At 46.4% G+C, this 67,291-nt stretch overlaps 9 protein-coding genes across 18 annotated transcripts; 5 read left to right on the top strand and 4 right to left on the bottom strand.

Moving 5' to 3' along the window:
- Window positions 1–9,319: 9,319 nt before the first annotated feature.
- Window positions 9,320–9,830, bottom strand: LOC120680669 (cytochrome c-like). The gene has a single exon (XM_039962179.1). The coding sequence runs from the start codon at window positions 9,799–9,801 to the stop codon at window positions 9,460–9,462; it is 342 nt and encodes a 113-aa protein (XP_039818113.1). The 5' UTR covers window positions 9,802–9,830; the 3' UTR covers window positions 9,320–9,459.
- Window positions 9,831–13,444: 3,614 nt separating this feature from the next.
- On the top strand, window positions 13,445–17,168 carry LOC120683690 (NAC transcription factor 32-like). Of its 5 annotated transcripts, none has more exons than XM_039965779.1 (7): window positions 13,445–13,657; window positions 14,104–14,540; window positions 14,745–15,022; window positions 15,781–16,170; window positions 16,267–16,550; window positions 16,631–16,665; window positions 16,775–17,168. In XM_039965779.1, exons 2-6 carry the CDS (start codon window positions 14,384–14,386, stop codon window positions 16,641–16,643), a joined length of 1,122 nt encoding a protein of 373 aa, XP_039821713.1. In that variant the 5' UTR covers window positions 13,445–13,657; window positions 14,104–14,383; the 3' UTR covers window positions 16,644–16,665; window positions 16,775–17,168. The 5 variants fall into 5 exon arrangements, with proteins under 5 accessions (XP_039821713.1, XP_039821712.1, XP_039821711.1 ...); XM_039965778.1 differs by having other exon boundaries at window positions 13,446–13,657; window positions 16,631–16,692; XM_039965777.1 differs by having other exon boundaries at window positions 13,447–13,657; window positions 16,267–16,665.
- A 137-nt stretch (window positions 17,169–17,305) lies between these two features.
- On the top strand, window positions 17,306–20,629 carry LOC120683694 (ras-related protein RABC1-like). Of its 2 annotated transcripts, XM_039965787.1 has the most exons (6): window positions 17,306–17,595; window positions 17,690–17,758; window positions 18,436–18,501; window positions 18,907–19,028; window positions 19,692–19,820; window positions 20,230–20,629. In XM_039965787.1, the coding sequence occupies exons 1-6, from the start codon at window positions 17,445–17,447 to the stop codon at window positions 20,335–20,337; spliced, it is 645 nt and encodes a 214-aa protein (XP_039821721.1). In that variant the 5' UTR covers window positions 17,306–17,444; the 3' UTR covers window positions 20,338–20,629. The 2 variants fall into 2 exon arrangements, with proteins under 2 accessions (XP_039821721.1, XP_039821722.1); XM_039965788.1 differs by lacking the exons at window positions 19,692–19,820; window positions 20,230–20,629 and adding an exon at window positions 19,102–19,640 and having other exon boundaries at window positions 17,316–17,595.
- Window positions 20,630–21,582: 953 nt separating this feature from the next.
- LOC120683688 (ABC transporter G family member 5-like) lies at window positions 21,583–24,073 on the top strand. Its single transcript, XM_039965773.1, has one exon. The coding sequence runs from the start codon at window positions 21,928–21,930 to the stop codon at window positions 23,752–23,754; it is 1,827 nt and encodes a 608-aa protein (XP_039821707.1). The 5' UTR covers window positions 21,583–21,927; the 3' UTR covers window positions 23,755–24,073.
- Window positions 23,849–26,030, bottom strand: LOC120683693. 3 transcript variants are annotated; one of them, XM_039965786.1, is made up of 7 exons: window positions 25,748–26,012; window positions 25,449–25,551; window positions 25,181–25,342; window positions 25,035–25,081; window positions 24,367–24,526; window positions 24,217–24,280; window positions 23,849–24,135 (listed from the first exon to the last, which is right to left on the bottom strand). In XM_039965786.1, the coding sequence occupies exons 1-7, from the start codon at window positions 25,952–25,954 to the stop codon at window positions 24,075–24,077; spliced, it is 804 nt and encodes a 267-aa protein (XP_039821720.1). In that variant the 5' UTR covers window positions 25,955–26,012; the 3' UTR covers window positions 23,849–24,074. The 3 variants fall into 3 exon arrangements, with proteins under 3 accessions (XP_039821720.1, XP_039821717.1, XP_039821719.1); XM_039965785.1 differs by having other exon boundaries at window positions 23,887–24,135; window positions 25,181–25,369; window positions 25,748–25,988; XM_039965783.1 differs by having other exon boundaries at window positions 25,035–25,342; window positions 25,748–26,030.
- Window positions 25,753–27,440, top strand: LOC120683696 (acyl-coenzyme A thioesterase 13-like). The gene is made up of 3 exons (XM_039965791.1): window positions 25,753–26,312; window positions 26,398–26,541; window positions 27,054–27,440. The coding sequence occupies exons 1-3, from the start codon at window positions 26,115–26,117 to the stop codon at window positions 27,195–27,197; spliced, it is 486 nt and encodes a 161-aa protein (XP_039821725.1). The 5' UTR covers window positions 25,753–26,114; the 3' UTR covers window positions 27,198–27,440.
- Window positions 27,441–30,655: 3,215 nt separating this feature from the next.
- Window positions 30,656–33,806, top strand: LOC120683692 (probable magnesium transporter NIPA4). 3 transcript variants are annotated; one of them, XM_039965782.1, is made up of 9 exons: window positions 30,657–31,194; window positions 31,722–31,778; window positions 31,866–31,956; window positions 32,047–32,207; window positions 32,309–32,436; window positions 32,514–32,651; window positions 33,014–33,106; window positions 33,212–33,317; window positions 33,409–33,806. In XM_039965782.1, the coding sequence occupies exons 1-9, from the start codon at window positions 31,020–31,022 to the stop codon at window positions 33,531–33,533; spliced, it is 1,074 nt and encodes a 357-aa protein (XP_039821716.1). In that variant the 5' UTR covers window positions 30,657–31,019; the 3' UTR covers window positions 33,534–33,806. The 3 variants fall into 3 exon arrangements, with proteins under 3 accessions (XP_039821714.1, XP_039821716.1, XP_039821715.1); XM_039965781.1 differs by having other exon boundaries at window positions 30,659–31,194; window positions 33,212–33,320; XM_039965780.1 differs by having other exon boundaries at window positions 30,656–31,194; window positions 33,212–33,806.
- Window positions 33,807–34,624: 818 nt separating this feature from the next.
- Window positions 34,625–37,068, bottom strand: LOC120683695 (thylakoidal processing peptidase 1, chloroplastic-like). Its single transcript, XM_039965790.1, has 6 exons — window positions 36,721–37,068; window positions 36,221–36,289; window positions 36,074–36,142; window positions 35,888–35,974; window positions 35,522–35,589; window positions 34,625–35,130 (listed from the first exon to the last, which is right to left on the bottom strand). Exons 1-6 carry the CDS (start codon window positions 36,976–36,978, stop codon window positions 35,061–35,063), a joined length of 621 nt encoding a protein of 206 aa, XP_039821724.1. The 5' UTR covers window positions 36,979–37,068; the 3' UTR covers window positions 34,625–35,060.
- A 295-nt stretch (window positions 37,069–37,363) lies between these two features.
- On the bottom strand, window positions 37,364–39,696 carry LOC120683689 (farnesylcysteine lyase-like). Its single transcript, XM_039965774.1, has 5 exons — window positions 39,132–39,696; window positions 38,847–39,020; window positions 38,260–38,619; window positions 37,886–38,061; window positions 37,364–37,793 (listed from the first exon to the last, which is right to left on the bottom strand). Exons 1-5 carry the CDS (start codon window positions 39,627–39,629, stop codon window positions 37,508–37,510), a joined length of 1,494 nt encoding a protein of 497 aa, XP_039821708.1. The 5' UTR covers window positions 39,630–39,696; the 3' UTR covers window positions 37,364–37,507.
- Window positions 39,697–67,291: the final 27,595 nt, after the last annotated feature.

Below are 67,291 nucleotides of genomic sequence, written 5' to 3'. Positions count from 1 at the left end.
ACTCTAGAAGATTCCAGGAGACTTGGGGGGAAAGTTGAGCGCCAGCCGGCGAAGGAAAGACCCAGGCCGGCCGACCTAGGCTCATTGGGCCAGCCGGCCCAGCCCGTTTTTAGGTCGGTTCGACCTCCCCTTTGACCGAGGGTTCTCTGAGGCTATTTAAAGACCCCTCCCCAAGGTTCACGTGGAGATCAATTCGGAAGACGACGCCAAGTAGCAGAGAAGACGGAGGGACACCTTTCGGAGAGCCGAGGGTCGTGCTAGTTGTCTAGGGTTTGCCCTAGCCGACGTGGGAACCTTGCAAGGAAGACCACGTCGGAGTTCTGGAGCTAGGATCATCAAGATCAAGGTAGGGCCCCGGTTGTGATCTTGTGATGTACAATCATTCATGGTGAAGTTATTTGTGTTTCCGAATGTTTAGCGACCATGTTCTCCTCTTTCGATTTCGTTCTTTTCTTTGGGTTCGCTTCATCCTAGATCTATTATCGAGATAGATCACTTAGCATGATCTTGTAGTCATGGTGGCTAGAGGTTCATGGCGGAACTACCAAAGGGGGTTCGACTTGCTTCAGGGTATTTCGTTCAAAGGGGGGCGTCGTGACAGGCCGTCTCCACAGAGTAGGCGGAGTATCGAGGGATCGGATTGGAGATTTTGGGTTTAAAGAGGCTTTTCATTGAGATTCACATCTATCTTACTTCACTTTATCTAGCTGGAACTACAACATATGCATGATCTAGGTGATCTAGATTGGTTATCTCTAACTTTCTCTTGCTACCTTTGGTGTTTGTCGTGTTTTTAGTAGATTAGATTCGTTTTCACCATCTCACACAAAGGAATCTCTATGCTAGTAGATTGTTTCTTGTCTCTTTGGTTCCGTGGATTGATAAACCTTGGGGGAATACTCTGAGGGAAAAGCTACACGAAACCGTGCGCTTGCGGTATATAAATTGGCGGCGCTAAGGAGCGTCAACACTGGTTCACTGCTCTGTGGGTCCTAATGTCAGGTGGTCGGTGCCGGGGCTTGGTTGGTCGGTTTGGTGTCAATGAAAAGATTCTGGCCAGGGAAGTGCCGTTGGAAAAGACTCATATCATAATGGAAAGGAGTCACTGAAAATCACTATCAAAGCTTCAAGATCTGGGGGGCCAAGAAAGTTCCTCCCAAGACACGAGTCAGCTTGCAACTCAGGCACGACCAGTCAGATCGGTCGCTTCAATCGGTCGGACCGGTCAGGCAAAAAAGCCAACCCAGAACATTCAAGCCTAAGCGCCCGGGAGGATGTACTTGGAAGATTAATGAGTCAAAGGTGCAAGGTAGTTTTAAAAAGCAGAATCTCACCTTTGATCAGCTACTAAATAAGTACACAAAGGTTGTTCCAAAAGATCGACCACTAAAAAAGAGTCCAAGATCACCTCCACGTCAATGCAAACCTTTTTTTCCTGGGATAGGATCAAGCAATAGCAGGGGTGATATTGTTACTCTGTTCTCACCCCAGAAGACATACGTTACAATGCCATGGGTGCCGCCGGCATCAAATTCTTCATGCTCAACATGGGGAATGCTTGTTGAGGTTGAGGTTACAGCAAAGCAAAAAGCCAAATTGGCAATGCCTGTTTTGGCTCCTTGCGATGGAGAAACACCACTAACATTCTCAGTACCAGGAGATGAGGAACTAGTAGATCATGAGCCTACACCAAAAACACAAGTGCTTCAAAGTATTGACTATATTTTGTTTCAGGATCTTGAGCTAGTTGAAGATTTAACATCAGCAAATAAAGCTGAATTAGAAGTTTTTCAATTCAGGTTAGAAAATTTGCAAACTGTCAGTAAGAATGCATGTAGAGGTCATCAGGTGCAGGATTGACACTCTTAAACAATGGGCATCATGTCATCATGTGCAAAAGATATTTTTTACAAATAGACCGATGTTTTGCAATGCAAAAGGCACATCCTGAACAAATCGGTCTAATCATCATTAGCACCGATCTGACTGGTACAGATGACCGGTTCGATCGCCTGAAGCAACCGATCAGATCCGTCGATTGTGCAGTTTAGCAGCAAGCCGAATTGGTGGTATCCGTTTTTGGCTCCTCATGATGAAAAAGCGCCATCAGTTTCTCAAGTACAAGACGATGAGAAACTGGTGGGTTATGAGGCCTCACCGGAGCATGACAATATGGCAATCAACATGGTGAACTTACATTTGGATCATTTATGTGAGCCGATGTTCTTACATAACAGCATGTCAAACTGATGTGATTCGACATATGTTACATAAGCTGATTCGAGTGGAACAATCGGCAAATGGGTTAATTTATTTATTAAGTGTGATTTGGCTTGTGAATCTTCAAAATTTATGAAAGCCCAAATTGTAGCAGATTTTATTGTTGAGCATAGGATTGATAATAATAAGCATGGCAAAATTCTTGAAGAAGACGGGCGATATATGAGTATTGCCCTTAAAAGTATTGTTTGGCCTATGTGTTCTGTGTTAAGCATCATATTTAGAATAGTGCTAGATTTGGTTGTTGTTTTAATGCGCAAAACTCGTCAAAAACGCTCGGAAGGAAAAAGCAGAAGAAGGACTCCAGGTCTGCTAAGACCGGTCTAACCGGTCCAGAAACCGGTCTGACCGATCCCTCTGGAAATTTTGCAAAAATTCCCAGAAACAAGAAGAAGGGGAGGCCAAGTTTTGAAGAACTTCTAGCCAAGTCTAAGGAGAGAGGAGCCAATCCAAAGCAGAATAGGCGACCAAGTAAAGCGAATGATACAAACCTATCACTAGGGCATTGTGAGCAACCGGGTTTTTGCCCACGTCAAGGTAATCATGTTGTTGCACCATATCTAGATCCACGAGCTCCGACGGGGTCCCTCTCGAGCTCGAGGTTTTAGATCTTTACTATCTTCCTGAAGCACCGGTTTGACTGGTCGGCGCAGGGAGGCTGCTAGTGTTGATCGTGTTGACGATCTACCGCGCATTCTAGCGCATTCGAGTGTGTTGGCCATATTCTGCGTCAACACCTTATTTAGTTATTTTTGTGTCTTGTTTTTTGGTCCAATCGAGCTTGTGCTCTATATGTAGTGCACCCGTTGGGTGTCTTGTTTAGTTGTTTTTATGTCCAGTGTTGCCCAGTTAACTCCCCTTCGCTTATTTAGTTGTTTTTGTATCCAGTGTTGCCCAATCAAACAGGTGACTTACAGGAATACAATGTCTAAGTCACCTGATGTGGAGACATAGTTACTCCTTTTAAGGTGACTTATGTTTTTACTACAACAGAAAAGATGCTCACTCATCATGTATTTTAGTTTCATGCATGGGTGGGTATTAGCCAAAGGCAGTGACCTAGCAATATAAGCAATGCATTGTCTTGAGAAAGGCAGGGGCACTACAAACTTATTAATAACTACTCATTTCTCATCCATTTCTAAGGCCAGTCTCAATGGGCATTTCATGGGAGTTTCATGGCATTTAAACACAAGCCACATCATCAGTTTTGCTGAGTTGGTGAGGTAATTAAGAGGAGACAGGTGAGAAGTGTTTCATGGTGATGAAACGTTGTTGGCCGGAGTACCAAGCCGCATGACACCGAACGAAACTTCCACTGAGACCCTCCATGTTTCATTGTTGGATCTCCTACTCCTCCAGTTACTTGTGCTGGCACCGCCTCCACCCTCCCTTTCCAAATCTCTGACCGACATGCCAAATACCACCCTCCTAGCTCCAAATCACCGACCAAATCACGCCCTCCCTGCTCCCCTTGCTCCCAGATCTCCTTTCCTCGCTTCAAGTACATGCTCGCCCACGGGCCAAGTGAAGCGCCGGTCGTTCCTTTCCCTCACCTCAGCATAGGGGATATTTCTCAATGAGGGAAATAGCCTTCCCTGCTTGGTCATGGCTCGGCAAAGTGCGGCGCCACCACTTCTTCTCCAATGGCTCGACAAAGCACTCAATTGAGAGTATTGCTTCTCGGCAATCGACTCCCTTCTAGGAACCCTTGACTTGCCACAAAGGCTAGGCCACTAAGGCTCACGCCAAGTTTCCCGGTCACCTTAATCCCGCTTTCCACTAAGGAGCTTCTCCGTGAGGATGGGGGTTTCCACGTCTCCCTCACAAGGTTGTCGACACCACTTCACACCAAGCCAGAGGGTTGAAGACGTGCCAACAAGTCTAAGACTCTAAGGGGCCGGTTCACCAAGATATAAGGTTGAGCTTCACTCAAGCACAACACACAAGGCACAACCCTTGCTATTTATCACTCTCTCAAGAGCTAATCCTAGCACTAACACTTACAAAGCTTGGAGGTTTTTTCTGGTGTGTATGGGTTCCTCATTGTAAGGAACATGGCCCCATTAGGCCAATGTTTGTGATTTTGGTGATTGTGTGACAAAGCAATCAATGGGACTAACAAGTTTGTGAGATAATATTTGTAGAAATTCTAGGTCCCATGGATGTAATGAAATGTGTCCAATTTGCTTTCAAGACGTCCAAGTTATAGTGAAAAGCATAGATAGAATATACTTGGGGTGTCCAAATGACAGCTGCGAAAAATTGGACAAGAGTAAGCTGATTGAATGCACTGGTTAAACCGACACACGGGCAATAGTTAAACCGACAGCCATGCATCAGTGCATTTGAGAGGATCTGAAGATGCCTAGAGGGGGTGAACAGGCTAAAACTGAAATTAAAACACTTAAAATCTGATCAGTAATAGTGAACCCGGAGACTTCGGGTTTGAGTCCGGATACTCCGGACAGTCCGGACTATCCGGGTGAAAACCCGGACACTCCGGGTCACAGTGCAGCATGCTCAAAACTTGAGTAAACTTGAGAAAGATTCAGATCAAGTATATTTAATGTTACCAGGAGGTGCTTCTAACACTATTCAACAAGATGAACTTGACAAAACCTTGTGAAGATTGAAGATCGATCTCAAACCCTAACAAAGTTGACTTCCAAGCAAATATCAAATAAGCAAGTAAGGATATAACAAGTGACACACGATTTGTTTCCCGAAGTTCACACCTAAAGGTGCTACGTCTCCGTTGAGGAAGAGTTCAAGAGACGGTGCTCAAGAACTCCTATGCTCCTCACCCAAGGGCGAGACCAACGCTCAAGCCCGAGGTCACTTACTATGGGTTCCTCGGAGAGGAAAGAGGCTTACAAACTTCCCGTGGAGCTCACAATGCAGCTTGAGCACTCATGAGCACGCCTAGCCGTCTAGGAGCTCAAAGCTCCAAGAGTAAAAGACTTGAATCCGCGGGCTCGACGAAGAACTAGTGCTCAAGGGTTGGAATGGATGCTCACTAGCTCGGATCTCTTCTCTTGCAAGTCTCTCACTTGAATCCCTTAGGAAATCTCTCAAGAATCAAAGAAAGGGAGTGAGAGGACTTGTTCTAGGGTTAGGAGCAGTTATGGTTCGAAAAGAGCAAAAGCCAGAGTGAGTGAGGGGGAAGAGGGGTATTTATACTCCACACTCTGAAAAGTAGCCATTGGCTAAAAGGTACCCGGATACTCCGTGTAAAGTGTCCGGATACTCCGGACACCCGGACTATCCGGGCTGAAGTCCGGAGTATCCGGACTCAGCACAGGTTTCACTCACGGCTGCTTCTCTCTTGGGCTTTTGTGTGACAAAGATCTCTCGTAGGTTTTATTTAGGTTCCTTGAGCACTAGAACTTGGTCACAACCTTTGAACCAACATCCCCCTTGATAGTACGGCGTTCCTAAACTCAATTCATAAATCAAAAATCTAATTCTAGAGTTTGTATCCAACAACACGTTTTTCATTTCCCTTTTTGAGGGGCGCACTTCATCACTTTTAAACGTTTATCCAACCGTAGCTCCTGCACACATGCTCAATCAACACATTAAGCGTACATGGTTTTGTCGTCAAACACCAAAACCCACTTAGGGGCCTAGATTCCTTTCAGCATTAAAGATGGTTAGGTGCAGCTGACAATAGAAGACCGATTGAACCGATGCATAAGCGAACAAGCATCGATGCATTCACCCTGCTATTGACCAGAGAGGTTGCAAAGCTGCCAAAAGCAAAATCTTCAACACCGGTTGAACCGATGGTGCTTCGTTACAAAGCATCGGTGCAATGACTTCAACACTGTAGGGAGCTGAGGAGGATTTCTTGAAAATTGGTTAAACCGACACCCAAGCATTGATTTAACCGATGGTTGCCACGTCAGCAAAAGCTCATGTCAGAAGGCTTAACACGGCAACTTCGGAGACACTCAGACCGGTTGGACCGACATCAAGGCATCGGTTAAACTGATGGTCTACATAGAAAGTGGATAACGGCTATAAACGACTCCTTTGAGTTGTTGAGCTATATAAGAGCCTCATCCCGGGTCATTTAAGGTTGTTGGAGCTAAGAGGAACCCCATACACACTAGAGAAGTTCTCCAAGCCATCCAAGTGCAAAGTGATCATATCTTTAGTCCTTAGCACATCCTTGAGAGTGTGAGTGCTAGGTTAGCTTGTGAGAGAGTGTTAGAGCAAGGTTGTGTTGACACTGTTTTTTGGCATGTGTCAGAGGATCGGTGAAAGGAAGGGATGCCAGGTTGGAAATAATGATGGTGCACGGAAGAAAGGGATCGGGCACGGTTTGATGCCGATCGAACATCTCAGCGTTTTTTTAGGCAAGTTTGATACGAGACGGTCTCGGTTTGGAAGGCGGTGTTTTTTGTTTATTAAAGTAGGTTTCTTAAGATAGAATTGTGCTTTGCCGTAATCGGCTAGGATTGTGTTAGCGTGGGGTATAAATATGAACCCCCGGACTATTGGAAAGATTGATACACATCCAACAAACAAACTTTACTCTACTTGCAATTTACTTTCTCGTCGGCGGCTTCGCCATCTTTTTCTTTTTGCGAGTTCTTTCGAGCTGATCAAGGACGTCTCACATTCGAGCGACTTGGTTTGCTGGTAAGTTTTCGTTTACCGAGTAAATCTGAGCTTTAGCTTCCAGGCGCATCGCTGTGGCTTTGTTCAGATCTATTCATAATTTATCGAATTTATCTAAGATTTGATCTTGGGCGCATCGCTGTTTTCTCATTTAGATTTATTCACAAATTACCCGGCTTAGTGATCTGTTTAATTGGCTGTAAGCTCCTTGTTTATCACGGCAAATCTTGTAAAGTCAATTAGATTGAATCATAAGCTTTTCTTTGTCTAGATCCATATATTTGTGGGTTTGTACATTGTTACCCGGCACGTGTCGGCTTTAGATCTAGCCGTCTAGTTGCTTATCGGCATCGGCAGCTCATTGCCGATCCGTCGCAGATCGATTTTACTACACGCTCATCATACCCGATTTTTATCGTTTTATGTATCGGCAGTGCCTTGCCGATACCCCGCGTAAGAGTGATTCGGAAATCCAGCCGATACACTCTTGAATTTGACGGTTTGCTATTTCCTTGTCAATTTACATGTCAAATTGACTGGCACGCCTTGGTTCAAATCAAATGCAGTCCGGGCTTGGCGTACGGGGCTCCTGGGCTTGGTGTGTGATCATCTCGCGTCAACAGGTTGAGTGCATTGTGTGCTGTGCTTGAGAGCTGCTCAAGCTTGTATCTTATTGTGACGGACCCTTGGAGCTTTGGTGGCTCGTCGGCAAGTCATCAAACCCTTCAGCTTGGTGTGGAGTGGCGATGACGGCTTTGTGCGGGGGACATGGAGACCTCCATCCTTCATGGAGAAGCTCCTTAGTGAAAATCGGGATCAAGATGACCGTGATGACTTGACATAACCTTTGTGGCGAGTCAAGAAGAATCACGGAAGAGACTTAGTGGCTGAGAAGCTATACTCTTGATTAAGCGTTTCAACAACGTGGACTAGGGATGGCTTAATGTCTACCATGGGATAAATCTTCATGTCGAAAATTTGCTTCCTTTCATACCCTCCTTTACGTTTCCGCATTTCATACTTGCAACTTGTGTGCCTTACATTATTAGTGTAGGTCAAGTTAGGATTGACTATAGGTTGTAAAACCCTTTTAGAACTAGGGTTTCATACTAGAAGAACCGTAATTACACGTCTAGATAGCTTGCTTTAGTTTAAAATTATATGCAAATTAGTTGGAGTGTTAGGTTAAGATTTTAAGTTGTCTAATTCACCCCTCCCCCTCTTAGTCTATGAGTACCCGATTACTTTCACTCATGACTTCAGCAAACTCAAATGACCCGGGTTGAAACTTATATATAGCCTAACAACTTCATAGAGCCATTGCTCCAACTGCTAGTGAAAAACTTAGAAGTGTCGGTTGAATGATGCTCTGCCCAGAGGGTACTGGTTCAACTGGTCATCCTACCCAAACGCATTGCACCGGCGCTTTTCTTTATCCTTATCTGAGCTGACACACGCCACCCTTTTGCTTGCAGCATTGCACCGGCGCTTTTCCTTATCTCCTCGATTCAATAGGTGCTTAAGACTTCGTCACTCACTGCTTGATATGCTCTCTGACAATTGTGAGTCCAATGTATTCCTGACGTGGCTCCGTGGCAGTGGCGAAGCCACCACTAGGGCGAGCCCGGGCAGCCGCCCTAGGTCCCTCTAGCCGGGCTCCAGGCCAGTTCCCACCCGGCGACCCCCGCACCGGCCACCGGAGGCGAGGACGACGCCACCCGCAGCGAGCCGTAGGTGCATCCGTGGTGGCCTCGTCGTCATGGGCTAACTTCTTCTCCTTGGCTGGACAGTGGACTGGGCCGCGGCCTTCTCCATGGCGGTATAGCCAGACTTGAGTCTTCAGCCCAGCAACACTGCGACGGGATAGGGTAGGTTAATATTTGACGGCTGCACGCGAGCGACGAGTCCATCCATCCCCGTCTGGCCATCTCCCCACCGTAATCCGCTCTACACCGCGCCCTCCGCCTCTCGCCACCTACCATTGTCGCCCGCCGCCGCTCGCCATGGTCCCCGCCCTCCGCCGCTCGCCACCTACTGACCTACCGCTGTCGCCCTCCGCTACTCGACACCTGCCGCCGTGCTTGCCGGGGCGCCGGGCGCCCCCTCGCTACCGGCTGCGGGCTGCCGTCGCGACGGCCGGGCGGCCCCCTCACTGTCGGCTGCCGCCGGTCGCTGCGCTCCGCCCTAGGTCATTTCTCGCGCTGGCTTCGCCACTGCTCCGTGGTGCTAAATTTTTTTTATCGTCTGATTTTATTCACGCACCACCGAATCATAGAGCGTTATCAAATATTGCCTTTTCATCTAGTGGTTTTTCCAATGACTCGGCGGTAGCCATTAGAATTGGCGGCAATAGGTAACAATAATCTTTTATCAATAAATTCTATATAATGAATTGACACAGTTCGATCTCAAGAAAAAAAATGTGCATAATAAGTAACAACAGATATTCATTGTTACACGTGCAGTGGCTGCTACCGTACGTTGAACTAACAAATAAGTAATTAACCCGTGGTGTGAAAGTTAATTAAACATAAATATCGATCCATTAAATTAAGCCGCTGTAGCATCCTTGAGGTAGGCGATGAGGTCGGTGCGTTCCTTGGGTTTCTTGAGCCCCGGGAAGACCATCTTGGTGCCGGGGATGTACTTCTTGGGGTTGAGCAGGTAGTCGTAGAGGGTGCCTTCCTCCCAGACGACGGCCATGTTCTTGTTGGCCGTTGAGTAGGCGTAGCCGGGGGTGGTGCCGGACTGGCGGCCGAAGAGGCCGTGTAGGTTCGGCCCCTGCTTGTGCGCGCCGCCGCGTTCCACAGTGTGGCACTGCGCGCACTTGGTGCGGAAGATCTTGTCGCCGCTGCCGGCGTCACCGGCGGGGGCCTCGCCGAAGGAAGCCATCCTGTATGTATATGTATATATGTCGTCGCTGCTGGCGATGGGAGGGAGCTGAGAATCTGATGATGAATTCGTCGAACCAACAATATCTATATTATATTAGCATGCACAGACGACGACTATCCATCAGGATCGGGCCGGGTTAAGTCGCCAAGACACTAAGAATAGGCAGGCAGGTAGCTAACGATTAGCGAAGCAGGCGGCAATGGAATCGATCGTCGGTTGCATTGGCCTGCATGCAGTCGATGCTATTTTTGGCAGCGGCTGAGTATCATTAGGTTCTTTATTAAATATACATATCTATTTAATGTTATAAATCTTTATAATTTGTTTTTATAATTTTAGTTAAACATAAAAATAGTTTGACTCTTCAAGAAAATTAAAAATAATTTACATTTTAAAATGGATTTAAAACGAAGGAAGTACATTGCATGCATGTATGATTTTATTCCTTTCCATCGGGCATTGCTCAAGTGCTCTCAATGCAACGAGCTTTTCGTCTTCGACTAACTGGCGGCTGCCATGAATACACTGCATGGCAAGATATCCATTTTTATATTACAATAGATAGATTAACTGATATTGTAGGTGCTAATTCAGTCAAAAAGTAAGAAAATTTAATTCTCATAAAACTCCTCCATCATACAAATTTTTTGTTCAAATTTTCATACACATTTTGGTGTATTTTTTATTTAGAGTAATGTATACCAGCAGTCCCTAAACTTGTTCTGATGTGTCATTTAGGTCCTAAAACTCTTAAAAGGCATTTTCAGATTTCTGAACTTTCCAAGGTGTCATATAGGTTCCTAATCTTACAAAATTGGTTCCTAATCTTACAAAATTTATTTTTAAATCCATAAACTTGTCTCTTGATGTCATGCAGATCCCTAAACTCTCAAGATGCTATTTTGAATTTAAGATAAATATTGTTTAGCTACTTTAAGTTGATGAAAACTTCCTTTGCTACTCTAAATTTAATAAAATTGCTATTTTGATTTTTATAGAGAATGGGAACAAATTATCTTAATAAATTTATACAAAGCGCATGCAAATAAATAGTTAGTAGGAAATACTCAGGATTAGCATTGATATCCCCATGTTAAACAAGAAAACTATACTATCCATTGTTGATATCAAATTTCAAGATTAACCCATGATGTATGATTAATAAGCAGCTAATTCAGAATTAAAATGGTTTTAGTTATACGATTTCAAAGAATAGGCTGAAAAATAGTTTAATAAACAGCCTATTTTGAATACAATCAACTAATAGCAATTTTTAGCATACAAAAAAATCACCTTGAGAGTTTAGGGATCGAAATGACACATTGAGATAAGTTTGGAGACCTGAAGATGCATCTTGAAGAGTTTAGGGATCCGGATGACACCTCCGGGCAAGTTCAGAATCTAAAAATATACTTTAAGAGTTTAGAGACATAGATGACATCTTAAGACAACCATATATTTTAACTTTTTTAGGGGTTTTTATACTCTCTTATTTATGATGGAGTACGGGAGAGCTTGATGAAATGAAAACAGGGGGCCAACACAAACAAGCAACATTTCGGCCCATTAGATCTGGCCCAGCCCAAGCAAACCCCGTATTGATTGGCAGGTTGGAGGAATTGCGGGGAGCCTCGGGGAGGAACCGAGGACGGAGGAGGAGGAGGGAGGAGGTCGCCAGGGCTAAGGATGAAAATGGACGGGAACGGGCGGGAAAACTCCTCTCCAATTTCCGTTGCTGTATTTTTTTACCGGAAATGGGACGGGAACCGGGATAAACGGGTATACGGAAATAAACAAATACGAACGGGAATACAACGGAAATGGGACGGGAACCGGAAACTTGCACCGGGATGACAACTTACACCGGGATGACACGTTACAAGACATATATATATCGTGATACCTTACATATTCAATGATTCGAAGTATAAACTAGCAACATGTGCATAGCAATTTGTTTCGAGGGAATGTGCATAGCAATTAGTAGCAAAAGTAGTCCACATCACATAGTCCACAAACCATAGAAAAATCCAACAATAAACAAACCAATTCAACAACATAGTAATAAAATAAGTGCCAACCAGGTGGGCGTCAGGCTCCGCAGCCTAAGGTCGTGGCCTCGCGGTCGCGGGCATCGATGGGCGGCAGCGCATGGCGTTTTTTTTATATATATTTTTTAAAATTATTTTTTTACAGAAATATATTTTCAGTTTTATAATTTACAGATTTATATCCCGTCCATAGGGACCTTAATGTAAATAAAATTTATTTTTAATTACATTTTGGCCCCTGGGGGAGGCTGCCGCGGCAGGTACCCGCCGCCCGGTGGCGGGGCGGTAGGCCTACCCGTCGCCCAGCAGGGGGGCGGCAGGCCCTTCCCGCAGGTTAAATCTTGACCGTCAGTGCGGCATTAGATGTGGTTTTAAATATTTTAGATAGAAATAAAAACCGTTAGTAAAGTAGATGAATATGAAAAGTATAACTTAGCAATTCATACACATACGCAACTGAGAACGAAATAGATGATGCATGATAACAAAATAAGAATAACATGACGACATCTCCATAACAAAAATACAGAAACAACTAGAAGCAGAAACAACTAGAAGCTCTTTGTATGGTCCTCAGTTGCGTATGTGTATAACTAGTTGTTTCTGTATTTTTGTTATGGACATGTCGTCATGTTATACTTATTTCATTCTCATGCATCACATATTTCGTTCTCAGTTGCGTATGTGTATGAATTGCTAAGTTATACTTTTCATATTCATCTACTTTACTAACGGTTTTTATTTCTATCCAAAATATTTAAAACCACATTTAATACCGCACTGCCGCACTGACGGTCAAGGTTTAACCTGCGGGAGAGGCCTGCCGCCCCCTACCGGGCGGCAGCCTCCCCAGGGGCCAAAATGCGATTAAAAATAAATTTTATTTATATTAAAATCCCTGCCGCCCTGCCGCCGGGCGGTAGGGCGGCAGGGGGCCGGCCGCCCCGCAGCCGGGCGGTAGGGGTATAAATCTGTAAATTATGAAACTGAAAATATATTTCTATAAAAAATGATTTTGAAAAATATAAAAATAAAAAAAAGGCGCAGCGCATGAGTCAGGCAGCGCTGTGAAGACCGAGGCTGGACCGCCGGAGGCGCCAGGCGAGTCGTGCGGCCGGAGCTCAGACCCCGAAGGCACTGTGGTAGCTTGCGGGGCAGCGGCCACCAGGGGGACGAACGGGCAGCGGCCGCCAGAGACAAGGGTCTCTCGTGAGGTGAGGGATTGAGGGGTGGCGGCTGGGGTAGGGGGGTTTGGGTTTGAGGGGGCATGTAACGCGGATCAGTGGAAGGATGATAGGCTGGCTTTTTGGATCTGTGTTGGGTTGGACTAGTATATGGTAGGCTTAGTTATTTAGCCCATCCCCTATAGTTCGAAAACGGAATGAATACGGGTCCATCTCGGTAGAAAACGGGGTCCTGGTAAAACGGGCGGGATAGACCCTCTCCCGTATCCCATCCCATTCCCGGATACTCTTAATCCGTTTTCCGTCCCATTTCCGGAATTTTCCGTCATGTTTCCGTTTAACTATAAATATGAGACAAATATAGAAATACGGCCGGACGGAAACAGGATTTTTTCCGTTCGTTTTCATACCTAGTCAGGCGGCGCCAGTGCAGCGCAGCGCTGTGGAGGTTCAGCAGCCTTCGCCGGCCTTGGTGTCTCTCCTCTGCGCTTCTCCACTGTGGCTAAGCTAGGGTGGCGGCGCCGCCGCAATCTATTGCAAGCAACCCCACCACCGTACCTGTCGCCACGGCGGCTTCAGCGGCAGCGCTCCCAGCCCCACCGCTGACGCCTCCCCATCGTAAGTCTCCTCGCGCCGCCTCCATTCCTCGTGCTCTTCCTCTGGCTAGGACCTGGATCTCTCCTCAAATACCTCTTACATTATTCAGTTTGCCCCCCCCCCCCTGTTGTTTATCTAGGGTTCATCCCATTTCATCGCATCGCGGTGAACGTCCCCCAATCATTGCTACCCGCGTCTCCGGAGCATTGGTCCAACGCACTGTTCCTTCTCGGACGGACTAAATTTGGTTGCCAACGGATCACTGCTCATACCTGCATCTGCACTGCAGTTGCCATCGCATCCCCATTCCAATCCGCTCCAATCGATGGCTACTTCTGCATTGATCTGACAAGAGACTACACACACCCACATATTCCAGTAGTGCCACTCGTGCTTCTTCAGGCTATCTCATTTTGTCATACAAGACAGGCAGTTTTCCTAACACACCCACGCACTCTTTCATGCAGGACTTTCAGATGTCTTTTGACATCACAGAAAAGGATTGCCCCTGCTTTCTCTGGTGTGGATGCCACGGACGCTTCTGGCGCCCCACTATATTTCGACATTGGACTTAATACTTGTCGATCTTTGTTATACTGCACGTTGCAGATTTCACTACCTTGCTGCTTCAACCAAGGACGTTTCTTCTTCTCTAGCTACAACCAGACCATTTCCTTCTTTATTTCCAATTTTGTATCTCGTTATTATCTATCTTACTACTGCAAAGAGAACCGCAATATTCTCCCTATGGCCAAGACATCGCTTCCTCCAGGATTCCGGTTTCACCCAACTGATGTAGAACTCACCGTCTACTATTTAAAGAGGAAGTTGTTGGGAAAACATTTACGCTGCAATGCTATTACGGAGATTGATCTATACAAGTTCGCCCCTTGGGATCTTCCAGGTATTGGACCAGAACTGTTTCACTTAATTTCTGCATATTTAGGAGCCAAAAGGAACGGTACCATTGCATGCATCACTGTATTGTTTGCTTCATTTGCAGTATTGGTTCTCCTGTACATTTACATTTGGCTGTAGGTATCTTACTTTCAGATGACGGTCCTTAAACTGTTCAGGCTTATCATCACTTGTTTTTTGCTTCTTGTAGAGAAAGCTTCCTTGGAGAGTAACGATCTAGTGTGGTATTTCTTTTGCCCACGCGATAGGAAATATTCTAGTGGGTTAAGGACTAACAGGTCAACCGGAGTTGGATATTGGAAAGCTACTGGGAAGGACAGGCCGGTGTTTTATAATTCTAGGACTGTTGGGATGAAGAGAACTTTGGTGTTTCATCTTGGCAAGCCACCACGAGGTGATAGAACTGACTGGGTAATGTATGAATATAGGCTGGAGGATGAGGAACTAGCTGCTTCTGGTGTTAAACTGGTATGAAGCCAACCTTATGAAATGGATTCTTTTGCATAATATGATTAAAATCTATCCTTGTTTTGGCAGATTGCTCTCATTTGCTGTATGTGGTTCTTATAGAGAAGTTTGGAAAGTGAACAAAACCGATGAAATTCTAAAAATGTGCTAGGTGATTTGAATATGTGGAGGAAAAAAATGTTCTTTTTGCTCCCTCAATTGATAGATCAGGAACCTTCCTTCTGGCTCAAATGGAAAGCTCCTATGGCTGTTTTGCAGTTAAAGAGTATTTGGTTGAGCATAGTTCGCAGCCCTGAATCATTTGCCAACCTACATAACTGAACGAATTTGTTAATTAAGTAGAGAACAGGATGGCACAAACATGCCAGAATAGTTCGTAACTCCTTGCTGAATGAGAGTCACAAGTGGCATGGTTTAGTGTGTAATTCCTTTTTTTTTTTTTGCCAAAGGGCCTCTAGCTGAGTTGGTTAGAGGAACCCAGCGGCACTCCTCAGGTCCTGGGTTCGACTCCTCGTGGGAGCGAATTTCAGGCTGAGGTTAAAAAAACCTCCTCGCCTGCCTCATGTCCAAAGCACTGTGGAGCCCGGCCTAACTCACAAGGCGACGGGCCCCCGTGTACGGGTGGGGCAGGGGTTCGGGGGTTTTCTTGGCCTGCTGTGAGAAGGTCATTCTACCTCTCAAACAATGCCGTGGGGGCAGTCTTACCCCCCGCAGGTCAAGTTTTTTTTTGTAATTCCTTTTTCACCTTCTCCTTGCAGGATGCCTGTGTTCTATGCAAAATTTTTCAGAAAAGCGGTCTAGGACCCAAGATTGGGGCACAATATGGTGCTCCATTCAATGAAGAGGACTGGAATGATGCCAGCAATGCGGAGTGTTCACCATTTGCACCTTCTGTGGCCCCCTGTGCACCTGAATCAAGTCATGTTGGGTTGAACTCTGCTGGTCAACACCTGGCTGTGAGTTATGATGGCAAGGTTTCTTTGGGCCCCTTGTCAGAAAGTAACAATGAACATGCTGTCAATCGTGTTCATCCTAGCAGACCTTCTTCCAATATTCCTATCGAGAGCATACACATACAGCTGCTAGCTGAGATGATCAGATGTTCCTCAACAAATCTTCTATGTACTGCTGCTGAAGATGGTTCACTGGTAATTTCTTTGACGACTGGTTCCTTTCTGTTTGTGTCCTCTGTCCTTTGAGTTAGCTCCAGTAACTTTACCTTTTTGTTTCCGGCTTCGATGCAGCCTGACTCAACTGCTGGCGATGATAATGAGGATGGAGAATTATTGGATGATATTGAAACAATATTCTGTGGAGTGGATGAGCTTGCGTCTCAGCCTGTGGTGAACAACTCTAACCATCGTGACTCGTGTGAACACTTGATTCACCGCATGCCGGAAGCACGTGGAACTGAACAATACTTGGAGCTAAATGACCTATCCTTTTCTCTTGCTGAGGGTCCTGATTCCTGTGGCATGCTGTTGTCCAATGAAATATCTGTTGAGCAACCGTTTGATCTTGAGCCCAGGTTTGAGCGAGACTCTGTGGACTGCATCTCCAATACTGTTAATACTTCCACATCGACAGCTGATGGTTCATTTCCTTCAGTGTGCGCGGTTGATGTGCACAGAACCTGATTCAGAGTATATGTTCACCGTCACTTCTTTGAGGTTTAATGATTGCAAATTTATGTTGATGTGCACAGAACTTGATAACAGACCTCGATAACAATTGTTTTTTCTCATTTTGCAGGTGAGTTGTCTAGCTCACATTTTAGTGGAGTCTTGGAGGACTCGGCACAGGGCTCCATTTCCCCTCCTTTCAATGGAGTCAGCATTATGCTGTTGAGATGAAGGCGGGTCCCCAGCTGACACCATGAGTCACCTTGCACACGATCATCTTTGTTGTGCAGCTACTGGTTGAATAGCCTCAATCCAGGAGTATTCCTCTGTCATCCCTAGTCCCGCACCGTGGCAGCATGAATAATGTAATTTTCATGTTTTAGCTAGAGTGGGGTACCTGCAGCTGTTGTGATGTAACATGTGCTGGTTTCGTTTCAAGGATTTGCTAGTGTCTTGGCAACTTTTGTAGTCATATTCTCAGCTCAGCTGCTGGATGAACTTCATCCAACGAATGTAAATTTCCACACGAATCTTAAACACCGAAAGGTGCTGAAGAAAAAAATATTGCAGCGGAAGGTGTATAGCATTCCGGCCAGGAAGGGCCAGCCCAGCCCACCACGTGCGTATTGGTGGCTGCTGGGCTGGGTGGTGGACTCGTGCTGCTTCCACCCACCACCACCCACTTCTGGACGCCTGAGTTCCGACCGACCGACTTCCACCCACCTCCCTTGTCTTGCGTTGCCCGCAACCGAAAGCAGATCAAACCCTAGATCTCGTCTCGCCGCCCCGATCCGAATCGCATGGATTCGTCGTCGTCCTCCAGCCTGAGCCAGCAGCCTGAGTTCGACTACCTCTTCAAGCTGCTGCTTATCGGCGACTCCGGCGTCGGCAAGAGCAGCCTCCTCCTCCGCTTCACCGCCGACTCCTTCGAGGACCTCTCCCCCACCATAGGTGACCTCTTCGAATCTGATTCCATCCCCCGATCTGATCGCCTCGCCGCATTAGTTAGACCTCTGACCTCAACCTCTATACGATTCCGCTACAGGTGTTGACTTCAAGGTGAAGATGGTTAACATTGGTGGCAAGAAACTCAAGCTTGCCATTTGGGACACAGGTACAGCACCATCTCCCAGAACAGTGTTTCTTCTTTTTCCTTTTGTGGCCATGCATCCACCGCTTGACTCAAGTGTCCAACTGGTCTGATGCTCACGGTTACTTTGTAGTGGCACAACTGTTGGCCAGGCCCTAAACACTAGCTTGCTTGTCATTCACACTATTTATTTGCTTACTGAAATGTTGGCGATATCTATGCTCAGTGCAGTAGGAAACGTAGATTGGACCCCTGGTTACCTGGTGAAAAATAAGAGGAATCAATATCTGTGCCTAGTGCTGTAGGAAATGCTAATTAGATTCCCCTTCTTTACAAACTTTAGTGCTGCATCATTTGTCCATCCATTCACCATATTCTCCTGTTTCCAATTTGTTTTACCACGTAAATGTCCAAGTTGCTCTCAACATGCGAACTGTATTCTATCTTTTATTTGATGTCATGTATCTTTTTACTAGCTATGATGTATAGTTATTTCCTCCTGTATGACTTGATTAAGGTGGGATGAATTGGGAGTGCAATTTACTTAATACCTGCAATTAGAAAATTAAGCCAGATGTTTCAAAGTGCTTGTCCATCGCAGTATCATTCTTATTCTGAGTTCAGTCATCTTTTCCCCATAGCTGTTACATTCACGAATATGATTGCTTATGTTGTTCTGTGACCGACTACCTCATATGCAGCTGGACAGGAGAGATTTAGGACCTTAACCAGCTCATACTACAGAGGAGCACAGGGAATCATTATGGGTATTATTTGTAACCCTTGATCTGAGAATTTGTACTTTCATGTGAATTGTTTATGGAGTTTTTACTGTTGTTTTTTTCTTCTTCTGTTCCTTTTGACATACGCCAATACATCTGATAAAAGTAATGTCATATCATTGAGGAAAGTCTTGAATGTATTTAAGTGAAGTTCGATTTTGAACTCAACCTTCAGTTAATTTTGCTTTCAAATTTTATGCCACTAATTGATGACTAGTATGTACTTGTGCTTTTTGAAGTTTAAATTGATAACACGGGATCGTCTTTCAGTTAAGGAAGTGCAGAAATTCTATTTCCAGATTTGTATAACTTTGGAGTCGCTAAATGTCGGTTTTCCATTGAATTTTTGCATGGAGACACGTGATAATTAATGTCTCATCAAATTTGCAGTGTATGATGTCACAAGACGAGAAACATTTACCAATCTTTCTGATATATGGGCAAAGGAAATTGACCTGTATTCAACCAACCAGGATTGTATAAAGATGCTTGTTGGAAACAAAGTAGACAAGGTACTTCTTAAAACCAATTATAAGTCTTGCCAATTCCATACAAACATGTGATATTTTTGTTCCAACTATGCAGCTATGCTGTGGCCTCTCCAAGGTTCTAAGCAGTTCCCATACACTAAATGTTACATTGTGTGGTTGGTTCTATAGGAGACCCGGTTCTATCTATAGAACCTGCCCAAGCAATAAAATATAGCGAGCGTGGGAGAGAGAAAGGAAGGGGTGAGGGATGATCCTGCTTGTATTCAACCCTTGGTTCTATACGTTGGAGACAATATAAAATGTGACATAAAACGTTTTGGGCACTATCTATGAAGGGAATATATCAGGTGCAAACCAACCTCATTGTGCAAACTTCAATCTGGATCATCGGATCAACATCTAAGGGGCAGCGCAGGGGGAGTGGGAGGGGTGATTTGCAAAAGTGTGATAGTAGGAGGGCGGTTAATTGTAAAATTATCCAATCCCCCATGCCCCTTGGATGTTGATCTGGTGGCCCAGATTGAAGTTTGCACGAAGAGGTTGGTTTGCACCTGATATGTTCCCATGTAAGAAATGGGGGTTAGTTCTATACATTGGAGATGCCTTTGACTTAGTTTTTGATACCCCCTTCCATCTTTGTACAGTTTACTGTGCTGTATCTAATTTGATGTTTCATTTTGGAAGGAAAGTGAGAGGGCTGTCACAAAAAAAGAGGGAATCGAATTTGCTAGGGAATACGGATGTTTATTTCTGGAATGCAGTGCGAAAACAAAAGTAAATGTAGAACAGTGCTTTGAGGAACTCGTCCTAAAGGTATGTATTGGGCCATGTTATTTAGATTACACTTTTGTAGTTCCCATATCAAGTATGCTTTATTCTTCACAATATTCTGAACTACAGATTTGAAACCTAGAGAATACATGTTCACCAAATGTCTGAAGTACCAGAGCGTATTCTTGTTACTTTCTAGCAGGGCGTATTCTTGTTACTTTCTAGTGGACTTGTTACTTATTTGCAATGTCTCTTTGGCCTTAGTTCTGACAGAAAACAGTAGGGCTTTACTGTACCTGCCGAATCCTCGGGCAGGCTAGTATACATACAATACATTACATAGTAGCGAGATGAAAAGAGGAAGGTGCATGGTTTTTGGTCTAGCCGATTCTTTTGTATCATTGATGGAGATGAGTTGCAGTTATTGAGGTGACTTGTGTGCACGTTGCAGATATTAGACACGCCAAGCCTACTAGCTGATGCTTCGTCAGGGGCCAAGAAGAACATTTTCAAACAGAAGCCACCGGAAGCTGACGCGGCTGCAAGCAGCTGCTGTTAACTTCCGTGCTAATCCGGGTCGGGTAGCTCCTGTGGATGATGATATCTTTGTTGCATAAAGTGATAAGCTTTGTTGTGCTGATTTATTTTGCTTTTGGTCCTGTATATTGCCATGCTAAAATTAGACTCACACGCATAACATTACATTGGCAGCAGATATATAATGTGTTATGTTAAATCTACCTGACAACATCATAGTTTGAACCATTTGGCTGGATGTGAAGAACAAATGGGATGGATCATATGCATATGCGTATGCTTAATATGTTTAGCTTTATTATCTATTCTACTTATGTCATCTCCTGTCTCTCTGAGTTTGGTGCAGCACTTGCTACAAAAAAATATAAAAAGGTATTATTGGTAATGGAGAAAATATATAGGATACGAGAGGTGCTGGTGATGCTCTCAGTCACCGTATAACCACATGGTGTATGATTGCCCCCAAAAAAATGGGTGTGAACATAGTATATGTTCGGTTACTGGTATTGTCTTTATTTTAGTTAAGACTGCTGCTTGGCCCTGAGCGCACGTGAAGAATACTATTAGTAGGCCTGCCTGGCCAGTAGTTGAGAGGTGCATGGATGGTGGCCTGGTGGGGAGGAGGATTCACGGGCGGGCAAGGCCGTCGTTTCGTGCGAGGCCGAGGAGGTCACGGGTCACTCCAGCCAAAACACACGACAGACACAGCACAGCGGGGCATGGCCGGCGGCAGCTAGCTAAGCTAAGCTCGTCCATGGTCACTCCGATCCTGTCCTAGCAAAGATTTACTATACAGTAGGAGCGAGATATTTTGGGGAAAGTACGGTGGTTGTGATCGACGGCGACCGGCGAGTCTTCCCTGGCCACGAATTCGCATCCATCATCTCGGTCCTCGAGTTGCGTGCGTGAAGTTTCTCGAAGAAGAAGCAACCACGACGTGCATGAGTATGCCTTGCCTGGTAATAACCTTGGAGTACTTACTGTACTCGAGTCGACGTCGTACTTACTGTAATAACCTGGTAATGTGATGATGATGATGCTCCAGCAGCCCAACCAGAAACTGGCAACGACCAACCACAGCTAGCTATAGGCAGCTTTAGCATCCGTGTTGTATGATTGGTTCTCTCTTGCAATGCATTTTACTTGTACGTTCTACCGGCCACTTGGTACACGTACTCCATCCGTTTTAAATTTTAATTTTAAATTATATATAGATTGTTTTGCTTTTTCTAGATCCACATTGCATGCATCTAGCTAGTTGTGTAACAAATGTTATGTATTTATATATTAGAAAAAACAATAAAAAAGCAGCTTGTAATTTACGTACAGATACGGCACACAGCCAGTAGCTGCCTACGTACAAAAGACAATACTACTATATAATAACATCATTGCGGTAACAATAATAATATATAAAGCGGCGTCGTTCCTCAGTCTCTGAAGCTAGCTCATCCATTCATTCATCATCAGCTCCTCCGATCCCCCTTCCGCGCGAGCAGCTGCTCTCCCGATCTCCATCACTACTGCATGTCCTAGCTAGCTAGAGCTCAGCCACCTAGCTAGCTAGTACTTGCAGCAGCAGCAGCAGATCAAGCATAGCGTAGCCGCCGCCATGCCGACCAAGAAAGCCCGCGCCGGCGGCTGCGACATCCAGGCCACCGGCATCAACTACCGCATCGCCGTCTCCACCCAGCCCCCTCTCAAGGTCTGGAGCAGGTCAGACGACGACGCCCAAGACCACCACCTCATCAGCGGCGTCCGCCACGTGCTCCGCAACGTCACCTGCCGCGCGCGCCCCGGCGAGCTGCTCGCCATCGTCGGCCCCAGCGGCGCCGGCAAGTCCACCCTTCTCGAGATCCTCGCCGGCCGCCTCTCCCCCTCCCCGGCGCCCGACCTGCTCCTCCTCGACGGCGCCGCCGCCGCCAGCGCCGACCTCCGCCGCGTCTCCGGCTACGTCACCCAGCGGGACGTCCTCTTCCCGCTGCTCACCGTGCGCGAGACGCTGCTCTTCAGCGCTCGCCTCCGCCTCGGCGCGACCCTGCCCGCCAAGGACATGGACGCCCGCGTCGACGCGCTCCTCGACGACCTCACCCTGCGCCGCGTCGCCGCCACGAGGATCAAGGACCTCTCCGGCGGGGAGCGGAGGCGCGTCTCCATCGGCGTCGAGGCCGTCCACGACCCCGCGGTGCTCATCCTCGACGAGCCCACCTCCGGCCTCGACAGCGCCTCCGCGCTCCAGATCGTCGGCGCGCTCCGCGCCATGGCCGAGACGCGAGGCCGCACCGTGCTGCTCAGCATCCACCAGCCGGGCGCGCGCATCGTCAAGATGTTCGACTCCGTCCTCCTGCTGGCCGCCGGCTCCGTCCTCCACCACGGCACCGTCGATCAGCTGCGCTGCCTGCTCGCTGACGCGGGCCTCCTTCTGCCCCCGCACGTCGACGCCGTCGAGTTCTCCATCGACTCGGTCGACGCGCTCCGCACCCACCGCCGCCGCCTCACGCAGCAGCCGCAGGCGCCGGCGTCCTCCCGGCGCACGCTGCAGCAGCTGTTCCAGCTGCACAGCAAGCAGCAGGTGGCCGACGAGGTGGCTGAATGTGTCCCCACCACCAATTCGTACGCCAACTCGCGGGCGCGCGAGGTGGCGGTGCTGACGCAGCGCTTCTTCAAGAACGTGGCGCGCACGCGGCAGCTCTTCGCGTGCCGCACCGTGTGCATGCTGGTGGCGGGGCTGGCGCTGGGCTCCATCTTCTACGACCTCGGCGAGGACAAGGTGGCGGAGCGCGTGGGCCTCTTCGCCTTCCTGCTCACCTTCCTGCTGTCGTCCACGACGGAGGCGCTGCCAATCTTCCTGCAGGAGCGCGAGATCCTGGCCAAGGAGACGTCGTCGGGCGCGTACCGCGTGTCGTCGTACGCGGTGGCCAACGCGCTGGTGTTCCTGCCCTTCCAGCTGGCGCTCGCCGTGGTGTTCGCGGCGCCGGTGTACTGGCTGGCGGGGCTGCGGCGCACGGCGGCGGCGTTCGGCTACTTCCTGCTGGTGGTGTGGCTCATCCTGTACACGGCCAACTCGGTGGTGGTGTGCTTCGCGGCGGCGGCGCCGGACTTCGTGGTGGGCAACGCGGCGATCCAGGGGGTCATGGGCTCCTTCTTCCTCTTCTCGGGCTACTTCATCGCCAGGTCGGCCATGCCGGGGTGCTGGGTGTTCATGCACTACCTGTCGCTCTTCAAGTGGCCGTTCGAGGCGCTGCTGGTGAACGAGTTCGCCGGCGGCGGGAGGTGCGCGGTGCGGCTGCTGGGTGCCTGCGTGGCGACGGGGGACGAGGTGTTGCGGCGCGAGGGGCTCGGCGAGGAGTGCAGGTGGCGCAACGTGGGGGTCATGGTGGCCTTCATGGCGGTCTACAGGGTGCTGGGCTACGCCGTGCTCAGGGTCAGGTGCAAGTGAAGCAGAGCCAGAGGGGGCATGGCCATGGCCATGCCCGCTTCCAGAGGGGGCATGGTCAATTCAAAAGCCGCAGTGTGACTGACTGATCAAATTCAAATGTGCTAGCCCGGCCAGACGATGTATAACAGTGGAAAGCACAAACAAGCTCTGGCAACTGAAACACTTGGAGGGGAACAGCAGTCACCACCAAGCTAGCTCATGTAGAGCAGCAGAACCGTATAGTAGACGACTACAAGTTTGACATACCACAACACCTAATAAATGTAACATGTTTACATGCCAAATAATTGTGTTAATCAACGACAGTAAATCAGCAATATCTAACAATTACCATCATCATTTTCATCAGCATCTTGCAACAAAGCTCCTCGTACCCTTGCCCTAAAAGAGCAACAGCAAACATCAGTACCAACATGATGCAAGGTATAGTTAAAACTTCAAACCCACATAAAACTGTACAACCTCCTAGACACATGGGATACCCGCTTTGTAGCTTTAGCTGGAGGAACTTTGCTAGGTGAAGCCACTGCGGGTTTGCAAATCCGTTAGCTTACAGAGTTCTAGGTTCCTTCTCACTTGCAATAATTACGCATCAAGAAGAAACCATGTAACCTGATGTTTGCTGCTGCACAGGAACAATAACTTGATCCGAGCTTAGAGGTGCACCGGATACACTTGGAGCCTGATCAGCCACCACTTTTGGCTTTGTTGCCTTCCTTTTGTCAAGGAACGAAAGGGCTTCCAATTGTTTCTGCATTACCTCATTTTTTTGCTGCCAAATGAAACAATAAATGCTTCGGGGGACAAACATCATCATAATGCATTCAGAATACCCAAACATTGAACCAAGAAAACTAATGGATGGAGTGCTTTGCCATATACTCCTAACATTGTAATGAACCACAATGGTTCCATCAATTGATCGAGAGAGGTATCTAATCTTTTTTTTTGAAAAGTTAAGAGAGAGATCTAATCTGTTGTAACACTAGGCTAATACACAAAACCAAGATATTGGAACTGTCATGGCACAGAAGGATTCCGGGAAAAGAAGGGACTGTTGGATACAAGCATTTATACATTAAGCACCCACGCGACAGGTTTTATGCTGCCAAAAACTGTTTTGGCATTCTATGCGAACCTAGAGTAGACTCCTAAATTGCTTGGCATTCTGACAGCCAAATGTGTGGCGGATTGAGTAATCTGCCTTTGATTTTTTTTTTACACCAATTATATTCATCAAGCAGCAGCATAATTATAAGTAGTGGCGGGGGATAACCTACTCTTTCAGATGCTAGACTTTCCATGAGCTGCGACGCTCGTTCTTGTTCTGCAAAAGAAGTAAAAGAGAATTGGGGACAAAGACGAGGAACAAAATTCCAAAACAAATTAGTCATAAAAAGAAGAAGTCCGAATGACATGAACCCACCTCTGGATGCATGTTCCTGCTTAGTCTTGTAAGACGCATAAAGCGCAAGGGAGAAATCGGCAATGACATCTTTGAGCGCAGAGGTAGCAACAGGATGGAGAGAGATTGTGATGCGAGGTAGCCCCTTTGCCTTGGTAGCCACAAGCTCAGCAGTATCAGCACCTGCGCAACATACGGCATCGTGTTGAACTGAAGGTAGGTGAATCCGTGGCATTGTTCTTGTCCAGACTAGACTAGGATGGAGCAGGAGAAGAGATGAAATGAATACCTTGGGCGGCAGGGAAGAGGAGCTTGACTTGGGCGGAGGAGAAGGAAGAATAGAGGTAGTCGAGGAAGTCGGAGCAGGAGCCACCGATGCCAACGTCATCTTGCTTATGGTTCGGATTTGAACCCAACACACACGAGACAAGACGCGCATCAGGACTGGACAACAAATTCTGAAATCGCTGAGAAATTTCACTATTTGGGACTCGATTCGCATGCTTGCTGAGAAAGAACTAGGCTAGGGTCTGCCGGGGATGGGATGGCCTAGGGAATGAGAGGAGGAGGCATGCGACGCACACGTACAAGGTCTTGGAGGTCGTCGAGGTCGAGGGAGCAGTGCCAGGCGAGGGAGCGGAGGTCGGTGGCGACGACGCGGAGGGGGCCCTGGGAGTGGGCGTGGGCGTGGAAGAGCACGGGGCGGCGCGGGAGAGCATCGGCGTCGTGGTCGCCGTTCTCCGGCCTGGCCTCGCCGAAGACGGCGGCCATCCTGATCTCCGCCGCCGCCGCCATCTGGGTGGGAAGGCGTTACCTGCTTGCTGCTTGTTACGTGAGTTGCCTTTGAAAGCGTAAAAGGACGGAGGGCGTCTTCTCCCTCCCCTCTCCGTCGTCGTCCTCAAATCGCAACCCAAGAACCGATAAATTATTAGTAGTAGAGAAAGAGGGCATCGGGATGGCCTCCGGCACGCACGACAAGTCGCTGCTGACGGCGCGGCGGCTGCTGGAGGAGACCTCCCCGGCGGAGGCGGAGCAGCTGCCCAGCCTGCCCTCGGGGTTCTACGACGCCTTCGTCCTCAAGGGAATCCGCGTCGTCCAGGCCCTCCAGCCCGGCACCCTTCTCTGCCACTTCACCGTCCCCTCCAGGCTACTCGTCAGCAAGCTTGCCTGCTCTGCTCCCGTCTCTCTCTCTTTCTCTCTGTGTGTGTGGTTTCTGACTAATTGATTCTCGATGCAAGAACTCGGGCGGCTTCCTGCACGGCGGCGCAACCGCTTCCCTCGTCGATCTGGTTGCCTCCGCCGCCTTCACCACTGCCGGCCTCCGCACCAGGGGCTCACCCCTCGAGATGAACATCTCCTACCTTGATGCTGCTTTTGCCGACGTTGGTGACATCTCCGGTGCCCTGCCCTCTAGTATTTAGTATTTACTACTGCTGACTCCTGACAAATTATCCACAAGGAACAATTGGCTGCAACAAAATGATGAGAGTCTATCTAATCTTAGATGAAATGCCTGCTAGCTACTGTGTGCTCTTGCATCCGATGCTGATGAATAAGTCAATCAAGGATTGTGCTATGTGCCGTATGCCATCATACCATTGTGAATAAGCACTTTTCCTGTTTCTGCTTGTATTACCACGCTGAAGCCTTTTTATGATGTTATCAATGGATGAGAGGGTTCCATCATTTTTGTTTATGAATTGAGATCACTCCATCTCACAGTTTGACATTAGCCAGTGCATTTCCCCTTTTCCTCTGTCCAAGTATGTGTGGACGAGCATGCAAACTATTTATTAAATAAATATTCAGTTTTGATTTCTCAGTTTAATTGTTGTGGATGTTGGTGTACTTGGATCTTAGGTGCTGACAGACATGGCATGTTTGGTTTTCGCAGGAAGAGATTGATATCGAGGCGAAGGTTCTGCGTGCTGGCAAGGCGGTAGGGGTGGCCGTCGTGGAACTGAAGAAGAAATCTGGCAAACTCATTGCTCAAGCCCGCTATTCCAAGTATCTCGGTGCAGCATCTAGTAAACTCTGATCTGACTGGATCAAGGTGGCCTTGCGCCGTGGCAGCATGTTGTGTTCTATTGTTGTTATTATTCTCATGATGTTGCAATGCCCCCTAAGCTAAGCATATATGGTAGGTAGTATGGTGTGGTGTGCTTGGCTTATGTCTATTTGACCGAAAACAGCTTCATTTCTCTCTGCAGCACGGATGGTATTGTTTTGTTGTATACTTCTACTATCAGTCACTATATAGGATAATATCTTTCTTGGCTCAGTCAGTGGGACCATCAGCTAGTTATTCTTGTGTAGCTGAGGTAAATTCCAAGTTATTCCACCTTCAGGCATTGGCAGAAAGAGGAAAATTTTCATCCAATCAAAACCATCAAGGAAGTACTTTACATACACATGCTGAGAAAGAAGAGGCCATATTTCAGAGGCTCAGTACACACTTTGGGCACCCAGAACCGAGAGATGTGACCTTAGACTGGGAACTACTAGGACTGACCAGGCACAACCTTGAGCATTTAGAGGAGTTCACAGAAGCTGAATTGCTGGCGGTGGTCAGTGAGATTGCAGCGGAGAAGGCACCAGGACCAAATGGGTAAGTTGGCTCCTTTTTCAAGTCTTATTGGAACATAATAAACAGATATGTTAGCAGCAGCAAACTATTTTTTCCAGCAACATGACCGACACTTCCACCATCTGAATAGTGCTCATGTCATCCTGCTGCCAAAAAAGAGGGATGCATTAGGAAATTGGTGACAATAGACCCATAAGCTTAACACCCGGGGTGGAGCTGCCCATTGGCATTGGGGTCACAAGACTCCTACAAAATTTCATAAGCCCTAGAATTCTACTGTTTATTAGTATTGTTGACCCTGTTGCATAAACATGGCGAACCCGGTGACATTTGCAGCTAACACACAGTATTGCTAAGCTAATATCCAAGATGTTGTTTATGAGGTTATCAGGAAGTCTGAACCAACTTGTTTCTCGGGCCCAAAGTGCTTTCATAAAAGACGCAGCATCCAAGACAACTTATGCATGCAGAATATCATCAGAGAGCTGTACAGAGCGAAGAGCATTATTTCTGAAATTGGATATAGCAAAGGCTTTTGACTCGGTGAGATGGGACTATCTGCTTGAATTGTTGGCTCAAATGGGGTTTGGCAACAGATGGCGGAGTTGGATCCCCGCACTACTCAACTGTCAACTCAAATGGTGTCAGAGGTAACCGGTTCAAACATAGAAAAGGGCTGCGTGAAGGGGAGCCACTATCACCGATGTTGTTCACCATAGCAATGGAGCCGCTGCATTTGATGCTGAAAAAGGTGAATGATCAACAGTTGCTTTCACCAATTGTTAAACAGGGCTGCCAACTTGAGGATTAGCATGTTTGCAGATGCTGGTGCAATTTTAATCAACACTGTTAAAGATGAAGTAAGAATCATACAAGAGCTCTTGAACAGCTTTGGGAAGGCTTCAGGTTTAGCAACAAATTTGAGCAAGAGTGCAGTGTTTCCCATAAGATGTGAGAATGTTGATCTGACTGACGTAATGAGTCATTTCCAAATTCCACTACCAAGTCAAAATTTTCCTTTGCACATACCTTGGACTTCCATTACATGTTCAGCAAATTAGAAGAGTTGATATACAGCCCTTTGTTGACAAGGTAGTTGCCTGGCTGGAAGGGTAGACTGTTAAACAAGGCTGGTAGGCTGAGACTCGTTAGCTCAGTGCTCTCCTCAGTCCCCACTTACTTTCTGAAAGTATTCCAGTCGAAGAAATGGGCCATCAAAAAGAATGACAAAATTAGAAGAAGCTTTCTGTGGAGGGGAGTGACTGAGGCGGGGGGGGGGGGGGGGGGGCATTGTTTGGTGAAATGGGCAAAAGCAACATTTTGGTGGCCTTCTAGACCTTGGTCTCTTCAGTCTGGCACTCAGGCTTTGGTGGCTATGGTACAAGTGGACAGATGATGAAAGATCTTGGGTGGGGACTGAACCACATGTCAATAATATCGATCGACAGCTATTCCGATCCGAGCAAGCACGGTGGTCACATTGGGTATGGCAAGAAGCCAGCCTTCTGGCAGTCATCCTGGCTGCACGGAAAGGCACCAATCGACCTGTTTCCAGAGTTGTACAAGCTTGCATGGAGAAAGAAAGGAAAATTGGCAGATGAATTGAGTAATGGCGGATGAATTGAGTAATCTGAACTGGACAAGGGCTTTTTGGAGGGTGTCAACAATAGAGGAGCAAATGGCAGACTTTGCCAATTTGTGGGACTTGGTGCATGAAGTGGAGTTGTCTGATATGGTGGATTCCATAACATGATGGTGGACAAATGATGGTGAATACAGTGCAAAGTCGGCTTATGAAATACAATTTGCAGGTTCCTACAGGCAGTTCGATGGGATTTCCATTTGGAAGGCGCAAGCGGAGGGGAAACACAAATTTTTTGCTTGGCTCCTAGTGCAAAGCAAGCTGCTAACTGGGGACATGCTGCTAGCAAAGATCTGGCGGCCATGTAATCCAATCTGTCCGCTGTGCACTGTTGAGGAGGAATAAGGTGCCAGTTTGCTAGAGTGGTCTGGGTTCGTTCAGGCACCAGATCAGAACGCCGAGATGGAAGACTGGTGGAAGATGGAGCTTGCAAATCTGCCTAAACAAGTGAGAACAACAAAAGCAGCAATACTAAGGTACACAGCTTGGAACATTTGCAAAGCAAGGAATCGGTGGATTTTTTAGGGTGTGAAAATGGATGCTGTTCAAGTGGAGAATGAGATCAAGGCAGAGATCACGCTGAGAAGATTGGCCTGTGGAAGGCCTGTGATCCCTTAAGTTTCCAATGCGCTGTCCTCTTATAGTTTTTGCTTTCTTGAGTTTAGAGTGTTTACTCTTTTTTATAATAATATCGCACTGTAAGAACCCAGGAACCTCTGCTTCTCTTTCTTACTAAATGACAATGCAGTGCACCTGCAAGTAGCTTTCTGTTTTAATTTACATGTAGTATTAGGCTTGTTCTAAGTCAAATATAATCAACTTTGATCAAATTTATAGAAAAGAAAAGGCAATAATATTTACGATATCATATTTATTTCATTGAATCTACCATGAAATATATTTTGATAATGCCTATGTTGGGTAGTATAGTTGTTGCTATATTTTTTTAATACATTTGGTCAAAATTAGCTAAGTTTGACTTAAGGAAAATCTAATACGATATGTAAATAAAAATGGAGGGAGTAGTTCGAAAAAAGAAAATCCTATGTAGCTCCTACAATGGACCATCCTTATCATTTTTTCTTTCTCTGATGCGACTGAATGAATGCACAAACCGAAGCTACAAGTTGTGTAAAACCAGTCAAATCAAATGCTGAAACCGAGATATATTAGTTGCCCTAAGGCCAAGTTTTTTTCAAAAAAAAAACCACCAAATTTAATCAGTTTTTCCCCCAATTTATATTTGGAAAAGAAAAACGAGAAGTGGAAAAGACATGAAACTTTAGCACTGGAGAGGAAAAAGGAAGGGGTGGAAACCGTCTCATCTCGCCGCGGCCGCGCGCCACCGAACCGACCACCGGCCGGCTTCCCCCGGTGAGAGGAGTGGAGACAAGCGAGCAAGGCAAAGCCACCGCCGTCCTTGCGATACCCCATCCGCCATCCCGCCGGACCTCCCAGGAGGCCAGGAGAGGGTGGGAGGGGGCAGAGGGATCTCGCCTTCGCTTGATCGCTTCGCTGCCGCACCGCGCACCACCCCTCTTCATGGCACCAACTAGGGCCCGCGAGTCCACGCCTCCTCCTCCTCCTCCTCACGGTGACCTCTGGTGAGCCTCATAGCCTCGTCGGGTCGCATGGACGTAGCCTCGACCGCCTCCGCCTCGGGCGGGGGAAGGTGGTACACGGGCATGTCGGCGGACAACATCAAGGGCCTGGTGCTCGCCCTCTCCTCCAGCCTCTTCATCGGCGCCAGCTTCATCATCAAGAAGAAGGGCCTCAAGAAGGCCGCCTCCTCCGGCGTCAGGGCCGGTACGCTTTCTACTTCCCCCCTCTCCTGTTGGTTCCTTGCATGCTTCTTCAATGCATCATGGAGAATTGCTGAATTGTGTTAACTCCATGCTTCACCATAGAACGGAGGCCAATTTGGGATGCAGCAGCGTGGATTCCCCTGAAATTTCGATTTTTCCATTAGCACTCTAGTTGACATGTCTGGGATGTTCATGCGAACTTGGACTCACTACCCATATATGAACTGAAGTTAGTGCATACATGCCTCTCCGAATAATCATTATTGATATCTATCAGTGATGAAAGCAGATTCCACCCACAATTTTCCATGCTATTGTTCTTTTTTTTTGAAAAGGGAAACTTTATTGATTTCAAGAAGATGTTGTTGTTCATATAACAACTGCAGTTGGAGTTCAACTGATCGAACCTTACTGATTTGCTACACCAAAATGCAACATCTCTCCCAACAAAACTACTTTGTTGGTTAACTAAGTGTTGCATTGCAGCTAATACCGGTGATCTAACTTTCATGTTCCATGTTATGACAGGGGTTGGTGGCTATTCGTACTTATATGAGCCTCTTTGGTGGGTTGGCATGATAACAAGTTAGTGCTCGTCTCTTCCTTTTCTTTTCTTTCATTCTAATAGATACCTTATTGTCCTACTTTCTGTTTTGGAAAATTCTTTTGCAGTGATTGTTGGGGAGGTTGCAAATTTTGCAGCTTATGCATTTGCTCCAGCTATTCTGGTCACTCCTCTTGGCGCTCTTAGCATTATTATCAGGCACGAGTTTGGGTCGTGGAACTGTATACTTTGCCTTACTGCAACCTTTGTTGTTTTCTCACTAATCTGGAGTTATGTTCTGTTCTTCAGTGCTGTCCTTGCGCATGTAATGCTACGGGAGAAATTGCACATCTTTGGCATTCTTGGATGTGTCCTATGTGTTGTGGGATCCACCACAATTGTCCTTCATGCTCCACCAGAGCGTGAAATTGAGTCTGTGACTGAAGTGTGGGATCTGGCTACGGAACCAGGTATTTTCTATTACATTGCTAATATAATAGATTGCCTAATGCTTCCTGGATAAATAACACTGAACCACACCAAATCCTAACCACTTGATGTTGTGTTGCAGCCTTCATGTGCTATGCAGCAGTGGTAATTGCTATTGTGGTCATACTTGTTTATCGGTTTGTCCCCCTTTATGGGCAGACACATGTCATGGTCTATATAGGTGTTTGTTCTCTTGTTGGTTCCATCTCGGTATGTGTTTCTTGATATTGCATGTATTTATCATCTCTGGTTGTGTGCTTTCTACAAAAGTGTGCCAAACTATGCAGGTCATGAGCGTGAAAGCTCTTGGTATAGCATTGAAGCTGACCTTTTCAGGAACGAACCAACTGACATATCCACAGACATGGGCATTTACTCTGGTTGTCATCTCATGTGTCATTACCCAAATGAATTACTTGAACAAGGTATTCTGATTTTTAAAGCACAATTAGAGCCTTCCCTCTCTTCTTGGATCAACTCAATTCTATAATCTTCTCTTCTGCACTTCCTTGCCCATATTGGAATTGTACAGTTGTTTTTATTGATTTCTTATTTTATATATATAATATAAATTGCAGTAGGGGCTTCCCCTAATCTTGTCACTAAGAAAAAAGGTATTCTGATTTCTTCTCTCTGAACTAAGTGGTGTTTTTCTCCTCCCATGATGTAGCATAGTAGCACAGTATAAGGGTGCTTAGAATGATTCTCATGGTATATTGGTGATATGATTCGATGGTGAAGCTTTAGTTAGCAACCCCCAGTGATTTCTTTTGGTCTCTGAATGCAGGCACTTGACACTTTTAATACAGCAGTTGTGTCACCCATTTATTATACCATGTTCACATCTTTAACTATCTTGGCTAGTGTCATCATGTTCAAGGTATGAGTTTCAATTGCTTTAGCTTATCTTTCCAGGATAATAATGCTTGTAGTTAGAATACAGAAGGTGGTATATGTTGTAATTTCATTTTGTATCTTTGCGCAGGATTGGGATAGACAAAATCCAACACAAATTGTGACAGAGATGTGTGGCTTTGTTACGATCCTTTCTGGAACTTTTCTTCTACATAAAACAAAAGACATGGCTGATGGTGGTACAATCTTGTCGCTATACCGACATCCCCATCTTCCTTTGTGGATTGGCATGTTGTGCAACCATATTATTTTCGTCTGTGAATGTAGGGCTTTCAACTTCATCTTCCTTCCGTCTTCCTACATCTTCATCAGCGCGGTTCTCAAAGCAAACAGATAATGATGGTGAAGGAATTCCTTTGAGCTCGTCAGAATCATTCCGGTCACCACATTGATGCATGTTTGCTAATCATTAATTCACACGAGTTAGGGTATATATATGGATATGGATGAGCTTATACCAAGGCTACAATACAATGTAGAGAACCCCTCTTCTTTCTATTTTACATGGAACTATAAAGCAGTCATGCAGGGTGTTGACACAAAAAATTGGCAAATATCAAGGTTTGCTGGATAATCTGAACGAACCGGTTAGACCAGTCATGTAAATCGGTCAGACCGGTCTGGGTAACAATGTCAAAATGCCAATCGGACTGCATCATTGCGTAGACCTCGTCGAGATGATCGAAATGCATATATAGAACATTCATTTTGGAGTCCGGATGAGGAAGTTACGACTCCAGGAGGATCTGCACCCCGGTCAGACCGGTCCGAAACACTCAATCCGAGTTAGGAGTTGTATTTTGACATGAGATTTGTTAGGATTTCGACTTCTAATGGGTACAGACCTCTCCACCATATATATGAAGGGCCAGGTCGATTGAGGGTATCCCAGTCGAATCAACAAATTACTGTTTATTTTTATCTCCAAATTCTAGCTTTTCTAACCTCATGTTGTTCTTCCTTCGTCTCTACGGTGTTTGAAGGCGTTCTGATTGGCCTGCCGATCTCAGGACTCTTAACTCCATTAGCTTCGGCGGGTCCTTCCCGAGCTAGTGGACCCAGGTTTTCACAGCGATCTCTAAAAGACTGGTCACCGGTCAGACACTGATCATGCCAGGCAGTCAGACTAGTTGGCATAGAGATTCTCGCTAGTGAGGATCGTTTGCGATCCGCACATGCTAACGCTTTCCTGTTAGACCAAATTTGCGTCAACACAGTCGCTAGTAGCCAGCATGATTCTACTCGTCCCTGGCCCGAAATATACAAAACGTTCCTGTAATGCAATAACGCTACGCTAGCTCTGAGAAGAAAATGCAGAGACTGAGCTCATTACTATAAATGTTCAGTGGCATCATTTGTTTCAACAGTGCGTGACAAAGATGCGCAATTTAGAGCTCCGTGCAGTATGCCAACAGGAAATGTAGCGAACGAGACAGATTAACTGAAAAGAAAAACACGCAATCAGGTACAAATATACACAGTATGTCCAAAGTTCTGGTTCAAATTGCATTCAAGCATTCTGACATTTACCAATGCCCATAAGCTTCATCACCTAAGGTAACCTCTTGCAAGTTTTAGATACATTCTGCAGGTTCTACCAATCAACAGGTAATCATAAGCTCAACACACGACAGCCTGATGGCACGTGCCAACAGCAAGCGGCAGAGGTAACCTCTTTGACTTCCACAGCTGGGAGAAGCTGGGAGAAAGGCCAACACATTACACATACAACAACAACGCTACAGCATACTTGAGGGCAAGTCCTCACACAGCACAAGTTGACAGATATGGGCCTCCTAAATTGACAGATAAGGACCTGGCCCCAGGCTCAGCACAACTCGGTAACTACGTTGATATGAAGCAACATCAGCCGTCAGGAACATTTGGCGATTATGATGAGTGGTATCTCTTCACCTCAGTTACTGGAAAGAGGATCTTGTAAAGCACGTCATGTACCTGCCAACGATGTTGCCAATGGGAAGAGGCCCCCTGTTCCAAAAGCACCACAGATATTATCACTAATTAGTTCCCAGACAGATGGCAACAAAAAAATCTGCAGATCAGCCATACAAGAATGACAAGACAACCGTAAATAGGAAACAGCAAACACTATTGTTCTTTCTTTAGTGAGGAAGCAATCGCTATTGTTCAACTCCTAGTAATTGGGAAATCACTCCTATACTGCTGATTCTTATCAATCTATAGCCAAACTGGATTGCCTCCAAGTATGCATAGGAGCAAGACCGTGCATATACTATGCTTAGCAAGAGATTGTTTTTCCAATGAAAATGTAGTAGTCTAGGATCATCTCGAGCTGAACAATCAGTTATATCTACTACTAGAGGATTTGAACTAGTGCAGGCATAAGCGTGTTTCTCACCAGGCACGAGAATCACAGCTGTTATTCCGGTTGTCACCCATGACGAACACATGACCTTCAGGAAGGCGCTGCAGGAGTATGAATAGTTTCAGTGGAAGATCCAGATATGCAGCCAGTGAGGAAAGATGGAAGGAAGAGATCATCCACCATCTGAGGCCTGCTGATTACAACAAGGCACTCAAGAAGTCAACAACATGGAGCAGCCAGTCCACTTTTGATCATCATCTTGTGGAGAATGAAAATTCTCTCATCACATCTGTTAACCCTTTTGTTAACAGCACTTTAAAATCCCTGGACCTGGCAATATCAACTCCTCAATGTTGTTCAAGGAGACAATGCTCACAGAGTAGAGATGTGTGCACAAACCATTGCTTCCATTGTGTACAACGCATGGGTTGCTGTGTAATGCTCCTTTTGTGCAACACCATTTACAATAAGCTGCCCCTTGCGAACCTAATAAAGAGCTCGGGTAAGAGGATGTTGGGTGACTCCATGCATCTTGCTAGAATAATGATCATATCAGATTGAATAAGTGATAGCGATGCAGGTTACCTCAATGAAATCTCCAGGTGTTGCCAATACCCTCTTAATAAAGACAACATCCTTATTGACACCATAGTTCTGAAATTGGGAGCTGAACATTTTCAGAGTGGACAAGCAATGAATTGAAAAATGGCAGGACAGAACAAAAAAGCAAACCTGCACAGCAGTCGGCACTTTGAAGAACACTATATCCCCAATAGATGGCCTCCGGAATAAGTATGTAACCTGGAAGATGGCATAGAGAGTTAATGGATACGCCTAGTGTGTTACTTGGGGTCGATCCCCAAAAGATCCGTAGTCGTTGGTTCAGTAACGCGCAGATGGGGCAACAAAAAAAGAGGGGGGTCTCTCTTTTTTTTTTAGTGTGCTAAACATTGGTCTTGGGGTTGTGGATTATGACAGTGAGAAGCACATGAAGCAGTCGGCAGGTCAGGACAGCAAAATGGGCCTGTGTTTCCAAGTTTTTTTCTTGGTCAAACGTGTCTGTTTCTGGAACATGTATTTCACTCTTTCCCATTTCGGTGATACCTGAGCAGCCCGGATCTAGCCATCTACTAGTAAATCAAGAGCAGGAGTAACGCATGCAATCGTCTTGTTGTAACACTGCAGTGATAATGATAAAAAGCAAAGCAAAAGAGGGGAAAAGGAGTGACAACCTTCTCGGCGACGGCTCGGTCGCCTGGCCGGAGCGTGGGCACCATGGAGGAGGAGGCGATGTAGCGGACCTCGGCCAGGGCGGCGGAGAAGAGGAGCAGCACGAGGAGAAGCTTGAATCCGTCGGAGGCGGGCGGGCGAAGGCGCGGGAGCGAGGGGAGCCAGTGGTGCCAGGAGGCGAAGAGCTCGTGGCAGGGCAGCCAGGCGGCGACACCCCCCGCCGGCGAAACGAGGACCCGGAGAAGGCCGCCCACGGCCATGGATGCTCCCCTCCCCTCCCCTTGTCGGGAGGAGCCGAGTAGACTATAGACAGTGGTTGGCCGGGCAGTCAATGTGCCGTGACGCAGGTGATTTTTTTTTCACTCTTTTTATTTACTCCTTCCTTTGGGGGTTGTGCTGGTTGCTTCCACACCAAGACACGCGACAAGGTCGCCGCAGGACCGGCGGTTCGACAGAACCGCTCGCTGGCCCGGCCGGCCGACACGGTGGTTCGTTTTCCCCTGTCCCGCTGCTGGTAAGGTCGTCATGCGATGTGGCCCGGCCCAGCCCATCAAACATGTCTAGTATAGCTGCATGTACCACTTGACTTCTCTCAATCACAAGGAGATGTAAATATTCAGAAGAAAAAACCTTTCAACCAGATCATAGTCAAAATGTATCCATCCACACAACGTTTATTACCAAAATCAATGTACCAAAAATGTCACCGCAACTCAACATCAGCAGCTATACGCCTATACATGTGTTCCAGAGTCCCCATGCCCATCTAAAACCTACCAGTACAAAGTTTCACAGGTCTACATGCCGACGCCGGGATCCTTCTTCCTCTTCTGTGAATGACTTGATATGAGGGGCAGGAGGCTCGTCTCCTCGCTTTGGTAGAGAAAGCCTAGAAATGATGAGCCGCGCCACATTTTCCGCTGACACAGCACCTGTCTCCATGGCACTTGCTGCGCTCTCGAAGGTATTCACGTAGTACAGCTGCTTCCCGTCCAACAATATAGGAGCAAACTCTTCGGGGGCTTCATAGTGCGGGTAAGCAGCCCAGTTTATCCGGATCGTCTCTTTCCTTGCGCTGCTCTCCCAAGCAACATGACAACATACATTGACTTACCAACATCGTCTTATCCGAGCGACTTGCTTGCTACAATTAAAACTGGTACTTACCTGAAGATCTGATCCAGTAAACCATCATCCAGCTTTGCACGTGAGAACATCTTGTAGGTCATGTCATCTTTGCTGTACCTCTTCAGAACTGAGATGGATGAGAAAGGGATATCAGGGAGCTCTAGGGTACCAATCAGCTCTGGAATATCTGATGCTGAGTTTAGACCGAAATATCCCTGAAACCATGGAAACCAGCAAAAGCCAAGTGACTTCTCGTCAGTAAGTAATCCCAACCAACAAGAAGCTTCCACCAGCAACAAGTTCACAGGCTATCGGTTACCCAGTACTCATTATCATTTTGCTGCCACCTTGATGCTAGGAACCACAAGGAAAAGAAGTGACAAGAATCTAAGTGTTGGTATGCTAACACTTACAGGGTTCAGCAGGCCTCTGACAAAGGTTGCGTGTGTGTGCTCCATCTTCCTTGGTGGAATGGATATTGCAGGGCTAAACGTAATATTCACCTCGTCAAGTGGTGTTGCCACCACCGTCACCGTACAGTTGTATTCGCTCCCAGTATTGGATCTCAGAACATAATAATCCCCAGCATCAGTAATTGAGTCTATGCCTTCTTGGAGATGCAAGGTGGCTTTAGAGGTCTTTAGCAATCCGGCAGCTAGTTGCCAGTTTCCTCCTTTGACAGCCCATAATCCTGACTCGGACCCAGCTAAAGAAACAGCGCCAGCCAGGCCAGTTATAAGCGGGCTTTGGCCATAGTTGATCCTTGTGATCACCTGCAAGGGAGAGGATACATCACTGACCATACTTATCAAAAAGAGATTGCCTTGCCTTTATGGGGAAGCTAGATAGAACGAGGTTTCTCTGGTAACAGTACAGAGAGCATCTTCCAGAAGAAAGCGTGGAAGAGTACTTTTGAGTTTTGACTATATATAGTATCGAGGAAGGTACCCACTAAATTATGGAAGCACAGAGCGTGGGATGTTGAGAAGAAGAAGCATACAGTGACAAGCTCTGCTATAGTCCGAGAGTTGAGGCCGGCATCAAGCAGCTCCTCCTCGAGGGTCCTGCGTGTGAGGCCATAGAGGCCCGTCCATTTGAGCATCTCCTCAACCGTGGCAAAGACTGGGCGAGACTCGAAGCCATTGTAGAAGAGCATAAACCTTTGCAGCATTTCCTGCATGTACGCAGTATTACTAAATTGAGCTAGTGCAAAGTTAAATTGGCCGTCAATTTCATTTCATAGACATGAGCAGCGAATTAGATAGAGGAGGGCAAATTAAGGGACCTGGACAAACTTGTCCATCTTGAGCAGGGACAGGCCGTATCGCCTGAGCAGCAGCAGAGAGTTGAGGAGGCCGTGCAGCTTGCGACGCCACCAGGAGCTTCCGGGCGGCAGCGGGCGGAGCGTCTGGAAGACGAAGCTTTTGCCGTCCCAGATCCCTAGCCAATCGTCGTCGCCGCCGGCCTTGACGGCGAGGCCCAGGAGGTCGGCGAAGCGGCGCGCGTGGAGGTTGCGCGGGTGGATGATGGAGCCCCCGGCCTCGAAGCGGTCGCCGGCGACGTCGACGGTGGCGAGGCGTCCGCCCACCCTGTGACGGCGCTCGAAGACGCGGAGCTGTGCTCCATGGAGCGAGGTGGAGTAGTTGGTGAGGAAGAAGGCGGTGGAGGCGCCGGAGATGCCGGCGCCCACGATGCAGATGTCGGCGGAGGCGCGGGGGAGGTGGAGCGCCGCTGGCAGAAGCAGCAGGAGGAACAGGAAGAGGAGGAGGGGCCGGAGCACCATCGATCCGATCCGGTGGAGAAGAGAAGGGAAGAGGAATGGGGATATGCCAATTGCGTGGATGGTCAACGCCTCAATCAGGAGCAGCAGCCGTATGATTTGATTTTGATGACCACGTAATTACTGATCAACTTATTAATCAGCTCATCACTACCGTCACTCGATCGTTTCTAGTGGTAACTCTCCATCCAAAACTTTGACCAACAATTTATTGAATCAGTTAGTTAAATGAAGTGAAATGAGTACATTTACGTCTATTATCAGGAGTCTCTTGAATCTAATTTGAAGATTTGGCTATTTGCATAAATATTTATAGAAAAGACGAATAGTCAAACTAAGAAAAAAAAGTCAATAGTGTCATATACTTCCTCCGTTTCAAATTATAAGTCATTCTAAGAATTTTGGAGAGTCAAACCATTTCAGAGTTTGACTAAAATTATAGAGAGAAATATAAAGATTTATGACATAAAATAGGTATACTATAAAAATATAACTAACAAAGAACATAATGATACTTGATTGGTATCGTAAATATTATTATCTTGTTGTATAAATTTAGTCAAATTTAGAAAATTTTGACTCTTCAAATTTCTTGAAATGACTTAATTTGAAACGAAGAGAGTATTTAAGAATGGAGTTGTGAGAATTATTATATTACCGTCTCAAGGCAATTATAGTTTGGATGTGCTAGTTCTACATGTATGCTCACAGCGCACTTTAGTTCGGGCATGCTCTTAACAGGTAAGCACGTGTACATACACTAAATAATGTTCATGTATTCTCGTAAGCTATCGAGCTCACTAGCTTGCATGCAACCTGCGAGCCCACGTGAATTTGATTTATCAACGCGAATTAAACAGACGCATTAACTTTTCGTAAACCGACTAATTTTTTTTTGACCAGTCTCAGTTGGAGTGTCATTGACATAGTTACCAAGACTGGAAACTTAAGAACTATGCCAGATGAGTATCATGGTGATCACACTCTTCTCACATTGCATGACACTCATTTTTTCTCTCTCCTCATATTATTGGTATATGTTGGCAAATTTAATATCCATAACACTACTATGACACTTCCACTGAGATTGACTGAGGGTCATGAGAGTGTCATGAGCATTAAATTTGCTGATGTGACCGAAGAGAGAAGGTGAAGTGTTATGGAATGTGAGAATAATGTCATCACCATGACACTCCTTCGACTTGGTTACGTAGTTCACAATCTAGTTAACTGTGCGCTGACACTTCCCACGGAGACTGTGCTCGGCTCGTGTGCAATTTAATGGATGCAGATCGCAGTGGCTTTGCACTCGAGTTTGGTGCGGTTCAAATGACCTGACTACATATAAACTATTATTATATAGCCGGTTACAGAGTAGTATATTATATTTATAATTATAAAAAATAAAACCAAACGTTAATATAAAATGGGATAAGTTCTTTTTTGCTAACTGATTTGTCTCTAAATCCTTTCATGTGCTACAATAACTTCGAACATTCGACCACTAATTAGAAGTAGAGTAAAATGCACCAGAGGTCCATCAACTTGTGAGAGAGTGTCACTTAGGTCCATCGACTTTGAAATTGTATTTTTTGGTCCATAAACTTGTAATTTGTATCACTTAAGTCCACAAACTGTGAAAGTCCATTTCTAGATCCATAAACTTGTAATTTGTGTCACCTAGGTCAACACCCCTCCACCTAGCCTTCATGTATTGATATCGCACCTACATAAATCTACACGATGCCCACACATTACTGGGTTTTGCGAGAAGGGTGAAATTTGAGCTCCGATTTTTGAATCAAGAGCATATGGAGAGGAGATAGGATGGATTGGAGATTTATTTCGGATGTTATTGACATGTATTAGGATTTAAAGGGAAGCTTACAGACTTTCATTAGTGAACTCGGAAGCTTAGATCTAGATATGACCCTGTAATATGGGTGGAAAGGATGGGTGATGGCTTGGGAAAGGTGGAGGATGTCACAAGAGACTCAATAACATGTGTACCGTGCTAGGGGATATTATGTTCTCCGTGGTGCGGGTAGCCGGATATGGTGGCGCCAGAAGTTGTGGTGAAAAATATTGTGCCGACGTTAGAGCTGGATCAATCTAGAGTGGTTCTCGGTGAGTGGTTGAAAGATATATATGGACAGCCAGGCGACCTTTGTGGGTGCGTCTATGGCCACACGACTGGTCATGGATAAAATTTCTGGACCTAAAAATGCACTTTTGGGGTTTATGGACCTAACTGGTACAAATTATAAGTTTATGGATCCAAAAATGGATTTTCAGAGTTTATGGACCTATATTTCAAAGTTTATGGAACTAAGTGACACAAATTACAAGTTGATAGACCTAAAAATGCACTTTTAGAGTTCGTGGACCTAAATGACACATCCTTACAAGTTGGTGGACCTCTAGTGCATTTTACTCTTAGAAGTATTAAATATGGATAATTGACAAAACTCATTCCATAACCGAGTGAAATCGCGAGACGAATCTAATGATTCTAAACATGCAATGATTAGACAATGTTGCCTTTAATTAAACTTAGTAGATTCTTCTTGTGTAATTAATTTATAATTAGCCAATATTTAATGACGGGGGAATAGACCAGGGGTCCCTAACGGGCCCGACTTATACAAAGCAAGGCCCGGCAGATTTATTGGGCTAAGGACGGGACTGTTCGTTAAGACGCGCGGGGAGCTGCCTTCGCCGCTAAGCGAACGGGTCCGGGAGCCCGACCTCCCGGACACATGGCGGCCCCCCGACCTAGCGCCCCGGGTCAAGGCCAGGCTGGTGGTCTAAGCGTGCGCTCCCGCCGCGCCCCCTGACAGGCGTGCCGGCCAAGACAGCTGTGACACCTCCGGTGTTTAGCACTGTTTAAAACATGCAATTAACATAAAATGACACGTTAAACCCCCCATTCTCAATTACTTAAAAGCCCGAAATCCGTTTAAATGAACCAAAAATTCAACTCTCACACCTTGGCTCAAATGAACTGTTGCCCAAAACGAAAGTTGTAGAGTTTGACAAGATAAACAACTTTCGTATTCAAAGTTTTTCAAGTTATAAGATGAAATTTGGAGTTAACCCCGAAAAACAAGTGGGTTCATTAAACTTGAATTCAAATTTTAAACTTTCGAATCGTTGCTTAAACGAAGTTTTGCCTGAAAGGAAAGTTGTAGGAAATTAAATTTTGAACAACTTTCGTGTTTAAAATTTTTCGAGTTTCAATTGAAAATTTTGAGTTTGAACTAAGTCAAACCGTTGACCTTTCTTTTTCTCTTTCCACTCCCTTTCTCTCTCCCCTCTCTCTCTCCCTCGCTGACCCTCCCCTGTCCTGAGCGCGCAGGCACTCGAGCGCGCTCGCTGCGCCGCTGCCCCGCCGTGCTCGCTGCCTGGCCATGAGCGCTCGCCTACACGCCCGCCCGTTGACTTTCCCCCTCCCCCTCCCGTCGAGCCTGCATCGCGCTGCCCCGTCAACGAGCACGCCGCAAGCGACGAGCGCTCGGCAACGCGCCGCGACGCCGCCGTGGCTCCCAAACGTGCCGGCCGTGCACCTGCCGTCCGCCCGCCCGCACGCCACCCCGCCATCATCGTCTCGCCATCGCTGCGTTGCTGCCCCACTGCTGCCTCGCCGCTCAGCCACGCTAACGCGCCATTAACGCGAACGCAGAGCGCCTCGGCGACCCTCGCCGCCGACGCCCTATTTCCTCCGCGCGAGCGCCCAGTCCCCTCCTCACGCCCTCACTCCGCCCTTTAGCTCGCGCCGCACTTGTGCACGCACGCCCGCACCCCATTCCTCATGCCTGCGCCCCACCCCTTCGCCCAGAACGGCCAGCGCCGCCGCGCCACTGCGCAGCGCCGCCGCGCCCCCATTTCCGCCCGCCGAGCCACGGCTCTCGTGGAGAGCCCAGCTCCGCACTCCTCCACCCCCACCGAGCACCCAGCGAGCTTCATTTCACCCCTAGGCAACTCCCAGGCCCGCCCATTTCCACCCGAAGCCTCCCAGTGCCGCGGAACATCGCCGCCGCCGTCGTGAACCCCGCCGGCCGACCGCCCGCCGCGGAACTCCCTGCTCCGCCCCTCCCCAACTCAAATCAACCCCCGAGCTAGCTTCCTCGTGGCGCCGTGAAGCTCCCCAGCAGGTTGTCGCCCTCCCACCCGCACCGGAGCGACACCGCCACAGCTCGCCACCGCCGCCGGCTGTGCTGCTACGCCGCCGACCCCGCTCCCGGCCGCCCCCGACCTCAACAAGCCCACCTCCGAGTAGCTCTCGCCTCCCTCTTGCCGTTCCCCCACTTCCCTTCGCCACCGGCGAGCTCCCTCTCCGGGAAACGCTGCCGCCGCCGCCTCCCCTGTCCCAGCTCCGGCCAAGGGCTTAAGTGGGAGCCCCCAATTTGTTCCAGGGGCCTAGATGCAAGTTTCCATTTCCTTTTTCTTTTGTTTTGAAAAACAGCAAATTTGTAAATTCATTTAAAAATCGTAGAAAAATCAGAAAAATACAAACTCAACCGTTCTGGAATCTTTGAAAAGATATCTACAACTTTTGCTACATGCACGTTTTCATTTGCTCAATAGTTTTTGCTTCATTTAAAATACAAAGAAAATATACCTTTTATTAGATCTCAAGTTACAAGCATGTGCTGTTAGCCATTTTTGGTCAGTGGGTTACATGTTAGATGTATAACCTTGAGTAAAAGTTTCGTGGACAGTTGACATGACTAGCTATCAGTTTATTTAAATCTTGATGTATGCCTAGGATAGATAGTTTTATTTATCCAAGTTGTTATGATCTGTTTCTTGGGTCCAAACTTTTAAAGTACTTGTATTTTTGTTCCCAGAGTCTACAGAAAAAGTTTGAGAATTTTTAGTTAAATCCAACTGGACCAAATTATTTTATGGAGAGGATAGATACATTAAATCATGAAAAATAGTTCCTGCACATGAAAAATTCTAATAATTTTTCTACGGGTTAACTTTGAGTTTACAACCATGCTGGTAAAAGATGAAGCTCTGGAACCTTCTATTTTTGTCTGTAGGTTTTAAACTAGGTTGTTGTAGCTTTATTTTGTCCTATTTATCATGCCCTGTGTATTTAAATCTGAAAAATTTTCAGTAGACTCACCATCAGTTTAGGAGTGCTCAGTAAAAATTTTAGCATCTTTACTTATAGGGTTTGTTCTGTATAAATGAATCTTAATCCTAGTATTGACTGTTTAATGCATTTTTAATAATTAATATGCTCAGTGAAAATAGCTGAAAAGTTTATGGCAAGTTTATAATTAAGTATTTGACTCTCCATAAAAATTTCATCTTCAGAATCTATAGCCATCAGCTGATTTAAATATTCCATGCTTGCACTTGAAAATAACTTTTCTAAAAATAACAAACCCCCCACTTACTTAATAAGAAGTAGTTAATCTAGATAATACTCTACAAATGATTGCCCAAGGAGTTGTACAGAAAATATTTTGCAACTCTTTAGTGAATTAAATTAAGTTTGTTACCATCACCACAACTCACGCATATGCATTCGTGTAGACTTGACTACTCTCGCCGACGGTACGTACGAGCTGGTGCCGAAGTCCGAGAGTGAGCAGCGTGAAGCTCAAGTTAACCTAACTGAAATCACTGAAGACCTGAACCAGAGTTCAGAAGAGCCCAAGGCTAGCTCCGCTCAGGAAGGCAAGCCCCGGAGCATGTCCTACCTATTTTAAATTTATGCAACTATTTATATCCCTATTTTATTTGTGCATTTAACTTGCAGGAATTGTTTGGAACCTTAGTTGCATGATCCTAGGTACCTATGCTTGAACACTAGTATGTGTAGGTCGCTAGTTGGCTATGCTAATGATTCGGTAGAAGTCGAGTGATTTCCTGTCACTCGCGAGTTCATAGGAGTTGAATGCTTACTACACACTGCAATATAAGGTTTACGGGCGGGGTTGTTGTACTTGTGATACCCCGTCTATTTAGTGAAAATGGATAAGGCCACGGTGTGTGGTAGTGGTGGTTAAGCATTTGAACGTACTAACCACATGCCGAGAATATGGTAATCGGTAAGCTTAAGTACCTGATGGAACCGGACGTGGAACATACTCCCCACTGTCTGGTCTTTGGTCACGCACGGGTGCAGGGCACCCTAGGGCGGTGGGCCTGTTTCATGCCCGGGGAAAAAAGGGAAAAGTCACGTGGGTGATTGCATTCCCCATGCGTGTGCTTAGGTCTGCCTGGCCAGGTTAACAAATTCGATTCGAATCGTCCGCCTCTCACGGATATTGAGACTGCTTAACCCTTTTGCCACATAGAGTAAGAAGTGGAACAATGATGAAGAGAAATATGGTTGAATGATGAAAAATAATTATTTTTCACCATGTATGCTTTTGGATAGATGCTAATGTAGAATGGTTAATCAAACTAGAACTTGAAAGCTAAAATCGGAAAATAAGGAGTTACTCTTTATTGCTTTTCGGCAAAAACAAACCCCTCAAGCCAAAAGCCTTGCATGTCTAGTTAGAGGGTTAAATATATCCTAGTCGGGTAAGCCTTGCTGAGTATTAGAATACTCAGCCTTGCTTGTGGCTCCACTTTTGATTGTAACAGCCCACGGGAGAGTGGGCCGGGCCAAATTCGGAGTTACTGTAGCAGCTACTGTACCGGCGCGAATTTAGTCCCATACTGGAAGTTGAGTTGAATCCAGACCAGCTTAAACACCAGGCCCAGGGTAGTTGAATAACTCCGGTTGCAACCTTTTGCGCGAAGCGAGGATGAAAGTGCAAGAGAGTTATTTAGCAGGTGTGATTTACTCAACGTGCAAAGTAGATCTTAGCCGTTATCCCGGGTCAGGTCGTTACAGTGGTATCAGAGCCGACTCTCGCGGTTTCACGCCACATACGGGCATAAGTGCGCGGGCATGGGCACGGGCGCGTGGTCGCAGATGCCACCGGCATGTGGGCGGGCGCGTGTGGGCACAGATGCGCGGGCATCGGGGATGCGCCGGCACTGGACGCACGGACGTGGCACAGGGACCGTTGGCACTGGACGCACGGACGTGGCACATGGGACTGTTAGTGTAACGACCTGAACCGAGATAACGGTTAAGATCTACTCTGCACGTTGAGTAAATCACACCTGCTAAATAACTCTCTTGCGCTTTCGTCCTCGCTTCGCGCAAAAGGTTGCAACCGGAGTTATTCAACTACCCTGGACCTGGTATTTAAGCTGGTCTGGACTCAACTCAACTTCCAGTATGGGACTAAATTCGCGCCGCTACAGTAGCTGCTACAGTAACTACGAAATTGGCCCGGCCCTCTCTCCCGTGGGCTGTTACAATCTGTAACGACCTGACCCGGGATAACGGTTAAGATCTACTCTGCACGTTGAGTAAATCACACCTGCTAAATAACTCTCTTGCGCTTTCGTCCTCGCTTCGCGCAAAAGGTTGCAACCGGAGTTATTCAACTACCCTGGACCTGGTATTTAAGCTGGTCTGGACTCAACTCAACTTCCAGTATGGGACTAAATTCGCGCCGCTACAGTAGCTGCTACAGTAACTACGAAATTGGCCCGGCCCTCTCTCCCGTGGGCTGTTACAATCTGTAACGACCTGACCCGGGATAACGGCTAAGATCTACTCTGCATGTTGAGTAAATCACACCTGCTAAATAACTCTCTTGCGCTTTCGTCCTTGCTTCGCGCAAAAGGTTGCAACCGGAGTTATTCAACTACCCTGGGCCTGGTATTTAAGCTGGTCTGGACTCAACTCAACTTCCAGTATGGGACTAAATTCACGCTGCTACAGTAGCTGCTACAGTAACTCCGAATTTGGCCCGGCCCACTCTCCCGTGGGCTGTTACAATCATCCCCCCTTGGGACTCGGCGTCCCCGTCGAGTACCAGACCAAGCTATACCACCGGGATCTCCTCTCTTGGCCACGTCCCATACGTCTAGTGCTAACTGTAATGTCCCGCCTCCCTGAGGCTGGGCCCGCTTACATCTGGCTGCTTTCTAGGACATAAACTGTCCTCACAGACCAACACCAGTCTTTTCTGCACACTTTGTCCTCACTCGTGCGCACCCGGGAAGAACTTTCCAGTCGGTCACCCATCCCCAAATTTCTCCGGGTCAAGCACGCTTAACCCCAGAGTTCTTTGGAGACCGGCTTTCGGAAAAGAAGTTGCAACTTGTTGGTATGAGTATCCTATTAATTCTATTAAGCCCTGGACCGGGGTATCACAACAGCCTCCATGCAAGACCCAAGGCACCGGTTCTCCTTATCTTGCGCCAAGGGCCAAGCCAGTAGGCCTCCCTGACAAGGGGACAGCGCCGCTCGTGCGGGCCCCCTGACACAACGGGAGGGGGCGTCCACAGACGCTGCCTCCCCTCGCCGTAATGATGGTCGCCTCTGCGCACCACTCCATTACGCCAGCGACCGTGACCGGATGCCCCGGCCAGGCCTCGGTAAGACACCCCTCACCAGGCGCGCCGTCTGGTGACAGAGCTACGTAAGATAGCCCCCCAGGTAACAAACCCAGACTCCGGCGGACAAGACCGAAGGAGACCCCCGAGTGACCAACCGGGTGGTCGCACCGCCCCAACTGAGCCAAGATGGGACACACCGCTCAAGGAGATCGCCAGGATCATTCCTTGCACCAGAAGATTGCCAGGATCATTCCTTACACCAGAAGATCGCCAGGATCAAACTCGCCCACTCCCGATCGATCGAGTGAGCCCCGACGACTAACAATGACGATTTGCGCCCCGTCGGTGCAAAGGCACAACGCTAGATAACTGTAAATGGGGGCCCCTCCTTGGACTATAAAAGGGAAGGCCCCCCACGTAGGAAAGGGTTTGTTGGACTCTCACGGGTTTGACACTACTAGACCAGCTTGTAAGCTCCCCTTTGAACTTTGAGCACCCGGGTTCGAGAGCAATAGAGCAATAACACCACCCCCATACTAGACGTAGGATATTTCAAGCCCGAATTAGTCTAAATCCTCGAGTCTTTGCGTGCTAGACCATATCTGATCAAGCGCACAACAATCAAGCAATCGAGTAGTTTTATAGTCGCCCATTTCCCGCAGTGACAGTTTTGGCGCCGTCCGTGGGGAGCGCTTTGTGCGTTCACTGCTTCAGTGATCGGATGGTTTCGATCACTCCATTCGCCGCTCCGGCGGCCGGCAACGGCGAGACGATCCGCTTCGGCTCGCTGGAGTTCCCCGCTGTGACACCTCGTGTGTCAGTTTAACCAAAGTCATGCAATTAACATAACTTCACACACAAATGAGCTAAGAAAACTTAAATAAGAACCCTATATCTAATTTTTGCAAACTTGTGTGTAAATGTATGAGTGCATGTGTTTGAGTGCAATGTGCTTGAAAAACAATTTTTGGTACACTTTTAAACTTGACTTGACATGAGTGGGAATAAGGCACTAAAATACATCTTTCATAATGATCTATAAACTTTCTATGCAAATCAAATTCAAACTGTAAAACCATCACACGAAATGGTTAATGGAACCATTCATGATTTGTGATGATCTGCTAGTTCAAACAAAATAATAAAATGAGGCCACAAATATTCAACGCACAAGTAGTTTGAAATCTTGAAAATCTTTTTAAAGAAAAGAAGACATAAAGACCATACTTACCTCGGAGGTCCAATAAGAAAATATTTAGTTATTTATTTCTTTCTCAAATCACAACTTGGAGTAGTTGAAACAAAATAATAATTCAAATAAGGGACCATAAACATTCCTTTAGCACATAATAATAATAAATATTTATAGGAAACAAGAATGCATCCCTGTATAGGAGTATGTGTGGATATAAACTTGTTCCTTTAATAATTGTAGAACTCTCATGCTCAATTTGCCACAAAAATTTAGTATAAAGACACACTCATATTTTTGGGGCACATAGTTTAATTTAAAAAGACTTTTGCTAATTCAAAATTTAAACATTCAAGTAAACAGGAGTTCAATTTCTAGTAATAAGGAAGTTAAAAATAACTTTTAAACCAATGCAAACATGCATATGAAAATAAATAGGCATATTCACCATGTCATGTTAAACAAAAGTTTAGTTGAAGCCTAGGAGCAAAAGTTCCAAAATTCACATGGAATGATAAGTACTTTAAATGCCAGTTTTTGAAATAATTAAATAACTCTCAAACAATTGCTCAAATGAAAAAGTGCATAACACTAAAGTTGTAGATCTCGAAAAACTGAACAAAAATGGTATTCAAAAGTTTTTCATTTGAGGCCCAGAAGAGGGAGAAAATTTGAAATTACAGAACTGATTTTTGAACTTTGATTTATTTACGAAATTGCCCTTGTGTTCATCTCCTACCTCTAGCTTCCCTGCTCACTGCCTACATGTGCGCCATACACCGGCGCCACCACCTGGCCGGCCAAGCGCCGCGCCCTGCTAGCTCCGCACCTCCCCCAACACGAGCTCCCCCAGCCCGCTTCTCCCTGGCTCCGCATCGAGCTGCCACGCACCCCCGCACGCTCCCCTACTCGCCACGACGATTGCCATGAACAGCCAAGCTGCCACAGCCGTGTGCGGCCCCCAGCACCCATCCTCCCCAGCAAGCACACCCCCAGTACGACCTCCCCTCCTCCCCGTGCCTATAAAACCAGGCAGAACCCCCTGCGCGCGTGAGCCTTTGGCCAGAAACGCCGGCCATCGTCACCATGGTCACCACCGAGCTCGGCTCCCCGTGGAACTCACCGCTCCGCCCCCACATTACCGAAATCGACTGCCACACCACGTTACCTAGCTACTGCTGAAGCTCCCAAGCCGATCGTCTCCTTCCCAGCCCCGTCGGAGCGACCTAGAACCACCGTCGACGCCATTAGCGCCGCCCCTTCCCTGGCCACGCGTGGAGCCACCGTCCCGGCCCGTCCCTCCCCAAATCGAACCCTCCAAGAGCTTGGCCTCTCCCCACCGAAGCTCCTCAGTCCGACTTCGCCCTCCCAGCGTCGCTGGAGAAGCGCCGCCGCCGCCCAGTTCCACCACCGGCTACCGGCCGCCGTGGAAAGCCCAGCTCTGATCACCACGACCCCATCCAAGACCATCCAAAGGTAGTCCTCGAGCCCCTCTCCATTTTCCCCCACTTTCCCCTCACCACCAGCCAACCCCATCACCGGGAACTGCCGCACAAACCCTCCCCTGTTCTGTTCAAGCCCGCACAGGGACCTCAAGTTAAAAGAAACAAACATTCCAGGGTCCAAAGTGCAAAATGTACATGAACTTCAAAGCAGCAAAATTGTAAAATACATATAAAATCGTAGAAAACTCAGAAAAATATAAAATCAACTGTTATGGAATCCTTAGAACAAGAACTACAACTTTTGTTACAGTCACATGTTCATATTTTGCTTCTATTTTAATCTAATAAAAATACTAGTTTAAATAGGACAAAAATGTTCTAGGAGTTGTGCTCATCAACTATGGGAGATTTTTGGCTAGAATGGGAATCATACTGTTTCTAGAGCCTGGTAAAAATATGAACTCAGTTTGAAATCATTTACTTGCTCAAATGATCAAGATTCCTAGATCTACTAGTGAACCTCACATATTAATTCTGGTAGAAGTAGACATGATTTAGTTATGAAACTTTTTCTGTAAGAACATGGTACTTAATCCTTGATGTTGTACAAGTTTGGGAAATTTTAGATCTAGTTTTCTATATATTCCAATTATTGCTTGTTTTATGAACTTAATCCATGATATATAATTCTTGTGCTTAGAAAAATCTAGGTTTAATTCTGGAACTATGGTTTAGTCTTTAAACCATGCCTGCAAAGTTTGAGCACCTTTTACTGAATATTCTTACAGATATAATCCATGCTTGAGATATCATGCTTAGTTTTGCTATTTTTGTTCTGGAAGCAATCTGTCATATCTGGTCTTCATCTTTGGACATATTACTATTTATAATGAGAACTTTCTATGATAAAATTTTTCATATGCAGTACTGGTCACCTTGAAGCTCAAATAAATATGCATGTTCATGTCTAGTTTAATGTCTAAATAATTAATCTGGAAGAAATAATGTTTGGTAATTTTTATGAACCATGCTTAGGCTATTTTTAGGTTCTGGTAAAAATTTTAGAACCATATCCTCTGCAGAACTCTCTATGGAATTTATTCTTGTTGCTAGTATGATAGATTTGTTAATTTTATCACTCCTGTTGCATGCATAGATAAAATATGGAAAATTTACAGTACTTAGTATGTCATGTCTAGATGATTCTGTAAAAATTTTGGCTCTAGAAACCATGTATAACAACCTGTACAAACTGGTGAAGCCTCTAGGTTAATCTGTTTACAGGATTTTGCATAATTAGATGCTTTACTGTTAAGGTCTGAAATTTTTACAGTGAATACTAGCCTATCTGATCTACTCCAAATAAATTTTTCATCACTATATCATGAACACATTTTTTGTTATGAAATTGGGAACTTGCTTATGTTTTGATTCTAGAAAATGAAGCACACCCCACACACCTATTAATGAAGTAAGTCAATTAGAAGTGCTACTCTATAAATGACTTCCCATGAAATGAAATTTTAAGATCATCACTGAATTAACTTTTATTGGACTACAACTTTATCGTGAAGGAAAGAAATCATTTATCATATTGTAACTTATAATCTTGCATTGCATATAGAAATGGTTAATCTTGCTGATGGAGAATACGAATTGGTGCCCGCGGACTCTCGTGTTGAGCAGGAGGTTATTTTTGAACTGCACTAACTTAGCTCAAGACTTGGGCCAAGCCCCAGAAGACTCTCGGTTTGACAGTGCCCAAGAAGGCAAGTCCCGGTGCATAATCCCATTATTTTACGCATTATATTCATCTAACTATTTGTATATGTTGTAATAATTTTATTGTGCATTTACGTTTTCTAGGAGTTTTCTAGGAGTTGATCGAAAACCTTAGGTGCATGATCCCTAGGTACCTATGTTTGTTATCCGGATCTTTTTCTCGACTAGTTGCCCCGCTAACTAGGTACGGTAGAAGTCGAGAGGTTTCCTGCCTTTCGCGAGATTATAGGAGTTGACTGATTTTAATTCCTGCTGAAATATAAGGACAACGGGCGGGGTTGTGTAGTTGTGATACCCCGCTGGTGTAGTAAAAAAAATGGTTAAGGTAGCGGTGTGTGGCTCATTTCATTAAGCGTTTGAAAGTACTAGCCACATGTCGAGAAATATGGTAATTGGTAAGCTTAAGTACCTGATTGGACCGGCGAGTGGAACGACCTTTCACCCTCTTGGTAGTAGTAGGTTTTATTTTTTTGTCCGGACGTACGGGTGCAGAGTGGTCGGACTCTGTAGTCGGGGAGGGTGACCCGGATCCACGGACTTGAAAGAAAGGGGAAAAGTTGCGTGGGTGAAAGCGACGTCGATCCCCATGCGTGTGTGTTAGGTTCCCCTGGCCAGGTTGAAATTCGATTCAGAATCGTCCGCCTCTCACGGCATGAGATTGCTTAATGTTTTCGGTCACACAGAGTAACAAGTGGAACATGATGATGATAATACTGCTGGTTGATTAAATGATTGCTCTACCATGTTTGTGTAGAGTTAGATGCAAACTTAGAATGGTTAATCTAACTAGAAAATGGCTAAATAAAATCTGAAAATAAGGATCAACTCTTAGTGGCGTTTTTGGCAAAACAAACCCCACCAACCAAAAAGCCTTGCATGTCTAGTTATCGGACTATGTTATATCCGGTGACAGGTAAGTCTTGCTGAGTATTAGTATACTTAGCCTTGCTTGTGGCACTGTTTTTCAGGTACTAACTTCGAAGATCTGTTTGTGAGTCTTCTTGGCCGTGTACCTTGCCTCCGGGCTGGTCTGTTGAGTGGGATTACCCTTCAGCTAGTGCTGACCACCCTCCCGCTAAGTGACGTGTTTCGTATGGGCTTTATCGATACGTCACTTTCTTTCGTTAGATGTTTTATTGCTTCCGCTGAGACTATGACACTTGAATAATTTGTATAGTTTGGAACTCTATAGTACTTCGCTACTCTAAACATGGTTTGTAATAAATTCCTTTCCGCTGCAAACTCTGAGATGTATGAGATGATATGTGTTGTAATGTCTGGGCTCACCTTCGTGTGAGTGTTGTCTGTGCGATCCTGGAATAGCGTGGCTTCTATCGAGGCTTCACTCGAGGAACTACCGGTGAGTGCCAATTTGGGTCAGAGTTGCTTGGCAACAAAGATCAGTGCACCCGGGCCCAGTAGTTTTGGGTGGTTCCGCCACACCCGCGATCCCTCGCGATGGATTGTGGGCACCTCCGCCGTTCTCGCCTTCCCAGACCTTCCAGTTCGGAAGCCTGGAGTTCATCACCGACCAGCTCGGTGCACTGCGCCTCCATGAGGAGGAAGCTGCTCCGGCGGACACTGAGGAGCCAACTCCTCCTCCCAAGCCTCGCAACCTGAGACGTCAGCGCTCGGTTCGCTGGCGCGTCAAGAAGCACAGGCCATCACAGCCAACACGTGCGGTGCTCCGCCGCATCTCGCTCATGATGGCCTCCAACCCCGCCGTCAAGGATGTCGACTTGGTCCTCTTCTGTTTGGCCAACGTCTCTCAGCAGCTCGCGGGCGGACCTCTGCTCGCCCCACCTCGCTCGTTCTCGAAGCGACTTTCGTTCGGTCTTCGCAATGCCGCGAGCGTCTACGCTCGGGAGGCGCGCAAGGCCGCCCAAAGGTTCCAGCCCGCGTCACAATTCGTGGGCATGACGGAGAGCTACCCTGACTCCATCCACGACCTCCTGTGCTACGAGAATCCCCTGAGTGATTCCTCATGCACGGGGGACAACCGCCCGGGGGGCACATCTGCGCCGCAGCGCATGTGCGCCATGGCTGACGGCGATCCGCCACAAGGGGTGGCGCCGGCCGAGCAGACACGCACCCCACCAGACCAACGCGAGCACGCACTTGCCAACGCGCAGGCCCACGGCGAAGATCCCCTCCATTGCCAACAGGTGCCTCCGCCCGTGGAACAGCCTCCACGGGCCCCTTCCGGGTCAAAGGGGGTGAACCCCACAAGTTCCGCGCGCCGGCGCGCATGTGCGGTCAACCATGACATCATCAACAACGCACGAATGCAGCTCCCGCAGGAGTTCCGCACGGGTCAGAACATCGCCGCAGCCGCGATCCTGCTGCAAACACTGCTAGAGCCGCAAGATTCGGCCCAAAGAGACCTTCACCGTCAAGTGAGGAATCTGGTCGAACTTGCAGCCATCCAACAGGCGGAGAGCTCCTCGTTCCACAGCCGGTAGGCTGCTGCCTCATGCCCAGTTGGCGGCGCAAGCCATGGTGGGCGGGGGCCATCCCAAGAACAATGTACCCCACCTCCACGGCAGCCCGACGCGGGCGGTGCGCCAGCCCCAGCGGCGGCATCCGCTCCTCCCGTCGAGGCCACCGATCCACGACCGTGTCGGTCCTAACTACGACGCGCGCAGCGTGATCCGAGGCCGGCAACAGGCGAGGCACCACGCCGACGTTGATCGCATGGCCGCTCGGGCAGAAGATGCGCGGGCAATCATATTTCCTTGTATTCATGATTAATAAAGTGTTCCTTGAATATCCATGGATGACAACTTGTATTGATTAATGCTTATGTGAAGTATTTGTTGTCGGGTACCACGATTAGGGATACCCTAATCGGGGTACTAAGATTACCCTAAAAACGCAAAAACATATTAGGCAACTGGGCCCATGAAGGCCCACGGCCTCCTTCCAACCTGGAAGAAAGGAAAGGACTCAAAGAAGCCCAGCATGCGGCCCATTCGCACTCCCCTTGGACTCGCAAGGTGATCTCCGTCTCGCTCGAGGGTAGCGAACCTGCCCTCGAGCAGGCAAATCGTCTCCGCCTCGCTCGAGGGTAACGAACCTACCCTCGAGCAGGGCGAATCATCTCCGCCTCGCTCGAGGCCACTCGTCGACGTAAAGGACAAACGGCCCTGCCGCTCACCCGCCCGTCGTACGGAGGCATTAAATGCCAACCACTCCTCCACAGCACCCAGGACAGACGGTGTCAGGCCACCATTCTCCACAGTGGCGGTGATCGGAGTCCCGTCCGCCAACTCCGATCTCTGCTCCGCCATCCCGGATACTGTGGCAGCACTGTGGAACCTGCGACGCAGGACGAGACGGGCTCGGCACTGCTCCCATTACTATTCTGCCAACTCCGGCTGTCCGGACTCCACCTCATCACACGTATGGCCCCGGACCCTCCCCCAGCTCAGGAAGGGGTCTGGTGTCGCCACATGCCCCCGAAGAGGTATGCCCAACACTAGCAGCCGGAGGCCCGGACCTCCCCTCTCGAGGGATCCGGGATCTCCATGCGACTCCCGGACCTCCTTAGTGCACACGCCAGCACTCCGTCCAGGGGGGTCCGGGACCGCCACGCTCCTCATCGCCGCTTGTGCACGTATATCTGCAAGACCCTGACATGCAGGGCCCACGGAACATCACCACGCCACGTTTGGAAGACTGTACACCCTACAGCGACGACCACGACCCCTGCTGGGGCTGGCAGGACGCCGGCGCGATCTCGGCAAGACCAAGGACGATATCCAGGATGACTGCCACGCCCGATGACATGCCCCACAGTGTACTTCCCACAGTGTTCGACCACTGCACTCGCGATTCGGGGGAAAACGACGACTTCCACGATCCCCTGCGCATGTACTCCGTCCCTCTTTGTGACTATAAAAGGAGGAGGCGGGCTTCCTTTAAGGGGGACGTTAGCTATCATCGCTACCTTGGACGTTCGCGATCATCGTCACACACTCAGCACCACTGAGCACCCGATATTGTCACTCGCCTCAATCGACTTCTCCTCTAGCAGAGACCTAGGAGCTTCCCTCCCTCTCTCGCCTCGCCTGTACCCCCTACTACAGGCACCTCCGGTGCAAGATAATACAGTGCCCTCGCACACCCCCTTGCTGGACGTACGGCCCCATGGCCGGAACCAGGATAAACCCGTGCGTTACTGTGTTGCCTCTTGCATCAACATCTGGGACGAGGAAACACGCATCATTACTAGTTGGGATCCGGGCCGCCGGATCAGGACACCGACATTTGTGAAACTCTTTACTTGTATGGATATTCTAAAATGTTCCTAGTCGGAGTTCATGTGAGGACACACATGAATATTAGACTAGCACATGTATTAGTTGATTGACTACATTTCACAAGTCATGACATGGGGATGTCAAACTAATAATGTGGGCTCATGTGAGACATGAGATTGAACTGACCCAACACGAGATGATGACTTCTCATTACACAATATATATGCTGTGTCCTAAGACCTGAGATCGTCGTATGTACTCAAGATGTGAACCGACTTACTTAGGAACCATCAAACGCTGCACCGTAACTGGGTAGTTATAAAGGCAGCTTTCGGGTCTGTCAAGAAGCATGCTGTGAGACATGGTCGGTCAAGACGGGATTTGCCCCTCTCTACAAGAGAGAGATATCTCTGGGCCCCTCGAGTGATTCGGATCAGGAAATGCATGGCCATGCTAGGGTTAAGAGTTAACCAAGGATTCCGAATCACTGGATCGAGAAAGAGTGGTCGGCTTCAAGCTAGACCAAATATCGTGAGGCAAAGGGAACAACATGTATATGATATTGTGGCGGCTCGTCTGATATGATCTTTACGTGCACATAGGAGTTGACATGTCTTGCTAGAGGCCACTGTCTACTATTGGGCCGAGTAAGAGTACTCGGGCCATGTCTATTCGCATATGAGCGTCACACACTTAAGGAAAAGAAGCCTGATAAGAATGTGATCCGAATTAGACTGGGCTTAGGTGCACTAATGGGCCATTTAGGCCCAAAAGGGGGCGCCCAAGGTGGGGCCCAAGGCAGCCCACCTAAGGGGCTATATAAACAGAGGAGGGGCGCCTAGAAAACCTAACCTTGGCTGCCGTCCCTCCTGTGCGCCAAGCCCGAGGTCGCTTTCGCGGACCTAGCAGTCCGGATCGTGACGCTTCTTCCTGTACGTGTGGATACCTTGAAGGTGCCGCATCTGCTGCACAAGGACGAGCCGCACGTGAGCAGGTTCATGCAACTGCACTGCCGGCTTCCATCTGCACTACACCGACGCGCTACAGAAGTTCCGCAACCGCACGTCTAGTGGTAATCCCATGATCTATAACTGCAGTAATCCTGGTTTATGTGGTAGAAATTTTTTGTTTTTGATACCCCATATTCCTACACCGGCGAGGAGGCGGTCGGGGCCATCTTCGAGTGCGACCAGCGCGCGGCAAAAGAGAAGTGGCGCGACCGCAACAGGCCTTCCTCGAGCCGCGAGAATAGGAAGAACAAGAAGAACCGCCGACCTCCCGCCTCCAGCGAGGTCGCGGCGACCGAGCGCCAGGACAAGCGTCCTCCGAGAAACGACCACTTCTACCAGCTCCTGGACAAGCCATGCACTAACCATGGCTATCCGGTGAACCACAAGTTCAAAGACTGTGATATGATGAAGCGCCTCCTCCGCAGGACAGCCAAGACCGACGGCGATGACCGCGACAAGCGGCCTGACGCCGGCCAGGACAAGGAGAAGCCGGCGGAAGGAGAGTTCCCGGACGTGGATCGGTGCCTGGTGATCATCGGCGGCCTGGAGGACGAATGCTCCAGACGACTGCAGAAAGTGCAACTCCGCGAGGTATGTGCGAACGCAAGTTCCATTCCTAGAAAGTTGAAGTGGGCGTCCACGCCCATTATTTTCGATCAGGATGACCATCCGGCAAGCATCCCTCGACCTGGGAGCTATCCCCTTGTCATCGACCCTGTCATTAGCAACATGCGCCTGTCCAAGGTGCTGATGGACGGGGGCAGCATCCTCAACATCCTCTACTTGGATACCTTGGAAGCCATGGGGATCCTGCGAGGCTGCCAGCGGGATTCCCCCTTCCCCTTCTATGGCATCTTGCCGGGCATGAAGGCATACCCGGTCGGCAACATCGACTTGCCGGTCACACGATTTTCCTCACGGGCATGCTTCATACCTATTGCTTGAAAAAATAATTCTTCCCAAAAACATTAGTCTTTAAAATTAATTGACATGGCGGCGTACCTTATTTATCATCTTTTACTTTGGGGAGTGGGGACTCGATAGCGGATGCTGGGCCACTAACAAAAGTTAGCACCTACCACTAAAGAGCGAATCTTGATGTTGTTGCCGTCATGTCGATGTGGACGTTGTCGATGTTCCATGTCGAGGCTCCTCGATCATCTTGTTGCCGATTGTTGAAATTTGTTGAAGTGGATTATGGACTTCTCGAAGTCCAAGTTTGGTGTCTAGCTTTTTCCACCTGCTTTCAAGGACACAAACAAGAAAACAAGGGTATATGCAATAATAAAAATTAGGGTTAGTCCAAAAAACTAGATAGATCGCCCTAGGGTTCGAGTTGCCGATTCCCCGGCAACGGCGCCAGAAAAGCTTGTTGACACTCCTTAGCGCCCCAATTTATGTACCGCAAGTGCACGGATCGTGGTAGCTTTTCCCTTAGAATACTCCCCCAAGGTTTATCAATCTGTGGATCGACAAAGAACTACCTAAGGTTTTCCATCTAATCTAACGGATCTATCCTAACATGAAGCATGAATTGCACATATAGAGTAAACCTTTGATAGATATGAGTGTTGTGTAAAGGTTGATCTCATCCATGAACATAGGCCTATCATCATCTAGTTATAGTTCAAGCTAACGAGCAAATAAATCATGCATCTCAATCAATAGCATCCTTAAATCAAAACCTCCAATCCAACTCCTCGGGAACCCCTCTACTCAGGCCATGCCCTGTCACGACGCTCTCTTTGGACAAAAGCACCCCGAAGCACGCTAGACGTGTCAAACCCCCTTGGGTAGATCCGGTATGAACTCCTAGCCACCATAGCTACAAGAACACCCCATGCAATCTATCTCGAGAATAGATCTAGGAATAAGCGCACCCAAGGCAAGAACGAAATCAAAAAGAAGAGACATAATAGCTAATAGATTCGGAAGACATGATTATCATTACTCACATAATAGATGTGTTTGGATCATCACTGCCGTGTGCACACCATCGATGAATCCAACTAGCTCATGAACTCCGCCATGGCACAACCACGCAGGGAGGCCATGGCAGGCTAGGGGCGGCCTAAGCCATCTCCTAGACAACTTCGAAGACTTGCGGCGGCCGTCGTCTCCTTCCGGTCTTGGCCCTAGGTTTTCGTCGAGTTCTGGGTGGATGGATACGGCGAGTTGAATAAGGTGCAAGCTATTTATGAGCCGAGGAAGCCACCGGTCGAAGGGGAGGCCGAACCACCTCGGAAACGGGCTAGGCCGGCCGGCTCATGGGCCTAGGCCGGCCGGCCTACCCTCTTTCGGGCCCGCCTCGGTCTCATCTTTCGCGTGTAGACTCCTCGCATCTTCTAGAGTTTATGTCCTTCACGATTGCACCCCTTTGGATGTCGTTATCTTGGAGATATCTTCGAGGAAAGGATAGGTTTGGGAATCCTTCCTTAAATCTTCATTTGCTTTGCTTAATCCCGAAGTATCTTGATCTCATCATCGTGGGCTTGGTCCTTTGGGCTCTCTTGGAGGATGGATGTGCATGAATGGGCTTCGAATCAACATGGGCTTTGGTCCTTCCTTTGGGCTTTGGCCTTCGTATTTCTCCGTGTTAGCGCTCGATCACGGGCCTCATCATTTCATGCTCCAAAATAGGCCAAAAACCTGCAAAAACGAAGTTCCTCCAAAATATATGTGAAAATGTGAAAATGACCAATAATTAGGCCGGGGATAGAACGGTTAGTGATTTTGATATTAAATTCATGCCATTATCAAGGATAAACAAGGGATAAAATAGGTACTTAAGGAGCGCCAACATTCCCCCCATGCTTAAATATTGCTCGTCCTCGAGTAAGTCCAGGAGCTTTGCTTATAAAGAAATCAGCATTGCCCCTCAATGTCCTCTCTGCACCTAGTCATACATAACAATATATATTGCTCTCTCAAGTATTTAGCATTTAAGTTCATGTTGTGACCAGCTACTTTTTCATTATGGAAGATAGACTAGCAATTAAAGAATAAGCCACAATAATAAATAAATGCAATGCTCTCAAACTTAAACGAACTTCAAACCTTTACCTTGTTTCATCGTGAAGAGTTTTCAAAAGAATGCATATCAAACATAAGTGAGGTTCTCTTGCAAAAGATCATGGAAACACTCATCTCATCAAGTCGCTCAAGCCTACATTAGATTGTCTTCAACCTATTCTACTCATATATAAAAGCGGAAGGCTTATGTGGATCTTGGTAGGTAATAACAATCCTAGCAAAACATTATACTTAAAATATTATCAAACTAAGAGAGAGATCTAATGGAATTACCGAGACTAGTCAAAAAGGCAATTGGAAAATAATGTTGGAGAGGGAGAAAGATGAAACACACACATTTAGATAGGTGGACATGTGCAAGTGGCAAATGGATGATCCCGACACACAAATGAAGTTCTCGTTATCGGATTGCACATGGTTGGAAGATTTGAGTATGGAATAATTCTTCAAAGTAACTTGGAAAGTTAATGAAGCCAAAAAGAGCTAAGGAGCATTTTATTCTTCTCTTTATTCTTTCATTTTTCTTTTCTCCTTTTTTCATTTTTCTATTTTTCTCTTTATTTCTATTTTTCTTTCTTTTTGCTCCTTAGAACTTTTGATAACATAGAATACTTACCCAGCCATCCCCCCATGCTTGAACGAATGCTCGTCCTCGAGTATGAATAGTGGGAGAACCAACTAGCTAGGGTAAGTATCTCAAATTCACCTTTTTCTTCGTAGAACCGCTCGAATCTCCGGGGAACCTTGTCTCCCAAAACTTTTCTTTATATGGTGCCATTGATTCTTTTGATTCCATCGAAATGATAATCCATACTCAAATTGGGTTGTGGTCAAGGAGGTAATCACAAAAAGATATTTTTGGTTTAGGGTGGATATCCAGCGAGGTTTGCAAAATTCCCGAAGTAGAAACTCACAATGCATAGATAAATAGGCTAGAAAAAAGAGGGTTACAAAAAAAACGGAATGACCAGCTTCTTAGTCTCATACCAAAGAAATCAATCTTAATCCAACTCATCAAAATATAAGTTTGCAATCTAAATATTTCATCATGAAAGAATATGTATGTATAGGCTTTGGTAAGTAGAACTTTGCAAGAGATTCACAAATGTAGATAGCATAGGAATTAAATTTTTAAATTAAACAACACAAGGTGTAAGGTCATCGGTAGACTTAAATCAAAGAGCAACATATAATATGTGAGTCTAGAATTTAGTCATTTAACCTCCACAAATAAAAGAGTCGATATTTAATCATTTTAATTCCATTTAATTGAGAGCAAATGGTCAAGTCATATACAACATAGCGTAGGTAAAACAAAGCAGCAACTTTAATCATTTTTCCATAAGCAAAAGGCATTGCCAAAATGTATCAGTGTGGTGAGCACAAATTATGGTGATCCTACACTTATTGAAAATAAAAACAAAACTAGGTTGTCCTCCTAGAAGCCATGTGATAGGTTGAGAGATATATACAAAGGTTGCATCTATGGTTGAAGGCATATATGTACAAGCATTTAGAAAAAGAGAGAGTTGAGGAAGAATTACCGTCCTTCTCGATGCTCGTAATGAAGTGTAGCGCGGCCTCCCCCATACTTAAGCATTGTGCTAAGCATGGAAGAAGAATCATGAGCATCTTGTGGCAACCTTGATTATCTTACTCCATGAGATCTTTTTTTTCTTGTCCACGAAATCCCCCCCCCTGCTTAGCATGATGCTTGGCGTGGAAGGAGAAGATGGACCATCTTGCAATTCTTGAAGTCCTTCCCTCATGTGTATGAATATCATCTTCAATGTGTCATCACATTTGTTTCCACAATTTCCTTCAACTTCTTCTTGTACTAAGTCATGGTCCCAATCATTGCTTCACATCGTCGTCGCCTCCTTCAATTCCTCGTTGTCCCATTGCTGCCTAATCTTCACGAATTTTTCCTTCAATTTCCAGAACAGAACATGTACTGAAACATTGCTCAATTATGAAGTGCACAAATTTTCCTTTCCAACGAGTCCTCATTCTCCCAAAATTGATTCCGAACAAGAGAGTTATGTCCATTTCATCCCAACGCTGCAATCTGTCCCGACGAATTTCAGAACGCGCAATGTCCAATGTTCTTGCCATATATCCTTGTACGGGTCTTCAAATTCATTGATCTTGGATGCGTTGGAACGGGAATTCCATGGAGCTTATGAATATAAACTTTTTCTTCCTTGTACGTCTCTGTCCATGTGCAAAATTTGATGAAAACAGCGGGGCTTGCTCTCGAACTTTGGAGATGTTGACGAATTTGATTTCTTCTTTGATCACGAATTCATGGGAACGCTTTGTGATGCCTGTAAAACAATCAAGTGCACACACTACCCCCAGGGTGACGGTCGGGAGGAGACACAAATGCCAACAAACCAACCATCCCTAGAATCTCAACTTGTGGGATAGCTAGCTTAGCGAAATCTGATGAGTGTACGTGTGTGCAAGTGTAAATGCAGATGAAAGGAAGATATATAAACAATGATATTATTTGCACCAAGTTCTAAACACCATGTTTACAACTAGGTTGCTTAATTTCTATATAGCCATAAAGATATAACCGATGTCAAAACACCATGTTCATTTCAAGGTTAAAAATTCTTCACGAAACAAGAAAGGTAAAGCGCATTGCAAAGCTTATAAATAAACCTAAAGCAACATGAGAACAAAATGGATTGCTATCTTGGTCAAAAGAGCTTAAAGATGGAGGTCCGCAAACAAGTTTAAACACCACGTTTACACAAGATTGCAAAAGATAAATGCTATCATTATAAGCATTATATGGATAGGAAAGCATACATTAATAAGATTGAGACCAAGTTAGCAAAATGAGGGCATGAACAATGGAATGGATGCAAAGTGCAAATGCAAAGTTAGCAAAAACAAATGTTAGCAGGGTTGAAAGGACCTTTCGATGTTGTTCCGCAACTAGCTTATTCAAAAACAATTGCTAAGAGTGAAAAAAAGCCTCCGCGACACTTCATAAGAAGTGAGGCTTTTGTCAATGAAATGGTTATTTATCGAAAAGGACCAAGCAACCGATCTAACAAGGTTTTAGAAGTAGGTTTATGGGTTTCCTATATTTTTTGCTTAAAACAAAAATTTTGAAGAGAGAGTGTTGGGTATAGAAATTCTATCTAAGGTGGTTTTAAAAACTAGAGAGAATCAGAAGTTAGATTTTTAAAAAAAAATGCAACATGCAATGCAATGCAAGGGTGAGACAAACAACATGGTATGCAATGCAATGCAAGGGTGAGACGAACAACATGGTATGCAATGCAACACGGGGTGGGTGAACAAAATGATATGACATGATGAGGTGTTCTAAAACAAAATAAAAAGTTAGCCTAAGTTAACTAGCCACAAGTTTAGAATCAAAGGGTGGTGCAATGCTTCATAAATCTCTCTAAAAAGACACAAAGAAAAAGACTCAAAACACTAATAGGCACACAAAAAGGTCTACAACTTTCCCAAGATCAAATAACAAAGTGCTCCCTCAATAACATTTAGAATAAACAACATGAAGTTATGGTTTTTGTTAGAGCAATGGTACAATGTTACTTGATATTCCGATTAAAGAGTGTAATGTAGACGGTCATATTAATATATATAAAATAAAAGATCGGGTTGCCTCCCGCAAAGCGCTTCATTTAAAGTCATAGAGCTCGACTTTCTTACCTTCAAATTGATGCGAAGCCACAGGTCCTTCATGCAAGAGGTGAAGGTGTTCCATGCAGCTCTTATTCCACTTCCCATGTTGGACATGATCAATCACGCTTAATGGAAAACTTGCCCAATCGTCCCTCACATCATCGTCACCTCCTTCTTTGTTGTCCTTCGTCGCAACCATTCTTTTCATGGATTTTCCTCTCTGTCCCGATTGGGAGTTATGACAACCAATTGATCCAATGCAAGGTGCACAAAATCTTCTTTCCAACAAGTCTTCATTTGCCCAAAACGCATTCCAATTGAGGGAGTTATGCCCCTTTTTCCCGTCACTGCAATCTGCCCCGTGCTGATTTCAGCACGTGCATCTCCGATGTTTGAGACATAGCTCCTCCCATGGGTCTTCAATTGTATCGATCATGAATGTGTTGAACCGAGGACTTGATGGAGATCCTGAATATTCAACTTTCTTGCATTGTAAATCTCTGGACTTGTGCACAAAATTGATGAGGCTTAGCGACGTCCGTTCTTGAAACTTGAAGATGTTGATGATGGTGATCAAAATTTTGGGCACGGTTTCCCTCCTCATCATTTGAGTTTCATGTCCTGCATGGTTAGTGAAATTCAGGGCTTCTCCCGACATGTGCTCTTTTAGGGTCATGAGCTTGACCAAGCGCAAAGCAAGATCGAGATTTGCAATTATTTGTAAACATATGCAACATAATCACATCCTCAATTAAATTTCATCAACAAGGCATGGTGTAATTAAATGCAGCATGTGTTTCTTGCATAGCGCAGAGCTCATTATTAGGCAGAAGTTCTTTAAGCACGAAATCTACATTCTCAAGAAACTCTAGCCTATCATCATGAAAAGAACAAGGCATAGAATTTAAACTTTCATTCCGACTATCGGTACGAGCATGAGATTTTTAAAGATTATCAACAAAACCAATAGAAGCTTGAGAATTCAATGTATACCTTGGCCTCGGAGATTTTTCATACTCATTGGAGTCGTGGTGCTTTGTGCGAGATGTCATCTTGATGCACTCTTCGTAGTCCGTCGTGGTTTGCTTCTCACGTCTCCATGTGTTCAATGTTGCGCTCTTGTAATCCGTCGTGGTTTGTTTGCAACATCTTCGTTTGTCGAAGGTCGACCGCTTGTACCTTCATTTGCCAATGTCATTGGGGTTCTAACTCTGCTCCAAGCCTCTGAATTTTATCATGTACGCTTGATGAAAGCATCGCCCAAGCTCCCCTTCATTGTTGTCATCGTCATCTTCTCTATCTTGTTCTCATCGTGTTGCTCCTGCCTCTTCTTTATGGAATATCTCCTATATACCCAACATAACATATACCAAAATATAGATCTATTGAAATTTTTATGAAATTACCTTTCCAACGAGTGGTCATTCATCTTAAACCGAGTCCAAACGAGGGAGTTATGCCCGTTTCACTTTTGGCGCTGCATGCTGTCCAGAAATTTTCAGAGTGCACAACCATTAATGTTTTGGCCATACCCGCTTGTAGGAATCTCCGATTGACTTGGTTCTTGATTTGTTGGAACGGTAACTTCGTGGAGCTTTTGAATATCCAAAAATATGCTGCTATTTGCTTCTGAGGTCGAGCTGGGCATTGATGAGAATAATATCTTCTTGTGAATTTATCCGAAGATGTCAATGATCTCGATCATGTGGTCTTTGGAGCGTAGTGTCGTGCATCCCTAGGCTTCAAGGTCATCACCATTGATTATCAGCATATCACGGCTTCAATGATGTGTCTTCTCCATTGTTCTTGCTTTACCCAAGGTGTCGGGATTGGAAGATGCTCCCGTGCTTCGTGTTGATGATCCGAACGGTTTCCTTCCTTGATAGCATCACTCGATTAGAAGTATATCGAGCATCCCACTGGAGAAGATAGGTGGTGTCGTGGTTCTTCTAATCTTGTTGCCTCCAGCTTTGGTCAACTTCAAATCATCATCTTTTGCGTACACAGCCTTCCAATCATCCTTTGACATCGTCATCACCTTCTTCGTCGGTTGCTACTGCCTCTGTCCTCGTTGAATTCCCCTTCATCCAGTGCAGAACATGTACCAAACTTCTATTCGATTGCAAGGTGCATCAAATTATCTTTCCAACAATTGGTCATTCGCCCCAATTGGACTCTGGATAAAGAAGTTATGCTTGTTTTATTACGGCGCTGCAATCTGTCCAGAGGGATTTCAGAACGCGCAGCGTTGAAAGATTTTACCATAACTCTTCACACCGATCTCCAAAGTTGACGGTTCTTGATATGTTGGAAAGAAGACTTGATGGAGCTTCAAAATAATCTATTATTTGCTCATGGTACTTCTCTGATCTTCACGGGCATGCTTCATACCTATTGCTTGAACAAACAATTCTTCCCAAAAACATTAGTCTTTAAAATTAATTGACACGGCGGCTTACCTTATTTATCATCTTTTGCTTTGGGGAGTGGGGACTCGATAGCGGATGCTGGGCCACTAACAAAAGTTAGCACCTACCACTAAAGAGCGAATCTTGATGTTGTTGTCGTCATGTCGATGTGGACGTTGTCAATGTTCCATGTCGAGGCTCCTTGATCATCTTGTTGCCGATTGTTGAAATTTGTTGAAGTAGATTATGGACTTCTCGAAGTCCAAGTTTGGTGTCTAGCTTTTTCCACCTGCTTTCAAGGACACAAACAAGAAAACAAGGGTATATGCAATAATAAAAATTAGGGTTATTCCAAAAAACTAGATAGATCGCCCTAGGATTCAAGTTGCCGATTCCCCGGCAACGGCGCCAGAAAAGCTTGTTGACGCTCC

Source organism: Panicum virgatum, chromosome 7N (genome assembly GCF_016808335.1).
Source record: "Panicum virgatum strain AP13 chromosome 7N, P.virgatum_v5, whole genome shotgun sequence".
Classification (NCBI taxonomy): Eukaryota; Viridiplantae; Streptophyta; class Magnoliopsida; order Poales; family Poaceae; genus Panicum; species Panicum virgatum.
This window is presented reverse-complemented; position numbering and strand designations above follow the sequence as displayed.

Bases quoted from the DNA above. Each gene is read 5' to 3' on its own strand.
- LOC120683694 (XM_039965787.1), top strand. From the start codon at position 17,445: ATGGATTCGTCGTCGTCCTCCAGCCTGAGCCAGCAGCCTGAGTTCGAC. The intron at 17,596-17,689 runs GTGACCTCTTCG...ATTCCGCTACAG, and splicing joins GGACCTCTCCCCCACCATAG to GTGTTGACTTCAAGGTGAAG. The intron at 19,821-20,229 runs GTATGTATTGGG...TGCACGTTGCAG, and splicing joins TTGAGGAACTCGTCCTAAAG to ATATTAGACACGCCAAGCCT.
- LOC120683689 (XM_039965774.1), bottom strand. From the start codon at position 39,629: ATGGTGCTCCGGCCCCTCCTCCTCTTCCTGTTCCTCCTGCTGCTTCTG. The intron at 38,620-38,846 runs GTATGCTTCTTC...TCTCCCTTGCAG, and splicing joins CTATAGCAGAGCTTGTCACT to GTGATCACAAGGATCAACTA. The intron at 38,062-38,259 runs GTAAGTGTTAGC...CCATGGTTTCAG, and splicing joins TCAGAGGCCTGCTGAACCCT to GGATATTTCGGTCTAAACTC.
- LOC120683690 (XM_039965777.1), top strand. From the start codon at position 14,384: ATGGCCAAGACATCGCTTCCTCCAGGATTCCGGTTTCACCCAACTGAT. The intron at 14,541-14,744 runs GTATTGGACCAG...TGCTTCTTGTAG, and splicing joins CGCCCCTTGGGATCTTCCAG to AGAAAGCTTCCTTGGAGAGT. The intron at 15,023-15,780 runs GTATGAAGCCAA...TTCTCCTTGCAG, and splicing joins CTGCTTCTGGTGTTAAACTG to GATGCCTGTGTTCTATGCAA.
- LOC120683692 (XM_039965780.1), top strand. From the start codon at position 31,020: ATGGACGTAGCCTCGACCGCCTCCGCCTCGGGCGGGGGAAGGTGGTAC. The intron at 31,779-31,865 runs GTTAGTGCTCGT...ATTCTTTTGCAG, and splicing joins GTGGGTTGGCATGATAACAA to TGATTGTTGGGGAGGTTGCA. The intron at 32,652-33,013 runs GTATTCTGATTT...CTCTGAATGCAG, and splicing joins AAATGAATTACTTGAACAAG to GCACTTGACACTTTTAATAC.
- LOC120683693 (XM_039965783.1), bottom strand. From the start codon at position 25,954: ATGGCGGCGGCGGCGGAGATCAGGATGGCCGCCGTCTTCGGCGAGGCC. The intron at 24,527-25,034 runs GTAGGTTATCCC...TTCATTTGGCAG, and splicing joins AAAGTCTAGCATCTGAAAGA to CAAAAAAATGAGGTAATGCA. The intron at 24,136-24,216 runs GTTGTACAGTTT...TTGCTCTTTTAG, and splicing joins GTATCCCATGTGTCTAGGAG to GGCAAGGGTACGAGGAGCTT.
- LOC120683696 (XM_039965791.1), top strand. From the start codon at position 26,115: ATGGCCTCCGGCACGCACGACAAGTCGCTGCTGACGGCGCGGCGGCTG. The intron at 26,313-26,397 runs GTCAGCAAGCTT...TCTCGATGCAAG, and splicing joins CCGTCCCCTCCAGGCTACTC to AACTCGGGCGGCTTCCTGCA. The intron at 26,542-27,053 runs GTTGGTGACATC...TGGTTTTCGCAG, and splicing joins TTGATGCTGCTTTTGCCGAC to GAAGAGATTGATATCGAGGC.
- LOC120683688 (XM_039965773.1), top strand. From the start codon at position 21,928: ATGCCGACCAAGAAAGCCCGCGCCGGCGGCTGCGACATCCAGGCCACC.
- LOC120683695 (XM_039965790.1), bottom strand. From the start codon at position 36,978: ATGGCCGTGGGCGGCCTTCTCCGGGTCCTCGTTTCGCCGGCGGGGGGT. The intron at 35,590-35,887 runs GTTTGTGCACAC...ATACTCCTGCAG, and splicing joins TGTACACAATGGAAGCAATG to CGCCTTCCTGAAGGTCATGT. The intron at 35,131-35,521 runs GTGAGAAACACG...CTTTTGGAACAG, and splicing joins AGCTGTGATTCTCGTGCCTG to GGGGCCTCTTCCCATTGGCA.
- LOC120680669 (XM_039962179.1), bottom strand. From the start codon at position 9,801: ATGGCTTCCTTCGGCGAGGCCCCCGCCGGTGACGCCGGCAGCGGCGAC.